General features: G+C 39.3%; 3 annotated features.

The window, feature by feature from the left end:
- Nucleotides 35,863-37,062: an enhancer, noted in NCBI's record as "BRD4-independent group 4 enhancer chr5:152731661-152732860 (GRCh37/hg19 assembly coordinates)". NCBI's record gives its function as "activates an origin of replication core promoter dependent on BRD2, P300/CBP, MED14 and CDK7 cofactors, and independent of BRD4, by STARR-seq in HCT116 cells {active_cell/tissue: HCT116}" and the evidence as "EXISTENCE:reporter gene assay evidence [ECO:0000049][PMID:35650434]".
- Nucleotides 37,835-38,601: an enhancer, noted in NCBI's record as "OCT4-NANOG-H3K4me1 hESC enhancer chr5:152730122-152730888 (GRCh37/hg19 assembly coordinates)". NCBI's record gives its function as "activates a minimal SCP1, AML or CMV promoter by ChIP-STARR-seq in naive H9 embryonic stem cells {active_cell/tissue: H9 hESC(naive)}" and the evidence as "EXISTENCE:reporter gene assay evidence [ECO:0000049][PMID:30033119]".
- Nucleotides 38,602-39,369: an enhancer, noted in NCBI's record as "OCT4-NANOG-H3K4me1 hESC enhancer chr5:152729354-152730121 (GRCh37/hg19 assembly coordinates)". NCBI's record gives its function as "activates a minimal SCP1, AML or CMV promoter by ChIP-STARR-seq in naive H9 embryonic stem cells {active_cell/tissue: H9 hESC(naive)}" and the evidence as "EXISTENCE:reporter gene assay evidence [ECO:0000049][PMID:30033119]".

The raw sequence follows: 72,089 nt of genomic DNA, 5'->3' as shown, positions 1-72,089 counted from the left end.
AACCAAAACCACAATGAGATACCAGTCATATCCACGGGGATGGATATAAGCAAAAAGAGTCAATAGCAAGTGTCGGTGAGGATGTGGAGAAATTGGAACCCTCATACATGCCAATGCCAATGTAAAGTTAAAAAAAGTTACCTTACATCCAAGTAATTTCACTCCTTGGTGAATATCTAAAGAATAGGAAACATCTGACATTTAAAACTTGACTTGAATGTTGATAGCATAATTGCTTGTAATAGCCAAAAATGGAAACAACTCAAATGCCCATCAACTATTGAATGAATACACAAAATATGGCATATCACACAACAGAATATTATTCATCTACAGAAAAGGAATGAAGTACTGATACATGCAACAACATGGATGAACCTTGAAAACATTGTACAAAGTGAAATAAACTAGACCTAGAACGCTATATATTGTATGAATCCACTTGTATGAAATGTCCAGAATAGGCAGATCCATAAAGACAGAAAATAGGTTAGTGATTCCCAGCGGGTGGGGTGGGGAAAAGGGGAGCAAGAAATGGAGAGTGACTGCTGATGGACATGGAGTTTAATTTAGAGGTAATGTTGTACAACTTTGTGACTCTATAAAGTACACTGAATTGGGCACTTTAAAAGTGTGAATTGTATGGTATGTGAATTATGCCTCATCAAAAAGAAAATGTAACTTGCAGTATGGGACTTTATCAGTGACTAGGTCCAGGAAAGAGTTTTCACTAATAGATTCACTCACAGGAACAGATTCTTCATGAACACTCAACAAAATAGTGTCGAGATGGACAAATCTAGTTCAAATAGTTAATAACTGAGAAATTTTAATGGTACAATCATATTAATATGAAAATTGGGTATCCTGGGTTCTGTTTAGCTAACCATCATTAGGGCAAAGTAAACAGATTTCAGTTTTTACACTGATTTTTATTGATTTGAAGTGGCCACCTGGTTTACTGTGTGGAAAAGGATTCTGATGCTCATTTAGGCTTTACAGGGAATTGGTAATGATTGCCATGGGATCGTGCTTGCACATGTTTCATACCTTCCATGAGTTATTCTGTGACTTGAGACAAAGGTATTCAAAATAATTGGCAAAAGGAGGCTTAGATAGGTGTATTGAGTGATCTTTAAACATCATTTAGTTTTTAAAGTTTTGTGATTATATGATGTAATGATCCAATTGCCATATATTTAAAAATATAATATACACATTTTGTCTGAAAATATTTAAAAAAAATAAGCAATGGAAGTAGCAAGTGTGTATGGCCTGAAATATTTGAGCTGGAGGAGTATACACATAGCTGTGGTTGATAATCTTACCTTGTTCTTTTCTAAATACAGTGCTTCTCAGTGCTAGCATTTAATTATGCACTGTACTTGGATAAAAATGGACATTAGTATAAAGATTAGCTTTTATGATGGATATGTTTGGGTCCAAAATATGACTTAAATCTTTGCTACTGCAATTAGAAAACCAACAACCCACAGATGAATGCTCTTTTCTTATGGAAGTACATTGTGATATATTTGTTCTTGTAATACTTAAAAACAGATCTACATGCAAACAGAACAGATGTTAACACATAATAAGATAGATGTTTCATTCTTTTTTCTAAAATTTTATTATTATTATACTTTAAGTTTTAGGGTACATGTGCACAACATGCAGGTTTGTTACATATGTATACATGTGCCATGTTGGTGTGCTGCACCCATTAACTCATCATTTAGCACTAGGTATATCTCCTAATGCTATCCCTCCCCCCTCCCCCCACCCCACAACAGTCCCTGGTGTGTGATGTTCCCCTTCCTGTGTCCATGTGTTCTCACTGTTCAATTCCCACCTATGAGTGAGAACATGCGGTGTTTGGTTTTTTGTCCTTGTGATAGTTTGCTGAGAATGATGGTTTCCAGTTTCATCCATGTCCCTACAAAGGAAATGAACTCATCATTTTTTATGGCTGCATAGTATTCCACGGTGTATATGTGCCAATTTTCTTAATCCAGTCTATCATTGTTGGACATTTGTATTGGTTCCAAGTCTTTGCTATTGTGAATAGTGCCGCTATAAACATACGTGTGCATGTGTCTTTATAGCAGCATGATTTATAATCCTTTGGGTATACACCCAGTAATGGGATGGCTGGGTCAAATGGTATTTCTAGTTCTAGATCCCTGAGGAATCGCCACACTGACTTCCACAATGGTTGAACTAGTTTACAGTCCCACCAACAGTGTAAAAGTGTTCCTATTTCTCCACATCCTCTCCAGCACCTGTTGTTTCCTGACTTTTTAATGATCGCCATTCTAAATGGTGTGAGATGGTATCTCATTGTGGTTTTGATTTGCATTTCTCTGATGGGCAGTGATGATGAGCATTTTTTCATGTGTTTTTTGGCTGCATAAATGTCTTCCTTTGAGAAGTGTCTGTTTATATCCTTCACCCACGTTTTGATGGGGTTGTTTGTTTTTTTCTTGTAAATTCGTTTGAGTTCATTGTAGATTCTGGATATTAGCCCTTTGTCAGATAAGTAGGTTGCAATAATTCTCTCCCATTCTGTAGGTTGCCTGTTCACTCTGATGGTAGTTTCTTTTGCTGTGCAGAAGCTCTTTAGTTTAATTCGATCCCATTTGTCAATTTTGTCTTTTGTTGCCATTGCTTTTGGTGTTTTAGACATGAAGTCTTTGCCCATGCCTATGTCCTGAATGGTACTGCCTAGGTTTTCTTCTAGGGTTTTTATGGTTTTAGGTCTAACATTTAAGTCTTTTGTCCATCTTGAATTAATTTTTGTATAAGGTGTAAGGAAGAGATCCAGTTTCAGCTTTCTACATATGGCTAGCCAGTTTTGCCAGCACCATTTATTAAATAGGGAATCCTTTCCCCATTGATTGTTTTTCTCAGGTTTGTCAAAGATCAGATAGTTGTAGATATGCAGCATTATTTCTGAGGGCTCTGTTCTGTTCCATTGGTCTATATCTCTGTTTTGGTACCAGTACCATGCTGTTTTGGTTACTGTAGCCTTGTAGTATAGTTTGAAGTCAGGTAGCACGATGCCTCCAGCTTTGTTCTTTTGGCTTAGGATTGACTTGGCAATGTGGGCTCTTTTTTGGTTCCATATGAACCTTAAAGTAGTTTTTTCCAATTCTGTGAAGAAAGTCATTGGTAGCTTGATGGGGATGGCATTGAATCTATAAATTACCTTGGGCAGTATGGCCATTTTCACAATATTGATTCTTCCTACCCATGAGCCTGGAATGTTCTTCCATTTGTTTGTATCCTCTTTCATTTCATTGAGCAGTGGTTTGTAGTTCTCCTTGAAGAGGTCCTTCACAACCCTTGTAAGTTGGATTCCTAGGTATATTATTCTCTTTGAAGCAATTGTGAATGGGAGTTCACTCATGATTTGGCTCTCTGTTTGTCTGTTATTGGTGTATAAGAACGCTTGTGATTTCTGTACATTGATTTTGTATCCTGAGACTTTGCTGAAGTTGCTTATCAGCTTGAGGAGATTTTGGGCTGAGACAATGGGGTTTTCTAGATATACAATCATGTCATCTGCAAACAGGGACAATTTGACTTCCTCTTTTCCTAATTGAATACTCTTTATTTCCTTCTCCTGCCTGATTGCCCTGGCCAGAACTTCCAACACTATGTTGAATAGGAGTGGTGAGAGAGGGCATCCCTGTCTTGTGCCAGTTTTCAAAGGGAATGCTTCCAGTTTTTGCCCATTCAGTATGATATTGGCTGTGGGTTTGTCATAGATAGCTCTTATTATTTTGAGATACATCGCATCAGTACCTAATTTATTGAGAGTTTTTAGCATGAAGGGTTGTTGAATTTTGTCAAAGGCCTTTTCTGCATCTATTGAGATAATCATGTAGTTTTTGTCTTTGGTTCTGTTTATATGCTGGATTACATTTATTGATTTTCGTATGTTGAACCAGCCTTGCATCCCAGGGATGAAGCCCACTTGATCATGGTGGATAAGCTTTTTGATGTGCTGCTGGATTCGGTTTGCCAGTATTTTATTGAGGATTTTTGCATCAATGTTCATCAAGGATATTGGTCTAAAATTCTCTTTTTTGGTTGTGTCTCTGCCAGGCTTTGGTATCAGGATGGTGCTGGCTTCAAAAGATGAGTTAGGGAAGATTCCCTCTTTCTCTATTGATTGGAACAGTTTCAGAAGGAATGGTACCAGCTCCTCTTTGTACCTCTGGTAGAATTCGGCTGTGAATCCATTTGGTCCTGGACATTTTGGTTGGCAAGCTATTGATTACTGCCTCAATTTCAGAGCCTGTTATTGGTCTATTCAGAGATTCAACTTCTTCCTGGTTTAGTCTTGGAAGGATATATGTGTCGAGGAATTTATCCATTTCTTCTAGATTTTCTAGTTTATTTGCATAGAGGTGTTTATAGTATTCTCTGATGGTAGTTTCTATTTCTGTGAGATCAGTGGTGATATCCCCTTCATGATTTTTTATTGAGTCTATTTGATTCTTTTCTCTTTTCTTCTTTATTAGTCTTGCTAGTGGTCTATCAGTTTTGTTGATCTTTCCAAAAAACCAGCTCCTGGATTCATTAATTTTTTGAAGGGTTTTTTGTGTCTCTATTTCCTTCAGTTCTGCTCTGATTTTAGTTATTTCTTGCCTTCTGCTAGCTTTTGAATGTGTTTGCTCTTGCTTTTCTAGCTCTTTTAATTGTGATGTTAGGGTGTCAATTTTAGATCTTTCCTGCTTTCTCTTGTGGGCATTTAGTGCTATAAATTTCCCTCTACACACTGCTTTGAATATGTCCCAGAGATTCTGGTATGTTGTGCCTTTTTCGCATTGGTTTGAAAGAACATCTTTATTTCTGCCTTCATTTCATTATTTACACAGTAGTCATTCAGGAGCAGGTTGTTCAGTTTCCATGTAGTTGAGCGGTTTTGAGTGAGTTTCTTAATCCTGAGTTCTAGTTTGTTTGCGCCGTGGTCTGAGAGACAGTTTGTTATAATTTCTGTTCTTTTACATTTGCTGAGGAATGCTTTACTTCCAACTATGTGGTCAATTTTGGAATAGGTGTGGTGTGGTGCTGAAAAGAATGTATATTCTGTTGATTTGGGGTGGAGAGTTCTGTAGATGTCTATTAGGTCCGCTTGGTGCAGAGCTGAGTTCAATTCCTGGGTATCCTTGTTAACTTTCTGTCTCGTTGATCTGTCTAATGTTGACAGTGGGGTGTTAAAGTCTCCCATTATTATCGTATGGGAGTCTAAGTCTCTTTGTAGGTCACTCAGGACTTGCTTTATGAATCTGGGTGCTCCTGTATTGGATGTATATATATTTAGGATATTTAGCTCTTCTTGTTGAATTGATCCCTTTACCATTATGTAATGGCCTTTCTTTGTCTTTTTTGATCTTTGTTGGTTTAAAGTCTGTTTTATCAGAGACTAGGATTGCAACCCTTGCCTTTTTTTGTTTTCCATTTGCTTGGTAAATCTTCCTCCATCCCTTTATTTTGAGCCTATGTGTGTCTCTGCATGTGAGATGGGTTTCCTGAATACAGCACACTGATGGGTCCTGACTGTTTATCCAATTTGCCAGTCTGTGTCTTTTAATTGGAGCATTTAGTCCATTTACATTTAAAGTTAATATTGTTATGTGTGAATTTGATCCTGTCATGATGATGTTAGCTGGTTATTTTGCTCGTTAGTTGATGCATTTTCTTCCTAGTCTCGATGGTCTTTACATTTTGGCATGATTTTGCAGTGGCTGGTACCAGTTGTTCCTTTCCATGTGTAGTGCTTCCTTCAGGAGCTCTTTTCGGGCATGCCTGGTGGTGACAAAATCTCTCAGCATTTGCTTGTCTGTAAAGTATTTTATTTCTCCTTCACTTATGAAGCTTAGTTTGGCTGGATATGAAATTCTGGATTGAAAATTCTTTTCTTTAAGAATGTTGAATATTGGCCCCCACTCTCTTCTGGCTTGTAGAGTTTGTGCTGAGAGATCTGCTTTTAGTCTGATGGGCTTCCCTTTGTGGGTAACCCGACCTGTCTCTCTGGCTGCCATTATCATTTTTTCCTTCATTTCAATTTTGGTGAATCTGACAATTATGTGTCTTGGAGTTGCTCTTCTCGAGGAGTATCTTTATGACGTTCTCTGTATTTCCTGAATCTGAATGTTGGCCTGCCTTGCTAGATTGGGGAAGTTCTCCCGGATAATATCCTGCAGAGTGTTTTCCAACTTGGTTCCATTCTCCCCGTCATTTTCAGGTACACGAATCAGACATAGATTTGGTCTTTTCACATAGTCCCATATTTCTTGGAGGCTTTGTTCCTTTCTTTTTATTCTTTTTTCTCTGAACTTCTCTTCTTGCTTCATTTTATTCATTTCATCTTCCATCACTGATACCCTTTCTTCCAGTTGATTGCATCGGCTACTGAGGCTTCTGCATTTGTCACGTAGCTCTCATGCCTTGGTTTTCAGCTCCATCAGGTCCTTTAAGGAGTTTTCTGCATTGGTTATTCTAGTTATCCATTCATCTAATTTTTTTTCAAGCTTTTAACTTCTTTGCCATTGGTTTGAATTTCCTCCTGTAGCTCGGAGTAGTTTGATCGTCTGAAGCCTTCTTTTCTCAACTCATCAAAGTCATTCTCTGTCCAGCTTTGTTCCGTTGCTGGTGAGGAGCTGTGTTCCTTTGGCAGAGGAGAAGCGCTCTGATTTTTAGAGTTTCCAGTTTTTCTGCTCTGTTTTATTCCCATCTTTGTAGTTTTATCTACCTTTGGTCTTTGATGATGGTGGCGTACAGATGGGGTTTTGGTGTGGATGTCCTTTCTGTTTGTTAGTTTTCCTTCTAACAGACAGGACTCTCACCTGTAGGTCTGTTGGAGTTTGCTAGAGGTCCACTCCAGACCCTGTTTGCCTGGGTATCAGCAGCGGTGGCTGCAGAACAGCAGATATTGGTGAACCGCAGTTGCTGTTGCCTGATGGTTCCCCTGGAAGTTTTGTCTCAGAGGAGTACCCGGCCGTGTGAGGTGTCAGTCTGCCCCTACTGGGGGGTGCCTCCCAGTTAGGCTACTCGGGGGTCAGGGACCCACTTGAGGAGGCAGTCTGCCTGTTCTCAGATCTCAAGCTGTGTGCTGGGAGAACCACTGCTCTCTTCAAAGCTGTCAGACAGGGACATTTAAGTCTGCAGAGGTTACTGCTGTCTTTTTGTTTGTCTGTGCCCTGCCCCCAGAGGTGGAGCATACAGAGGCAGGCAGGCCTCCTTGAGCTGTGGTGGGCTTCACCCAGTTTGAGCTTCCCGGCCGGCCACTTTGTTTACCTAATCAAACAACTAACTCAGCAATTGCGGGCACCCCTCCCCCAGCCTCGCTGCTGCCTTGCAGTTTGATCTCGGATTGCTGTGCTAGCAATGAGCGAGACTCAGTGGGCGTAGGACCCTCCGAGCCAGGTGTGGGATATAATCTCTTGGTGTGCCGTTTTTTAAGCCCGTTGGAAAAGCTCAGTATTAGGGTTGGAGTGACCTGATTTTCCAGGTGCCCTCTGTCGCCATTTTCTTTGACTAGGAAAGGGAATTCCCTGACCCCTTGCGCTTCCTGGGTGAGATGATGCCTCACCCTGCTTCGGCTCGTGCACGGTGCGCTGCACCCACTGTCCTGCACCTACTGTCTGGCACTCCCCAGTGAGATGAACCCGGTACCTCAGTTGGAAATGCAGAAATCACCATCTTTTGTGTCGCTCACGCTGTGAGCTGTAGACCGGAGCTGTTCCTGTTCGGCCATCTTCAGATATTTCATTCTTTAAAGAGGTCTCTATTTCCAGTCAAAATGTCCCACAAATCATTCCAACTTGATTGCTTTGCCAATCTCTTACTAGATAAACTATGATCAAGTCCATGAAATGCTTAGAATGATAACTTTCATATTCTCTTCTTCATTAACATATGGGATGGATGCTATTCAGATGGGTGACACACTCACATCAGGGTATCCTAGGGTATGCAAAAATTTCCATGGGGATAAATTTAAGTGTAAACTGTTTGCCCCAATTCAAGGATAATGACAATAATAATAGTGTCAATTGCTAATGTCCATGTAGCACTTAGTATATTTCAGATGCTATTGTGAGAATTTTGTATATGTTAATTCATTTAATTAATAAAATATTGATAAAATAGTATTATTGTTATAATTCCAAATTCTACAAGGCACAATTGAGACATAGGGAGATTAAATAACTTGCTTAATAGTATACATCTAATAAGTAGCAAATCAAAGTTTCAAATTTAGGCTGACTGTTCAGGTGACCATCTTTCTAACCATGAGGCTATACTGTCTTTGGGGATATGTACTAACAAAATGGCCATTATAAGGGTGACTAAAGGTCCAACTTGGTGTGTAAAAAAGGAAATATTTTATAAACCATAATAGCTTATCTATTTGAGATGAACTTCTCAAACTACCTTACAAAGGACTGTGATTCCAATGCATCACAACTTTGACTGAGAAGCCATGGCTTTAATCATTGACTTCTGTGTTTCCCTCTTAGAAGTTCAAGCACACATCTGACCAGTCTTTCTTCTTTGGTATGATATTCTCCACCTCCTATTGTCCCTTGTGTCAGTGAAACCTCTAACTTAAATAAGAATAGATTTTCTTATTACCACCAACCATGCTCATGACTATTCTATTTTATTCCAGAGATCTTATCCCTGACCACCTTACCCTATTTATGATACAGAATGCACTGACCTGACAACCAAAAAATCATCTCTGTTTATTTCGTGTGAATTCAAGCACAACAGGGTTATAACATCCAGCTAAGATGGCAGAAGTTATTTATGGTTTCTTCTGTCCATAGGTCACCTACATTTTAAAGTTACTTACTCCTCCCACACTCTCATAAGCCTCTGTCCAATATGCTTCTAGCCACAGAGGTGCACATATGATCTATTTGGGCATGATAAAGTGTTCCTGGTCACAGTGGTCTAAGGATAGGAATATGGTCTAAGTTAGACAAGTTGCAATTCTTTCCTGAGATTCTTTAAGACAGAACTGTCTGGTAGGGGAGAACTTTGGTCTCTGGTTACACAGCTCTGACTATGAAAGCTACATTAAAAAATTACAATTTTCTGGGGACAACAGATTTGAGAATAAAGCAAAAGCTAGGTTAGAAAAAAGTAGAAAAAAGAGACAGAGAGGTCACGTGTCATTTAAGTCCCTGGTTTCAGCTGTCTCTAAGGCCAGATCATCTTCTTTTCTGAAAATTTGATTACATGAGACAATACATCTCCCACTTTTTTGCATATACTGGCTGAATTTGGTTTCTGTTACTTTCAACAAAGAGATTTAACTTGTACAGACTGACACTAAAAAGGCTATTCACATATAAGAATGGTTTCAAGATAGAGCAATAAAGTAGAAAACTAAACCACATGAAGTAAGAAAGAAAAGGTGAGTATTTATCCAACTACAAGATTGGAAGTAGCTGTCTTTAAATAACAAAAAGGCTAAGTACTAGATATCCATGCTGTGTAACATGTTATTCCAAAACTCAGTGGCTTAAAACAATCAAGATGTAGTATCTTACACAGTTTCTGAATGCCGAAAACCTGAGAGCAGCATAGCTAGGTGTTTCTGGCTCAGGGTCTCTCATGAAGTTGCAGTCAAATTGCTGGCTGCAGCTGCTGTCCTCTGAAGGCTTGGCTGGCACTTCCAAAATAGCGTACTCATGTGGCTGTTGGCAGGAGGACTCAGTTCTTAATCATGTAGACCTCTCCACAGGGCTTCCTGAGTGTCTTCACGACATGGCAGTCAGTTTCCCCCAGAGTGTGTAATCCAAGAGAAGAAGATGGAAACTGCAATGACATTTATGACCTAGTCTTGGAAGCCTTATTCTGTCATTTCCATAAAATTCTATTGGACACATAAGTCAGCCTTATCCACTGCAAGAGAAAACTCTACAAGGGCACAAATATTAGGAGTCAGGGGTCATTGGGGGCCATCTTGGGGGCTGGCTCCTACAGGCTTTCCTCTAAAAAAGACTTTAAATATGTATTGTATAGACTCAGAAGGGAAGTTAGCCACCAGTGGAAGATTCCAGTAGATTCTGATTCCACATAAACAAAATCAGAATCATATAGGGATGACTCTGCAGAAAAAAAAACAAATAAACCTATATCTGCATGTGATGTGCTGTGCTTCATAACACTGATAAGAATAGCAGAGATCACTATTTTAAGTGATATTATGGAGGTTATCTTTGCTTAAGTTGTAGAAAAAGGGTTGTGACATCAGATGACTTCTGAGTTCCCTTTTATTCCTAAAATGTTCTGATCCAACAATATTTTAGTCCACAGATACAACCTTCTTAACTCCTAAAATACCTTTTAGCAGATGTTGTGAAACCCTGTCCATATGCCCTTGGCCTACCCTGGGAATTACAGGTAGGCTATTTCCATATCTACCTGAGGTTCTTTTATGGCCAAGGAAAACCTTCAACTGATGAGAGGCAGAAGTCAGAAGATAAGGGACCTACCTTCTTTGCTTCTCTGGTGGGATAACTCTGAGCCATGAGGTCCCTACAGTGATATCCCTCTAATTAACATGTCAATTACTGATGTGTTCCTTCCCTGTCTCACTCTCCCCTTTCTCATAGTGCTCCCGAAGTGTCATCACCAGCAGATTGAACTACTTATATCCAACTGCTTCTCTCATGTCTCTTTTTGGAAGAACTCAAACTAAGATACTCTTCTATTCAAAATTTTTCAACTGAGTACTCTATCATATCATTCTGGCTATTAAGATGTAATACTAAGATGTAATTAAGTTGTAAGTACACTCAATATATAAATCTCTTACTCTTGAGCAACACATTTTATGATTTTTTGTTTTTTCACACCCTAGTTATAGGCTCTAGATCAAAGGTAGCCAGAGAAGAAATCCCATCAATGTTGGTAGCTTAGAAGCAGCATGCTAGTGCGGGACTCAGAATGGGAAGACTTGGTGTCCAGCAGCTCCTCTTCTCTCTAGCCAAACGATCCCACATGATCACTTGACTACGCTGTCCTCACCTATATGCTCACATATAAAATAACTGTTGATATAAATCAGTAGCCCTTAAACATTTTGAATCCTTGAAAACCATTGATGAACATTTTCTACCCTCTTCCCTAGAAAACATAATAAAACCAATGTTTAAAAATGAACATAAATGGGCCGGGCGCGGTGGCTCACGCCTGTAATCCCAGCACTTTGGGAGGACGAGGCGGGCGGATCACGAGGTCAGGAGATCGAGACCATCCCGGCTAAAACGGTGAAACCCTGTCTCTACTAAAAATACAAAAAAAAATTAGCCGGGGTTAGTGGCGGGCGCCTGTAGTCCCAGCTACTTGGGAGGCTGAGGCAGGAGAATGGCGTGAACCCGGGAGGCGGAGCTTGCAGTGAGCCGAGATCCCACCACTGCACTCCAGCCTGGGCGACAGAGCAAGACTCCGTCGCAAAAAAAAAAAAAAAAAAAATGAACATAAATGAATCTGCATAACCTCTGGCTGTTAAGAGGCCACTGAAGCCTATCCATGACCTCTAGGTAGAGCTCTGTGGACCCCAGGTTATAATCTCCTGGTCTAAATGCTCTTTTCTTTTTTTAACCTCCTTATAAATTTCAACACTTTTTGATTTAATGAGTAATTGATTTAAAAAAATAATTTCTTCTAGACTGAGATTTCTCCATAATGCAAACTTATGGATAAAATTCAGCTGCTTTATTAAATCTGACATTGAATTCAACATCCAATTTATTGGAAATTCATGCTTATTCTCCCAGGCAGTGTAGTTTCCCTGGAAAAAATAGGAAGCCAACCACTGTTGACTTGCTTGAAACTCTTGCTTGAAACACAAGCAAGAGTACCTCGCAGGCCAAATTCAAAAAGCACATTATTTCCTAAAACAAACTTTTTAATTTGGCTAAACTGTTCAGAAAGTCAAGGAATTCAATCCCACTCCCAGAAGTAGCATATCTCTGGAAATTGCTGAAGTCTTTTCTCTGCTACCACACACACACACACACACACACACACACACACCCCTTACGGGGTACAATAGTACAGGAGGGAAGGATGTTTTAGGCCTTATGAGACACCGCATTTCAAGTACCACATGGGTTTCCACAATCTTCTTGTTGACTATTGCAAAATGAGCATATCTGAGTTGCAAGATTTATTGTAAATCAGTCTCTCAAAGAAGTAAAACCAAATCCTCAGAGGATTCTCTGGACAACTTAATATCACAACTAAAAAATGCAAGCCATTTTTTCTTTCATTATTATTTAGGCTACTTCTCTGTAGTGCTCACAGAAAAAACATTAATTCAGATTCTTATGAAACTAACCTGCAAAGATGTACTCAACAACATAGTATACAACTAAGGTAACTTAAAAGGAACCCGTAGACAATAAAGATAGAACTAGAACAATAGTGGGCATGGGCAGTTTTGGACCACAGAGCCCTGCCTCAAGCACAGAAAAATATAGGCTCAAATATGGAATCAGCAGACTTCCTCTACTAGAAGAATCCTAGGTAAAACGGTGTGGGGGGATCTTAGCATGAGGCTAATGTAATAATTATCTGTTTATGAGATTTTATGTGAGGCTTTTCAGTTGAACCAAAAACTACCTTGTAATGTCTATTGTCCTGCACCCCTCCACCTGGGGTTTCCTGCTTCCCTGTTTCTGCTCACATAGCATTTTCTACCTCTCAATTTATTACTTATCCCACATGTAGTTAAAGGTCCATTTACCCAAACATCTTCTTTAGACTGTGAATGGCAGAATCAGTGATCACAGTTGTTAACAACCTCCTCTTCACCCCATTGGTGAGGGGATGATTCCCACCCTATGGTTATAGGGATGGCCAACAGGATGCCTCACACTGGAGAGATAAGATTGACAGTAGCCACACATATTCTCAGCCTGGGGAAGGGGGACACTCTATGATTTAAAGTCCCGGTTACTCTAGACCACTGCTCTAGGGGTTGCATTAGAACAAAGTGAACAATCAGGAAACTGACACTCCCCAATCACTAAGTGGGAATGTTGCGAAGTCCTCTTATTGAGGAGGGTTGTATGGCTAGGAGGAGAATGGGAGGGGAACTTGTGGTTAGGCCATTTGAGGCTTTCCCAATTTTACCAGATGTCAAGGCAGCCCATAATGTTGAACATTAATTTCAGGCCTCACACCATACTTGTCTTTCTTCAGGTTCTTCAAAAGAAATTCTGGTTGGGACCCAATAAGCAGCTAAGCATAGTATGTACCTCAGTGTTCATAGAACAAAAGGAGTAAATGTAACTGGTGATGACAATAATAATGATGATGACGATGATAGCAGCAACAACACTATATTATGAATCACTATCACCACCATTTGTATAGGACTCAACATGTCCAGTCACTGGGCTCTTCTCTTAGCACTCCTTGTCTTATTTAATCCTTCCTGACAAACTCCTGGATGTAGGTATAGGCATTATGAGCCTGATTTTACAGGTAAGAAAATTAACAAAATTGAGGCTTAGAGAAGTTTTATCATCACCTTGTGGAAAATGCACAGAATTGCTGGGGCTTCTAATGCCCTCCTCATGGTGAACCTGAGGGAGGCCTTGCTACAGCTCAGCCACTAAGCTCTGGAAGAGGCTGAGACAGGGGATGGTATTGGGAGATGGAGCAATGGAATCAGCAGCTGGAATTTTGTAAGTGGTGCAATGATGTGAGCCTCAATGGATTCTCTTCAGCTAGGAGTTAGAGCAAGCAGTTGATGGTCTGAAACAACTTGGGATAGTGCATAAACTGGGTCTGGTATATGCTGTGAAGAAGCCTGAGAAGGATTGGTAAGACAAGTGGAAGAAAACAAATTATGTCAAAGATGGAAAGAAAACAGCCTGTTTCAAAAATGGATCATTGATGTCAAATGTTTTTTTCAAATCCAATAAAATAAAAGCTGCAAAAAAATGCACAGAAGGACGATTTGAACCTGGGCTCTTGATAAAGAGCTCAGAGGCCTGTTATGCCATCACCAATTATTCTTTGCTAGCACTTTGGACAGTACATGAGTAAGAAGGCTATGATTTCCACTCACCCAGCAGCACTTGGGCATGGACATCTACAGATGAGGCTAAATATGAACATGGACCAAATAGGAAATGGGGCCAGAGAAGTCTCTCTGTGTCCAAATATCTGGAATGTAACTGATGGCATGGGATAAAGTGGGCAGGAAGTATATTTTAGCTGATCTAAGGAAGCCAGTAGTCAGGATAATATCGACCACACACATGGGTATCGAAGAGGAGGCCAAGGCCCTAGGCAAGACAAAAAAAAATCTGAAATAATAATACTAATAAAAATAATAACATAGAAAGCAAAAAGCCAGGAAACTTGAATCTAGGTAAATTTTCTGCGTTTTAATGGTCAGGAACAAATCTCAGCATAGCTCAACTAAGTCCTGCAGGTGGAATCAGGTGATTTATTATATGGTTGGGGTGGTGAACAGAGATAGCCAGTGAAGACAGGCAGATCCAGGAGAGCACAGCCTGGTAATATCTCTAGATCACTATTGCACATAAAAACATGATCCCCAACACTCACCATGGAATCATCTGAGATCCTGTTAGAAATACAGAGTTCTTCCTGGTCCCATTATCAATCTGATAAATCAGATTCTCTTGGAGTAATGCAGGGATGGAAATCTAGTTGCAAAGAATCAATATTTTACTAAAATCCTCAGATGATTTTTTTGTACACTGAATTTTGAAAGCCACTGGCCCTAGATACATTTTGGAGGCAGAAAATTGAGGTTAGGTGAACAGGTTCTTCCAGCTACTGCCCTGCAAAAGTAGAATTAGATGTTCAACTCTATTCAATGAGTAACCATTGCAGCTTTGTTGTTCTTCACAACTATGCCTTTTCTACCTCATCCTTCAGTCTACTCCCTCCCTTCTCTCTCTTTCTCTTTCTTTCCTCTTTCTCTCTCTGTCAGAATTCTTCATAGCTTCCCTTCTTTTTTCTTCTTCCTTTCTCTTCATTTCTCTAGACATTTATTAGCATCTCTGTGCCAGACATTGTACAACTAATATGGGGGATATAAAGATGTCATGAACTTTTTCTGTATTTTAGGAGCTTAGATCTACATGTGGAGATAGTACTAGGAAACAGACAGCTAGAATTCAAGGTGAACTATTCCCAGAGCTCTAAGAGAAATGCGTGTAAAACATTTTGAGCATTTAGAGAATAAAAGAATTCCATCTGACTGGAACAAGATAAGGGTGAAATCAAGGAAGGCTTCCTGGAAAATAGGCACTTGATTAATTCCTTAAGTATAAGCAGAATGTGGATATGGGGAAAGAACATTCAGAGTGGAAGAAACAACATAAACAAAGGCAGAAAATGTGGAGATTGAGGACCACGTGGGATCAAATCTGTTTGGCTCTAGTAGCAATATTTAAGGAGAGTAATGGGCCTAGGATGAAGAAGGTTGACACTCCCAAGAACTCACTTGGATACAAGTAGAATCTGTTTCATTTGTTGGCCTAAAATGTCCTAGAGTTTTGTTCAATAATATTCCACTGAGAAGAAAAATATAGAAAAGCTGTCCAATATTTATTAATCTGAGGTGGAAAGATTGTGCTGTACTGAGTTTTAGCAAATTTTAAAAAATGGTTTGAGGAAAGAATAGCAATGACATTTACATTAGTTGTAGCTAATGTGCATTGATTGGATTAAAATATGACATTATGAATTAAAAAAAAGCCTCTGTTGGAAAATGAAATGCCATTGCTTTCAGAGAGGGGGCGGGAAATGTAACAAGCAGCCTAGATTCTGTTTTGCCTGAATGCTCTGGATTTAGTGGGGGTAGGGTCATTGATTTAAGCTCTTTCCCTGAAAATGCATTAATAAAATACAGTTTTAAAGTTAAATAGAACCCATCCAGGACTTTTTTTCCCAACGATGATTATTTGTATGTGCATAATGCATACATCTGCGATGCCGACCTCAATTAATTTTTAAAAGTACAGTTTCTATGTAAGATAATTTATCTATTGCATTGCACAATTGAAAAATGTCTGCCTGTTTGTACAAGGAACTGCGTACTGTGAATCAATGCAGGTAATAAATTACAATCACTGTCACTTTCAACGCCACAAGGCTTTTTCCCAACCTATGCGAGGGATGCAGGTGCACTGAATGGCTCTGTCTTGGGGCTGGTGGTTGGCTAGCTAAAAACCCACAGGTTTACAGAGGGCTAAGAGTTCTTTCTGCTGGGCTCAAGATACTGTGGGCAGTTGCTGAATTCTGGGTTTCTATCTCCAAATGAAAAAAGAAATCTCTGATCATAAAAATCCTGCTATCAGGTGAAAAATACACATGCTTTCTACACTAGGTAAACATTTTCCTGAGCTAGAGACTCAGATAAACATAAACGTTAAAAAAGAAACCTGCTTGAATGTTTTTTCTCTGCCTAATTATGTAAATATGTATTACTCACTCCCTTTTTTCTTCCCAGTTGCTGGCAGCTTGTACACTTGAGAAGGTATGTTTTATTCAGGAGAACAAAACAGGCAGGGACCTGAGACTTTGGTGAATAATAAATTGATTTTGACTTGGCCTTTTAGCTCATTATGAATCTTTAAAATGGTGAAATGTGCTTCTTTTCCCTCTTTGCTGAACTCCCCAGTCGCATGCTAGGATGAAGGGTTTGGAGTCACGGAGTCACGGGGTTTAATATCCAAAAGGGAAAGCTCAGATTGAAAGGCGATCTTGAGAATGTATTCAAAGGTTGCAGTTGTTGTGCTTCTGTCTATCAGCCATCCATCCATCCATCCATCCATCCATCCATCCATCCATCCATCCATCTGTATATCTGTCCATTCATACTTCCTTTGTAATGGTTAAGATTATGAGCTTTGGATCCAGCCAGCCACCCAAAATTCAAATCCTGGCTTTGTCGTTTAAGATTGGTGTGATCTTGGGCAGTTGCTTAACCCCCTTAAGACTTTGTGTTCTCATCAGTAAAATGTGTAAAATTGATATCTACTTTTCAAGTTGTGAGGAATAAATTAGATATATTTGTAAAGAGCTTAAACTTTGTGCAGTAACTGGCACCAATAAATTTTCAATAAATGGTTGTTATTATTAACCCAATTGATGTTTATTAACAATCTACTCTGTGCCACATAGTAGGCTGAATGTACTGTGATACAGAGTTTTCATTCATTAGCTTTATAGTTTAATATAGTGGATAAGATATTCATGCCTGTGACTTCAGAGTAAGGTTGGAAATGATGAGGATGAAAAAAAATGATCAAATAAGGGCCCTGTTAGTTCAGAAAGGCTAGACCTTATTCTGGTTGTGGAGAAATGGTGAGGCTCTGTGGAAAGGATGTTACTGGAGCTAGAGTTAAAGGATATGTAGGCTTTATAATGGAAGAGTTTAGCAGGCAAAGGATTGCAGTAAGCATTCGGCTTATTATAAATCTGCTACTCTAGTGGAACTTCACAAATGCTTTTTTCCCTTAATCCTCACTACAGTTTGTGCCATGATTGAGTGTACTATGATGATTGGTATTATTATACTACCTTGCTGCAACTTAGACAGACTGAATAAAACACCTGAGGTTACACAAATGGGTTTAAACCTAGTTACCTTCTCGGTTATATAAGGATGGCAAAAGCACCTATCTTAAAGATGTCTGGGTTGATTAAATGAGGAAATACTCCAGAACACCTAGTGTGATGTAAACACACAATAAATAGTAGCTAGAATATTGTTTGGGGAATGAAAATAATGATAATTATAAGCTGATACGGATGTGGTGAGGTCACAAACCTGTTTGAGTTTTGTCTGATCTTGAGCCCTGTATTCTCTCTGTGGGCTTTGAAAATTAAGAAAATTATGAAGTGATTTGTTGAGGGGATGTTTACACAAATGGTGGAGGCACTACTCCTTATTATAGGGGTTGCCTATTATGTCCCAGGATAGAACATGGCCTTTAGTTCTAGTCTGGGCAAAGGTCTTTTATAGAAACTCAAAATCTGAGCAATAGGAAATGGCTCACAGATTGTCCAACCTTATCATTTTCAGATAGGAATTTGAGATTCAGAGTGGTTAAGTCATTTGCCTAAGTTCACACAGCTGGTTAGAACAGACCTTGGTTGAGAACCATGTCCTTGAGTCTTAGACCTATAGAGAGACTTCTCCTAAGTTATAAAATCTTAGGGTCATTGGAAGTGTAGCTCAATCTTAATCTTCCCTCCCAACTGGATTGAGGATTGGACAGTGTTGTTAAATAGAACAATCCACAAATGTAAGCCACATAGGTAATTTAAAATTTTTCAGTAGCCACCTTTATAAAAGTATAAATAGCAGGTAAAATTAATTTTAGTAATATTATATAAAATATATATATATTTGAGACAGATATTATATATAAATTTATATACATAATATATATTTTGAGTATATATATAATATATATTTTGAGTATATATACACACACACACACACACACACACACACACACACACATGTATTTGTTACATCTTGTCACCCAGGATGGAGTGCAATAGTGCCATCTTAGCTAACTGCAACTTCCATCTCCTGGGCTCAAGCGATCCTCCCACCTCAGCCTCCTGGGTAGCTGGGACTACAGGGGCCTACCACCGTGCCCAGCTAATTTATGTGTTGTTGTTGTTTTTTTGGGTAGATATGGGGTATTGCCATGTTGTACAGGCTGTAATAATATGTGTTAATTAGCCCAATATATCTAAAATATTGTCAATATAAATTATTAATGAGATTAATTAGATATTTTACATTTTTTTCATGCTAAGTCTTCAAAATCTGCTGTCTTATTCCATTTTGTGCTGTTTTAACAATAGTTTACCTGAGACTGGGTAATTTATGATGAACCAACATTTATTGGTTCACAATTCTGGAGGCTGGGAAATCCAAGATCAAGGAGCCAGCATATGGCAAGAGCCTTCTTGCTATGTTATCTTATAGTGGGAGGGCCAAGAGAGGGCAAGAGAAGGCAAGAGGGGGCCAAACTTGTCCTTTGATAAGGAACTCACTCCAGCATGAATGGCAGGCATCCATTTATAAGGGTGGTATCCCCATAACCCAAATACCTCCCATTGGCCCTCACTTCCTAACATCACAGCATTGAAAATCAAGTTTCCAACACATTCTAGCATGAACTTTAAACGACATTGAAACCATAGCACCTGGTATGTATTTTGCACTTACAGTAGATCTAAATTTGGACTAGCCACATTTCAAGTGCTCATTAGCCATACATGGTTATTTTACTGAACAGGACCATATCTAACCCATCCTTAGACATTCAGTGACCCACATGGTGGGTTTTCAATCTATACACAAATTTGTTCTTTAGAGTTTTTTCTTATTAACCCATAATTTTATCCCCTATCACATATTCACATTTTGGCCAATTTCACCACTTTGTATCGCACTGGACAATGCTTGTTTCTCTTCTGTGGCCCAGCCCCTAAGAGGGTGCTGATGTCTGTGTGAATCATGTTACCTGAACATCCTTAGTCATTTCTCAAAAACAGGGCTTTGGATCCCTTCTTCGTTCGAGACTCTCCTCTCCATATGCTCTGTTTTTGTTGTCTCCCAGGCACAAATAAACCTGACATTCCAAGGCAGGCCTGGCCAATACAGATAGGTCTACCATCTTTTCAATGTAAATATTCTATTTTTTCTAATGCACATTTAAAAGAATTAAATTTTCTGTTGTCAGCCTCATTACATTGTTTATTTGACATTTATTGCCTATTAAATCTCTCTTAGTGTATTCACATGAGATACTTCTAAGCTCCATATCTCCCACCCTGTATTTATGCCATTGGTATTTGGACATCAGTGTAGGACTTTACATTTATTTGTTTCATTTCATCAATCTATATTCAGTTCACAACTCTAACATATTAAGATATGAGGATGCTGCTCCTGTCATTCTATGAATTCCTTATCCTTTTCTGCTTGGCATTCTTCAGTGTGATAAGAACACCTTCTATAGGATCATTCAAGGAATTAATATGCTGTTTGGGGCAGGATCTGGTCCAAGAAGTTTATTTTTATGGCTTCTATCTTTATACTTCTTTCCATTTCACTCTTTTCTATCCTTGGTTCCCAGTCTATTCTCTAATGAGTGACAGAATTAAAACCAGGATAGTTGAGCCAGGGTTATGCATCAAAAGCCACATGAATAATTCCATTGGTTAGTGCTTAACCATTGAAAATCTTGGTCTCACAGTTTCTTTACTTCTTCCTATCCATTAAAATTTACCTTCCCTCCCGCTCAGCATCACACTCCTACCATATCTGCCCTTCTTCCAACTCTGATATTTTAAGTACTAAAGAACTGCTCTCCAACCAAAACCTCCCATTATTCTAGATCACTGGGTCCTTCTTCAAGTTCAGTAATATGTTTGGGCTTGAGCCTTTCTGTTTATAAAGAATACATGGGAAATTTAAAACATTTATAAAAGCAGGAAATAGTATAATAAACCATGTGCACCTGTAATATTTACTCAGAGTGAACCTTGTTTCATCTTACCTCCAAACATTCTCTCTTCTATTATTTGGGAAAAAATCTAGTGATATGGTTTGGCTGTGTCCCCACCCAAATCTCATCTTGTAGTTCCCATAATCCTCATGTGTCATGGGAGGGACCCAGTGGGAGGTAATTGAATCATGGGAGTGGTATTTTCCCATGCTGTTCTCATGGTAGTGAATCATGAGATCCGATGGTTTTATAAAAGGCAGTTCCCCTGCATAATTTCTCTTGCCTGCTGCCATGTAAGATGTGACTTTTCTTTTCCTTTGCCTTCTGCCATAATTGTGAGGCCTCCTCAGTCATGTGGAACTGTGAGTCCATTAAACCTCTTTTTCTTTATAAATAACCCAGTCTTGCATATGTCCTTATAGCAACATGAGAACAGACTAATACATCTAGACACCATGTTAAGTTATGCTTAAGTATTTTTAAATATATTTATAAGGCATAAGGACTTTTATAAAACGTAACCACAACACCACACCTTTCATAGTAATTATCCATATTATCAAACATCCTGGGCTGTTTTTTACATGTCCAGCCAAATATCTGAGAGTAGGCTATGCTATGAAGGATATTCCTTTGACCAGATGACATGAGAGACTTTCCACTACTTAAGTAGAACAGCATAATTTAAAAGTCTAGAAGTCTATAGCTGTTTTGAAATGTATTGCCTTGGCCATTTATCTATGGAACTTGAAAGAAGAAGGCAAGGGGGAGTGGCAAAAGAAAGATATTTAAAAGTTTCATTTGTTCCTTTGGGAATGCCCAGTGTGTTCTATTAGCGAAGTGTGTTTTAGCCGTAGAAATTTACAAACTCTCCTTGGACTGACTCCTGGAAAATGTACATGTGAAGTGATAGCTTTTTGTGAAATCTTTCCCAAGCATCTCATATTTTCCCAGCAGGAATAGAAATGTGTAGTTACTTACCAAGAAGAGCAATTTGCCTCAGGCTGTCCAACAGCTGAATTAGTGTATCCGGAAAGAAAAGAGTGAGGGGGCAAAGATCCATTTGGAAATAACTTTCTTGGATAATTATACCCTATGTGACCATGGAGTTGAGTGCAATCACAGATGTTTCATCTTCTTTTTTTCTTTTTAAATTTTCCTCTGCTGTTCCCCAGGCAGGCAGCAATGTGAATTGAAATTAGCTCCTCAGTACAGTTTACCACTGGCCATTAGGACACAGCATTAGTTCTGTTAAGTCACTTTTGCCAGAAATAGTATGAGTCAAGGTGTCTACAAACTTGTAACAATTTTATAAGTCACTGAGTCCATAATTTACTAGTGACATCTGGAAGGGAAGAAAGTCTATTTAGTGTCATTCGTGCACAGATGGACCGGAGGCATACTTTCCAACTTGCTCAAATCTCTCATCTACCTCAGAAAACCATCTTATATAACCCCAGTTAGAATTAATCCCTCCTCCTCCATTCTCTCATTATATGTGGTTCCTCTATTATAACGGTTGTAATAGTCTACCTTGAATTACTTTATGAATCTCTTCCACTTATGCGTCTGTAAAACAGGGACTCTGTCTTACTCATCCATGCACCTGTGCCCTGCACATAATAAACATTAACATTTGTTAAAATGACATTCAGAAATGTGTATTTGATGATATACAAGAGGTAAAATTAGCAGACAAATCCCAAATATAGAGGCTTTGAAAATTCAATTCAATAAGCATTTGTTGATATCTATGATAAAAAATAAAAAATAGTAAAATTTATTGAGCATTTACTATGTGTCCAATAATGTGTTAAGAACTTGGCATGTCATCATATTGAACTCTCGGAATAACTCGATGAGATAGGAACTACAATTATCTCCACTTCACAGAGCAGGAAATGGAGGTGAGGCAAATTAAGCACATTTGCAGCTGAAGTGGGAGGGGTGGTATTTGACCATTGGCCTCCTGAAATCGAGAGACAATGTCACAACCCTGTTCCACTGGGTCCTTTGCTATCTCTCTTAGTTTTAGACATGAGATAAAATGACACATATAAATCCTGTCTGTGCCAGTCTGTTAGAATACAGTTTATACATGATTGTTCAGTTTCCCATGATCAGCCCATGCCAGCTATCACAGACAAAATGATAAGAACATTCTTGAATTTAAAAACGAAGAGATCTTAGGAAGAATCCAGTCTAAGTTCCTTTTCTACATATATAGAATTGAAGGTGAAACCGTTGCACTCAGATTAAGCCAAAACTCTTAAGGGTTTGCAATACTCATGGGCCCTCTTTACCCCCTTCTTATCTCTTTGCTCACTGCAAGCTAGCTACACTGGCCTCCTCACATTTCTTAGACAAAAATCCCTTCAGGGTCTTGATATGTGCTTTGATGCTCTTCACCCAAATATCCACTGGCCGGCCCCTCCCTTCTTTGAAGTCTTGGCTCAGATTTCATTTCCTCAATGAGAATATATAAGGCTGTAACCTGACCTGCTGGACCCCAGCATTCTCTTCCCTTTACCTTGCTCAAGTGAGTGTCTTTAATTTGCTCTATAGTACTCATCACCTCTTAACATCCTACATAATTTACTTTATAATGTTCATTGTTTTTGGTCAGTTTTTTCTACCAATAATACATTTGTAAGTTTCACAAAGGCAAGAGTTTTTGTTTCTTTTTGCCTCTAATATATTTCCAAGTGCTGAGAATAGTATCAGGGTGTCAAACAATAGCTGGTGAATGAATGGCCCATATCAGGCTGTATAGCTAGTCAGTGCCAGAATCTGAACTAGAACCTAGGTAGATTCCCAGTCTAGCATTCTTTCCATTTCACCCTGCTGAAGATTGAGGTGGCAGAGATAACCCAGCAGAGCACCACTCAAGACCAGAAACTGAATCACAGAGAAGAATAACCACATACTTCCTCTTTTAGCCTTTAGAGAGAAAAAGTTGGAAAGCCTGAGATATCAGTGGAAGGAGAATGGAGATTTCAGTAGAAAAGGAAAGGTAACATGTGTTGAGAACTGACTATCAGTAAAGGCTATGCAATGCCCTTCATATATTTATTTGATCAAATTCTACAAAACATTATTCAAATTCTATAGATGAGGAAACTGAGCCTCAGAGAATTAGATAACTCTTCTCAGGCCACAGTGTTAATATTTAGATTCAAACACAACGGAGTCTATTAAGTATCTCGAGCCCCTGACATTTCTGTATACCCAGTGCTATTGGTTTAACATCCTAAATGGGGGTAGAGGTTTTTTTTTTAATGTCTACTAGTTAAGATATAGCAACAAATATTTAGGGCAGGCATCTAAGCAAAAAGAGGTGTTTTTATATTCATTTAATGTGCAATGAATCTTTGAGTTCCCAAGATATTCAAAAGGCTGTGCCAGGAAGCTATATGTAAGCTATCCATCAATCAAATATTTATGAGTACGTAGTATGTGCCAGGCTAGGGATTGAGGAAATTAATAAAACATGATGCCTACTTACAAATATTTCATAGGCAGGGTCAGCTTCTCAATGATAAAGGGATAAAATGAAACATAATGAAAAGTCTCTGTTGAATTAAGGGAGGCATGAATCATCAAGTCTGTTTTGTAGGTGGGAAGACAGACTTAGGCCAAGGTCTAGGATACAGCACCTCAGATTTGTAGCCTGGAGTATTTTTTACTATAGCAAAATCCGAAAACATGTCAATAAGGCCATCCAGCTGGTCTTAGGTTGATCTCCATGAAGAGCCGCTTAATTGCCCTTTGCTGGTTTTAGCCTGCCCCACCTGTTCCCCAACCCTCATCCTGAGTTTTTCTACAAGCATATTCCTGGTGCTTAGGGAGGGTCAGGAAAATGTGTAGCCGTTTCACTGGGTTGTGTATCTGCTCGTGGGAAAGATTCAGATAATGGTGATAAGTCAGTAATTGTATCTGGGATCTTGAACCAATCTACACCCCTTCAAGTTTTCTCAGTGAATTGCCTGTTTGTCTAATTCCTACTCAGTCTTTCAGATCCAGCTCAAACAGCACCTCCTCTGTGAGGCCCTCCCTGGGTCTCCTATTAATTTAATGGCATTTAATAGCCAGCCTTTTCTGTTTCGAAAGAAACCAATTCATACATCCAGTAGAGCAGCTGTCACATTGCATTGTATAATTACCTGCACCCTCCCAGCCTGGCTATTCTATTTGCAAATGGACTGATAGAATCATATAAGCAGAAAGGGGTATTAACTCATCTCTCATTCTCACTATTTCAGGTCTCCCAGCTGCCTGCAAAATTCTTCTTCAGTCTTGAAAACCCCATTGGGGTGGTGCATTTTCCTTGTACTCATGAATGAGTTCAGTTAGGTTTCACCTGAGAGGTGCCATCCGCTTACTCTGTGGCTCTGCCCTGCTTTGGTCATCTCGCTTGGGGTCCACACTTTCTGTGATACTATGTGAAGCTATTTCCCCTCTGACTGTAGAGGCTTGTTGCGGGTTGGGTTGTCTGGGAAGTAGATGATGAGACGAAGTTGGAGGTGTCAGAGGTTCATTGGGAGTAAGACTGTGAAAAAGGACAGATACAGGAGAGGGCAGGAAGAGATACTAGGCTGTGATGCTGACCTGATGACAGTTTCTGTCAGTCCAAAGGGGAATTTGGGAGCAAAGATTGCCTATCAGAGGAGTCACATTGTTCAGAAATGGCCAGGCTTGTACCATTATTGCTCAGTCATTGGCTGGGGGCCACCCCAAGAAGAGCATAACCTTAGTTTGAAAACGGGAGCAGACCCTTATGGCTTTTGACACACTACGTTCCTCAGAGCTAGGAGTGAGTCTCTTTTGAAAGGAGGTCTGAGTAGCTAGCATACCTCCATGTCTGCCACATCAGCAGTGTGCTAGAGCCAGTTCATATTGGAGCTGATTGTTACATTTCTAGGAATTTTGTAAGGGGATTGTTAAGCATAGTCATTATTTAAATTAAAATAATATACTCACAAATCAATATACTAAACATAAAGATACAAATACTTGAAAGTCATCATTGCCTAATTACTTTGCTACGTTTTACTATTATCTATGCCCCTGAGGTTATATATGTTGGTTGTTTCTCCGTGACAATATTAAACTGTAGAGTAGTGTGCAGTGCATTGCACTCCCTATTTTACATCCAGTGACATCACATTGGTAGCTTGAAATTGGCAATGCTGGGAGTAAATTCATCATGGAAACTGGCAAACTCTACAAATCAGGGCTTGATTTATTGTTTCATTGATTGTCTTGACTTAAAATGATAAAGAAAATGTCAATAATGAAGATTATAAGTGTATCATGTATATAGTCATTACATGGTGAATAAAATTTAACAATTTGAGGAAATATTCTTCTAATATTCAAAAACTATGATCCAATTCATTAAAGAAACAGTTATTAACAAATGAGTGAAGTTCTTACTCTTAAGGTTTTTTCTTGCTTGTTTCACTTTCATTTTACTCATTAGCATAAGGAAAATAACAACTAATATTCAGCTCAGAACTGCAGTCATTTGTCAACTACAATCATAAGTTGGTTACGGAAACAACAGTTCCACAAAAATCAAACAAATGCATTTTGTGAGGATTAACTGGCTATATAGAATTTATTGTAAAGAATATTGTATTTTTTTATTAATTATAAATTGTATGATGCATTCTTAATATATATATAACACTTTTATTGAACTTATGTTTTCCATATACACATACAAATTTTCTTTTCCAGAAGAGCCAGTTGTTACACATTTACCAACACAGCACGGCTCATAGGCCTTTTCCCAAGTCACTGCAGCAGTCTCTGTGGTGTACCTTACCTTAGGTGCTCCAGCTCCCAGGAGGTGCCCAAGGGCTGTAATCACTGATTCTCTGGATGTGCTGGACCAAGTAATGGCTCAGATGGAGAGGGCTTCTACAAGACTTCAGTGACATGGGAATAAAGGAAATACTGCCTGTGCCTCAAAGGCTTAGAGTTTTAGTGAACACTCTTCTTTCAGTTTTGACTCACACCATTTCCCCACTCCCTTCCTAGGGACTCAGGCATGGGTCCACGGTGGGCTGGATGAGAACACAAAGTTGGTGGAGGATGCGCATTATGTTAAGAATTGCCCACTCCCCTCTACTCACTGGGGCTTGATTTGTTGTTTAACTGAATGTCTCTTTCCCAGGAGACTTCTCAGTAGTTTAAGATATCCCAATGATTTTAAGTAATTAATTTGTCAGATCAGTTCCAACCTTCTTTGAGCCTTGCTGTGGCCGTAGCTTAGGACCAGCTGGGCTTCCCTCCCTTCACATGTCTAAGCATCTAATGATAATATGACATTCCCAAGGAGAATGAGCTCACCATGCCATTTCCAGCACCCACATGTGGCCTAGGGGGCAGTGGGCAAATTGTTGTCTGATGAATGAATGCTGTGCAGCAGATGAGGGGAACATAGCAGGTGTATTAGCTTCCAATCATGGAATTTTCATTAGTCCATAGCAAGGCACATACTTTCCTATCACCAAGAAGATCTTTTTATCTGGGCAACATTACATGCAAGAAATGGCTGTAATTGAGTCGGAGGTTTAATGGGCTCCATCCTGATTGTGGGGCATAAGAGTGAGAGCAACGTGAGTCTTTCTGTTTGCTCCCTCCTAGGTGATTTATGGTCCCTGAGTCCCATTTAAATGCCTTTCAGTCTCATTTTTTAAGCTGCTATGCCCTCTGCCTGGAAACAGTGAGGCTATTTTGCTCTAACATTTAAAAATCCACCTGGCCCTTCCTGTGAGTATAGGTCCTCATGCCTTGGCCTGGCTTTCATGATATCTTTTGTAATATTTTATAAGGCCTTGGTCTCAATGGGCCCCTGTCATATCCCTCCCATTAACATGAGTCACAGGTTGACCCAGATGTCCTCAGATGGGGGAGGCAAACATCTCGGAAGCTGTTTGGATTATCACTCTTTCAGGTGTTACCAAGGGCTGGCAAGATCACCTTTAAGATGCAAGTGCTATGGGTATCAAACTCCCTAAAGTGAAATAGTCCCCATATCTTTTCCAAATTCAGAAAAGCACCATTGTACACAGGTGAAATCCCAATTTGTTTTTCATAGCTTTCACAGAAATGATCATTTTGATCTTGATTTTCTCAAAAATAAATAATAGATTTAACTCCTATTCTGAACCAGCCATTATACTAGAACATTTCAGTAAATTGGTGAGCAAAATAGATGTGATTCTTGCCTTTGTGGGATTTATAATCCAACAAGAAAAAGGGACTAAAGTAAAATGAGTTTAATAAATGAAAAACAGAGTGAGTTCAGAGAGTGTTGGCCTAGCCTAGTCCTAGGGCTTAGAGAAGGAACATACATCTACCCGAACATCCTGAAAGTAGGTAGAATTCAGCTACAATAATTATGACAAAAACTCATACAGCCCTTTCTATGTTCATTGTTGATATCTGCCTTGCTTTATACTCATTTAAGCTTCAGCCACATGAGATTACAATACAATGGAAACAGAATCTCAAGAACTTGCTAAAGGTCACACAGGAGGTAAGTCTCAGAACCAGGTTTCAACATAGCAATTTGGTTTCATAATCCTTGTTCTTAATGACTGTCTTAAGCCTGCCTCTCTGGTGCATAAAAATCAATTATTATTCTTTGAATAAATGAATGAAGAAATGAATACAGAGAGAGAAACATTGCAGGCAGAGAAATCAATCAGTGTAGATTCCCTGTGGCCAGAGAGGGCTGGATGCTTTGTATCACCTGGAAGACAGTCAGTGTGGCTGGAGCTTGGTGAGCAGAGGACACTTAGTGGTGGTCTTTTTCAAGGACACTCAGATTTGACTTTTTCAAATATCACTTGGGTTGCAATGCAATAAGTGGATTGCAATGCAAGAGAGGATGTTGGAAGAATAGCTAGGGGCTACTGCAATAGTCCTGGTGAAAGATGAAAGGATCAGAGTGATGGCCGTGGAGGAGAAGAAAAATGGAAGGGTTAGAGCTATAATTAGAAGGCAAAATTGGCAACACTCTCTCCTCAAGCCAGATGTGTTCCCACGGCACACCATGTCTGCTCCTTTGCCCATGTTGTTTCTGGCACCTAGAATGCCCTTTTCCTCTTTCTGCCTATCTGAACTCCTTCTTTTTTGATGACCCCAGCCCAGGACTGCTTTAGTAATTACTTCAGTTCTGTCTACATGAAGCTGATCTTTGCATTTTTAGTTACCATTGTATCTGAATCCATCATATCTCCCCAATTAGATAAAATTTCTTGAGTGTCAGGCAAGCTACTGAACCATATGTTCCTCTGTAGTTCCACAGCTGCTCTCACTCTGCTTCATAGTTAGCGGACGCAGTGTGGTTGGAGAGAAAACTGCTGTATTGTACAGAACACTAGACTAAGAGTCAGAAGTACTGTCCTCACTAACTGTATAATCAAATAACAAGTAATTTTTCTGTACTTCTGTGTTTTCATCTGTGAAATGGGTACAATTTCCTCCATGGTAACTTACTTCCAAGGAGTTGAGGATTGTTATGAGTGTCCAATAAGATAGGACATGTGAAAGGTCTTTTTATTAATAAAAGATTGCTTTACAACTTTGTGGGGTTATGAATTATATAATTGTATAAGAAAGTAGATTTGAGAAGAACTCAAATTGAATATGCTTAAAGAAAATACGGGCTTTACAAGAAGAATACTGGTATATCTATATCACACAATCAAAGAAGGCAACTTTGCACCCTCAGTGACTGGAAACAGGGGCTGAAATGCCAACAACATTCTCTCTCATATTCTATCTCTCCCTCTCTTCTCCCCCTCCCTTCCCTTTCTCTGCCTCTCATTCTCTTCATGCTCTTATTCTCTCTCTCTGTTTCTTTTCCATTGGTTGTCTTTATATGACCCTGAACCTCTTTTCTCTGCCCTTCTATGTTGGCTGTATTCTCTATATTGTCTGTATTGTCTATATTGCAGATGGCCCTTTTTCTCACAACAAAGTATATGGCCACAGGAAATACTGGGCTTATATCACTTTATTTTAAGAGATGAGAAGAAAAAAGACCTTTTATGTAGCCTTCACTTGGACAACTCCCAAAAGACTGATCTTGTGTAGTGGGCCCATCCTGAACCAAGGACCGTAACCAGGAAATGAGGCTACAATAGTAGGCATTTTTTTTTTACTGCCTGTTTCTATGACCAAATATACCTTTGGTCATAGAAATTCTGGGTTTCAGCCCAAACTATAACTTTATGGTTGGAATCCCCAAAGGAATAGGATTTATTTTAACAGAGTGAGGGGGGAGTGATGATAGACACACAAAACCACTCATGTACACTACGATGCATAATAAGAAATGTTCATGGCATTGACTTGAGTAGGCAAAGCTGTTGGCATGCTAGAAAGGAAGCAAGATGCTATGTTAAACATAAGACGTATACCACTAAACTAAGTCACCTTGCACAGATGATATGCTCAGAGCAGATAAGAAGAGATGACCTACAAATTTCATCCAAAGACACCTGGATTGATAGCAACTCACAACAAAAGATGGAATTTTGTCAAAGGGAATCAAAACAGATTGAAACATGTAAAGTGGTGAGGGGTAGCATGTTAGAAAATGACAAAAAAAAAAAAAAAACACAAATCAACACATGCAAGGTGAAAGACTATTAATGTCCTTCCCCTGATGGAGAGGGATTCTAATTACAAACAGAAGTTAGTTGATTGTGTGCAGATTTTATTCATTATCAGATCTGATTAGGCAAATTTTGACAAATGAGAAGTAGTTGTAAATTGCCCAGTGACAGGCTCAGTGTTGCTAGGTAACAAAGCAACACGATTCCCAATAGAACCAAAGAAAAGAGAGGAATTGCGGGAAAAAAATATCCTGACCTCCCTTTTTATCATTTTGGGAAATTTCTCCAGTGTACTACATTTTTAGGATTTCTACCTAGGTTCTCACATCTCATTCAAAGTGAAATATCAGCTTAGTTTCAGTTTTATGACTTTCTCTTTTGAGAAAGAGAAACTAGTCACTTTCTCTTTTGAGAAAGAGAAACTAGTCACTTTCTCTTTTGAGAAAGAGAAACTAGTCTCTTTCTCAACCTAGGTCAAGTGAATGGGGAATGAGCAGACTAAGAAAATGACATAATAGCTGTCTTCAAATATGTTAATTCAATTTATCGAACATTCAGCTAGTTGCTCCTATGTGGAGGGCATAGTTCTAGACACTGCAAGGTGTATTATACATAACAGCACCTGCTTTTGCAGTGCATGGGACACATAAACACCTACAAGGTTATATGAGAAGTATGGCCCACCTGACACATACCCAGGGGAGGATGGATATGTAAGAAATGATGGAAAGGAACATGAATGTTCAACTCAGAAGAAAAGGCTTTAGAAGGAAGCTAGAGCCCAAACTACTTTCAAATATAGAGGCAAATCTTATGGATGATGAAGAAACTTTGTTCTTTATGGCCCCATGGGAAACACCGCTATTAATGAGTGAAAGCTTCAAGAAGGGTATCTCAGTTCCAGAGGGAGGGACTGGCAACTAAAGGTGTCTGTAAGTGGAGTAAGCTTTCTTGTAAAGTTAGGTTTCCACTCATTAGTGGCTACCTGTCATCAAGGACCCTCTCCTGCTGTTTTAGTTTCTCCTTTCCTGGTCATTGCCATTGCAATAAATTGCACTGTCATCATCTCTTACCAGGACAAACATATTAGGTTTTCAGTTGTTCCCCCTATTTCTACTCTTACCTTTGCAATCCATTCTTCACACAGCAGCCAAATTAATTTTTAAAATGTAAATCAGATCTTGCCAGTGCTCTGCTTAATAACCTTCAGTACCTTCCCATTGCTCCTTGTATTAATCAGCTATTGGGGCAATAATGTTGCGTAACAAACTACCCCATAGTTCAGCGACTTAAAGTGACATCCATTTCTTCTCACTCACATGCTTGTGAGTTGGATGAGTAGTTCTGCAGATCTTGATTGGACTAAACTGGGCTTGGTTCCAGGCTGTAGGTTTGGTTCAGGTCTGCTTGGCATGTCTCTCCTTCTTTTGGGGCCAGTGGGCCACCTCAAGTGTATTCTTCTCATGGCAATGGCAGAAGCCCAAGAGCAAATCCAATTGCACAAGCACATTTCAAAGTCCTGTGTTGTGTCATGTCTGCCAACAGGCCATTGGCCCAAGGAGGTCACATGGCTAAGCCCAAATTCAAGAGGCTCTCTCTTCTTCCCACCATGGGGTTCTCTCAAGGGTATGATTTTTTTATGAGTTATTTGTAGATGGAGCAAATAATTTTGAGCACTATTTCCATCTACCACACAGAATAGCATCCAAACTCTTTATCATAGTCTCAAGACCCTAGCTAATTTGGCTCTTGACTACTCCAATTGTCATCTGGTGCCATTTTCTGCCTCTTCCACAGCATTCTAGACATGCTGATCTTCTTTCTCTTCATCAAATATACCAAGTTCATTCCTGCCCTAGAATCTTGAATCTGCTTTCCTCCTCCCTAGTCCAGATCTAATTAGGGCTGGCTCTTGCTGTCTTTCTACTTACATTTTACTTCCATGAAAGGCCTGGCTGTCAACTTAGAGACATCTTCCTTGCCTCATCTATTCCTTATTGCCTCAACTTGTTTTTTTTTTTTTTTCAAGGCATTTATCTCTGCCCAATACATTGTTGTTTATGCATGTGCTGGTTAGATAATTGTCTGCCTTCTGCACTGAAAAGTAAATTCCATGAGATAAAGCACCTTGTTTATCTTATTCAATTTTGCATCCTTAGTATCTAGAATAATGATTGGCACCTAGCTTTTGAATGATAAGAATATATATACACAGAAATTTTTCTCAGGAAATATCTCCCAAAACAGAGTAAATAAGTACTCAATATGACAACATTTATGCTCCCTTCCACAATTTTTTCTATTTATTTACTTTCATTGCAAGAAAAAAAAATCATAGGAAAATGAATAGACCAAAGGATCATTAAATCACCAGAAAGTACCACTAGGAAAGAGTTAGTGTATATCCTTCCAAACTTTTTTCTGTGTAAATATATGCATATGAAATTATTTTTATTTGCCTCATACTGCTTTTACTTCATGTTTGTCCTATTTTTATATCAATAATCACGAATTTACATAATTTATTGACAGAATACTATTTCTTGCACAGCTGGGTATGAACATTTTTGTGTTTTAAGCTTTGCACACATATCTCATTGGTTTCTTGGAATAAATGCTAGAAGTGGAATTGCTGGCTCAAACGGCCTTTGGCATCATTGAAGCCTTTTGGAGCACAAAGCCAAACGATCAAGGTTTACCAATTTATACTCTCACAAACAGTGTATGAGAATGCTACAACTATGTTATTTATTTAACATCCCACTGGTCACCTTTAGTCTAATTCAAAGAAAACTGAAGTCAGCATTGCCAATGTGCCTGATGTTTTTTTGGGCTCCGAAGGTCTGCAGTGCCTTGTAGCACACTTTGGGAATTGTTGTTTTAGGTCAAAGTTTCTTTTCCACGGACCTCCAAAGCATCTTAGGTAGAATTTCAGAGGCCCATGAACTGAAATGGCAACAATATTACAGCTTTAATTTTATTCATCTCTAACTGAAATTTAGATTTCCTTCAATTATGAATATAAACAATAGGCCTTAGTACCACTGGCAGTATTCTACCAATAGAAATCACAGATATTTTTATATCATATTGCAGTTATCTCAACTTTTTTTTATGTTCAGAGCTACTTTGAAATGAATGACAAGTTCAGTAGTATGTCTATAACTACACACTGGTAGTATGCCTATAGACATACCAGTATGTCATAGCAGTGTGTCTATGTCTATGAATATACTACCAGTATGTAGTTATAGACAAACTACTAAACCTTGTTACTGAACTCATTAATAAGGCAGTACACATATTACCATTTTCAAATTTATTATTTTTAAGATTTACATCTATATTTCAATATATTTGATTTCCATTGTAATCATGTCTTTTAATTAAAGTGTTAGGAACATTGCTATGAGAATGGGTCCATGGCTTCATCATCCTGCCAAACTCATCCATAGCACAACAAAATTTAATGATACCTACCATGGGGCTGGTGTTGGTTGGCTTGGAGACTTGATCTACAGTCAGGTCTAGGGCTGCCTGGATATTGGGATAGGTGAGTTGCTTGGGGAAAAGCCAGCTGCTGGCTGTGGGGAAGATGTAACAGGAGGGGGTCAGCAGAACCAGCAGACCAGGGTCAGGGAAGCACAGCCAAAGCTACAGCAAGAAGTAAGGCTCTAGGCAGGGGTTTCAAAGTGGTGACTCTGAAGCAAAATTCAGCAAATGTATCTTGCTTGGTCTCCACATATTTTTTATGTGGAACTTGAATGTCATCAATGGGGAAAGTACTCTATTTCTCTACGGTACCTAATATCATCTTTCATTTTACTTTTAGCTTCCTTCATTAATTTGCACTATGCCCTATGCCCTGCCCTGTAGGCACTTGAGTTTGCAAGCTCTGAGAGAAGTTAGCAAAAAGAGTTTGTTGGAGAATACAGTGAGTCACTATGGTGAGACCCTATGTATTAATTCATCTCCCCATGGATTAAAATCTCCACAAAGGTAGCAATTCCGTCGTGTAAAATGTTGTAGCACTGGTGCCTTGCATCCCAAAAGCACTCCATAAATGTCTGGCAACAGCTTGAAGGGCCAGGGCCAAATCTCCAGTATCCACATGACAGGAACACCCAGTACCTGGAGTGCTGAGGCCCCAGGCATAGAAACAAAGGGGAAGGAATTAGGAACCAGGAAAAAAGTCTAAGCCAATTCTCCACTTCCAGAAAATTCAGACACTGAGTTGGAAGTTTGCAGGTACAAGTTCAATAAAGGAAACAAACCCATGTATAACAGAATTGGCTACCTTCCTTGTCGTTAATTTCCCCACTTGAAAATATTGGTTTCAGAGCTTGGGGTAAGATGGAACTTGCATGTCGGGGCAAGAAATGGAAGGAAGGAGCGAGGCAGAGGTGATGTTCCATGATATCAGAGAGGCCTTGTTTGGTTAGAGTTTATCCTATTGAAAGTATACATACCTATCTGTAGCTGTTGAATAAATGGCTGCAATGCACTAAGCACTATCCTTCCACGGCTCCTGTGTGTTGTCTTCTGCTATATCGGGGATCACAAAAATCACATGCCCACAGGCCAGTTAGGGCAGACACAGGAGAGGTGGTGTTGCCTGTGTCAAAATGTCCTTGCCCAGTGGCAAAGGGAACAGCAGCCACTCAGCTTTAGCCAGTTGATATCATAAAGGGCCTATTGAAAAAAAAAATCAGATTTTTCACAGTTAGGTGTAATTTATAAAAACATTAAATCTCCCTACTTTAAAACAAATCACTTCTACAGGTTGTATATGTCATCACAGCCATTACATTTCAGTATTTGCCCAAATAAATGGTGAGGTGAGGGAGGTACTTCCCTTGGGTGTAAAATTTAGGTGGCACCAAAAAAACTCCTCAAGATAATCAAGATAAATAATATTGTGAAGCAGTATTTAAAGCAAATAATCAGTAATGGTGCCAGGTTGAGCCCTACTGAAGCCTGAGAAATAAGAAAAAAAAAAAATCAATGATACAGATCTGTCTTTATTTAAAATTGATATTTTCTTCATCATGGATTTTTTGGCATTAAATTTGATGGTTTTAAACTATTGTGTTAGAATATTATTTATCTGATGACTGGGCTTTTTGGCACCCCTCACATTTGTAGCCCAGTGCCTCCCACTCTCTTGACACTTGTCTGTTCTCTGCTCTGTTCATTTCCTCCACCTGTGAATTAAGGGGCTCCCTAAACCTGTCTAGTGACCAAAATGGCCCAGGGGGCTTCAGAAAATTACAAATTCCCACGTGTGACCCCAGGAGAGTCTGACTCATGAAGCCTGGGTGGGTTCTGGGGAAAGATCAGTGTCCACAGGGAATAGGTAATTGTGCTAATTGGTTCAGTTTGAGAAAAAGTTAGATCATTTTTAAGCTCCTTGCAGCTTTAATGTCATGGGATTTTACCTTATGTTCCTTTGCTTTTTAATTGTAAATACCCCTGGGATCATAGTCCATTAAATCAGTAACACTTTCATGTGAATTTATTTAATAGCTTATTTTTCTCTTGATAGGAAAGACCCTGGACACAAGTCCTGGGGGGAGGGGGCTAATGGAGGGAGAGTGGAGCTCAGGAAAGAGCTCCCCCGACAAAGAGGTTTCACTGATTTGAGGGGACCAGGAAGGCATCTTAGTTCAACTACGAACAACATGAAATTGCTTTTAATCAATCTGAAAATAAATGGAAGTGCATGCCGAAGCACCCTCTCTTTGAGGAGATGTCAGGAACACTTTCAATCTTTTATCTTCCCGAAAACAGCAGGAGGAACACCACTGGAATCAGCCCTGTAATTTCTACTCAGTAATTATACCTGTCACCACTTCCGACAGAGCAGATATAAATAGCCAGTTATCTTACTTTTCTGCTTTTCTTTGTATTATTCTTTCTCCAACCACAGACTTCAGTGCCTGATGGTAAAACCCATACAGGACACAAAGCATTCACAGAAAGTGCACTGCTAGACATTCGACCAGTGTTCCAAAAAGCCACATGCGATAGATTGAGAGAATCTCATTTGCCCACAGAAATGTGGTCTCTAAGATTGATGACAGGTGACAGGGAGAGATAGGCACCAAGGGAAGGGGTCTTGCTTTCCGTTTCTATTTTCATTTCACTCCCGGTAGGGATGCGCACGTGTGTGCGTGCCTGCTGCTCTGCGTGTGTTATTACACCCACGTACCTGGGCTCCTCTGTGCCTGAGTGACTCACTGGGAGGAAGTCAGGGCTTCTGGGAGGTGGATTAACCCTTTCAGAAGGGTCCCCAAAAAGCCATGTCAGGATATCACCATTCTCAGGCCGAGCACAATAGGAACATGCCCGAACATATTCATTATGATGGCGGTTATTACTATTGCTATTAATAAAACTGTCACACAGTCACATAGTACTTTGACTTGTTTTGCAAAGGGATTTGACATAAATTATTTTGGAAACTCCCACCAGAAGAAATGTGCTATAGTTGAAAGAAGATGGGTTTTGAAGTCAGGTACTCCAGAACTCAAATCCTGCCTTTTCTACTTGCTTATTGTGTTGAATAGAGGTGAAATCACTTTTCTGAGTCTCAGTCTTGAAATCTGTGAGATAGTAATAATAATGATGATAATGTTTACCTTGGAGAATTTCTCTTGGAGGATTATATAGAATAGCATATGTAAAAACCTGCCACTATCTGTTAGAATAGTTCTCAGACTTTAGCATCCTTAAACTCACCCAGAGGACTTGTGAAAATACAGAATTCTGGGCCCCATCCCGGCATTTCTGATTTGGTAGGTCTATGGTAGGGCCTGATAATTTGCATTTCTAACTAGTTAGCAAATGCCACTGCTGCTACTGGTCCAGGAACCACACTTTGAAAACCACTGATTAGTAATCAGTACATGTTAGGCTTTGCTGTTTTATGAATTTAATAAAAACTAATTATTAAGTGCCCTCCACATACCAGTACCAGGCACTGTGCTTGATACAAAGCAGTGCCAGACAGATATGACTTTTCCCTTACAAAACATGCTCTAATGAGTAACACAAGTCTCTCCCCTGTCCCACTGCACTACTACCATCAAAATGAAATAAAATGGCATATTTCAGGAAGAGGAAGGCAGTCAGGGGTGAGTGATATGAGCTAGGTTGGAGAGCGGGGCATGTGAAATGCTGACACCCACCACACTGATAATAGTCTCGCTGTAGATTGCATGAACTATGTTCAGATGACTGCCCAGAGATGGAGCCAGGTTTTGTGGGTTCTGGAGCTTACATGTTTTGGAGATCCACTTTAAGAAAAATGGGACCAGGCACGATGGCTCCCGCCTGTAATCCCAACATTTTGGGAGGCCAAGGTGGGCAGATCACCTGAGGTCGGGAGTTCGAGACCAGCCTGACCAACATGGAGAAACCCCGTCTCTATTAAAAATACAAAATTAGCCGGGCATGGTAGCGCATGCCTATAATCCCAGCTACTTGGAAGGCTGAGGCAGGAGAATTGCTTGAACCCAGGAGGTGGAGGTTGCAGTGAGACAAGTTCATGCCATTGCACTCTAGCCTGGGCAACAAAGTGAAACTCCAAAAAAAAAAAAAAAAAAAAAGAAAGAAGAAGAAAGAAAGAAAAACAGGTACAAAATTATGAGTACAAAATTAGGAAAAGAGCAGTGGACAGGGCCCATATAAGAGAGGGGCCCTGAAACTTTAATAAGTCTCATTAGCTTCTTGTAAGTCCTCCTTCACCTGTATCTTAACATGTATGTGCAATCAGGGTCACTGATAGCAAGAAGTCTACAGCATAGCTGGCAAGATGGATCTGTCATGCCTGACCTAGAGCTGGTAGCATCTGCAAAGAGTTAAAGCAGTGAAGCAGGAGGCCAGAGAGGTGCTGGGCAAAGGGACCTTAGCTATCTTAAGTAGGTGGGTGGGTGCTACTGGCATCTGATAGGCAGAGGTCCGAGACGTTGCTAAACATCCTATGGTGCACAGAAACAAGCCCCCACAACAAAGAATTATCTACCCCAAATGTCAATAGTAACAATGTTGAGAAATCCTATTATAGGGCAGGAATGTTCTCCAGGTAGGAGACGCAGTAGGAGATGACTAAAACTTGACTGTATTGAGAGAGACCTCTACTTTCCCTTACTGTGGAGCCCTGGTTTCTCCCTGCTCTGTCTGGATCCCTCTCCTTCAGATACCTGCATAGTAGTTAGGTCTCCCCACTCCTTCATGGTCTCCTTCGGTTCTCCCTCATTGTAGTCAGGTCTCTGCTCAGGGGTCACCTCCTGGGATGTCTTCCCTGACCACACCCACTCAGTCTAAACTGGCCCCCAGCTCTTTCTATGCCTCCTAATCACTTTCTCTGCCTTAGTTTTCTAAGCTCTTGATACCTGACATCATGACGTTCCTTTTTCAAATGTAAGTCTCATCAAGGCTTGTGTTATCTATTTCTCTAACCTCAGAACCTGGTAGCTTGTGTGGCACACAGTGGGTGCTTAATATGTGTTAAATGGATGTAAAAAGGTTTTATTGACATGCTAGTGTTGTTGAATAACAACCTATTGATGCAGCCTATTGTTATTAACATTGTAAATGGGGTTATTGTGTCCTACTTAGACTGCTACATGATACCGACCAGAGGATTCTCATTATTTCAGCCTTTGTGTGGAGACAGCGGATACTCCCTGAGCCCTGTGGCTTGGCAGCAGCCTCACATTTTTCAGTGTCTGCTTTGAGAATAAAGCTGATGGGCTCTGAAGGGACTGCCCTCCATCACTCAGTCCTTCCATCACCCGCTCCGCAAATGACAACCTCTGACGGGAAAGTATGGGGAGCCAATTTGGAATTAATGCCCTGCATCTGGAGGGAGACTGTTTAAGACAGCAAATATTCAGGAAGCAAATCCAGACTGTTGGATGAACGACAGGGAGAGAAATTCAGATGCCCTGCCTGAGCACAACTTTACACCTTGACAACTGCTTTGGGTAAGGCACTTGAGTCAATGCAACTTGAATTTGTTTTTGTTTGTTTTTTTAATTGGTAGAAGGGAGAACCCCGAGAACAGAAAATTGCCTGAATAACCCATTTAGACATGATCCTGAGCAAAGGGTGAAATAAACAAAGAATGGAATCAATGTCATTTATTCCACAAACATTTACTGAGTGCTTATCATATGCCAGGTCTTGTATAGAAAGTGTTATTGTCATTTTCAGGAATAAGAAAAACGAGGCCCAGAGAAACATAATAACTTGCCCAAGGAAAATCAACCGGTCAGTGGCTGCTCCTCACACATTCAAGCTCATTCTCCCTTCAGGACCTTTACATGTGCTGTGCCCTCTGCTTGATTCCTTCCTCTTCAGGTATGTGATTGGCTGCATCTTTCTGTCAGGATTAAGCACAGCTGTCACCCCCTCCCAGAGGCCCTCCTTGATCATGCTTTTTCAAAGTTGCCTCACCCTTCACTCTGTCGTATGACTTTGCTTTATTTATTTATTTATTTTTTTTTACCATTTCTATGACTACTTGAAATTATATACTTTAATGTCTCTCTCTATCTCTCATTCATTCTCCCCAAATAGAATGTCACCTCCATTGAAGCCGGGTCTTTACAGTTTTGTTCAGTTTCCAGCACCCACACTAGGACCAGCACGTAGGAATCGCTCAATAAATATTCCTTAATAAATAAATTGGCAGAGACAGACCTTAAACCAGATATATCTGAAACCGAATTTCCTATTCCTCAGTGCCAAGGGTCCTGCCTCTTGGAGAGTTTTGTTAATACCCTGATCCGACATTTAAGAGCTATAGAAACTTGTATGAGTCACTTTCTCTCTCTGGGCCTCAGTTTTCTCATCTGTGGAATGGGATGGGATCCAGAGTTCTCACTCTTCCCAACTCTAAGGGTTTCTCCAAGATACCTACAAATTAATGCTTCTGGTCATTTTTATTTTTAAATTTAATGTTATCTACTGTAAGGTATTAAAACATTACCTGATAAAGAATGTGTGTGGGCTTAGGTAGTTCTGAGGTCACATGTTGACTTTCCTACTTATCTATGTGATATTTGGAAAGTTTCTAAACTGCTTTGACATTAGCTTTCTCATCCACAAGATAGAAATAATGACACTTTAGAAGATGGTTGTGGAAATTAGATGAAGTGCCACAGAAAAGACAGAGAAATTCCTGGCATTTCGGAGACAGTTGACAAACGTGAGTTGCTTTTCTGCTTTAATACAATCAAGCTACAAAGACATGGTCAGTGTCAGAACCCTGAGGACTCACAGACAGGTATGCAGTGCAGGAATAAATATGAGGGAAAAGATCTAGGCAGAAGAGGAGAGTTAAAAATGTATTTAATAATAGTTATTAAGCACTAATTTAGTGTCCTGTCTTATGATCAATGAGATGCAATCTATAAATCTAATGAGATCGACATGTGGACAGACAGTGTTTTTGTATTCTTTCTTTTGTGTTACTACTTTCTTTTTTTCTTTCTCTCTGTCCCTTCCTTTCTCCTTTGTTCCCTTTGCAACCTCACAAAGTTTCTGTGGGTTGGGGATTGGAAGAATCTTAGATGGGCTGTTCTGGCTTTAGATTGTTCAAGAGGCTGCAGTTGTTTCAAAGCTTGATCTGGGTAGGATCTGTTTCCAAGAAGTAGCTAACTCACATGGCAGTTGGCAGATCTCAGAAAACCCACTTCCCAACTCATTCCTGTGGACTTTCTACAAGGTTGTCTTATGGCATGTCCACTGGCTTCCCCTGGAAGTAAGTGATCCAAGAGAGAACAAGAGAATCCAAGATGGAAAACACAGTGTTTTTGTAACCTAATATCAGAAGTGACATCCTATTACTTGTGTGTTAGTCTATGGTATTCTATTAATTAGAAGGTAGATTTTAAGTTCAGCCCACATTCCAGAGCAGAAGAGTCTGTCACATCTGATTTACAATTTTATTTGATAAAAGAATGCCCTTGCTTCAAACAAACAAATAGAAAATGTTTGAGAACTACTTTCCTAGATTATGGCCATGATCATCTTAGCCTAGAATAGTGGTTTTCAATCTTGGCAACCCACTGGAATTACTTAAGCTGTTTTAAAAAAAAATACTAGTGGCTGGGTCTCAACCCCAGAAATTCTTATTGAGTTGCTCTGTGATGTAGCCTGGAAATTGGGATTTTTTTCAAAAGCTCCCCCAGTTAATTCTAACGTGTAGCTAAGGCTGAGAGTCACTGGCCTAGAATATTTTCCAGGAAGTATTTCCCATAAACCAGTATAGCAATTTAAAAATACCTCAATAGTACACTTTAATAACAACAAACTTCAAATCATGTGACACCCTGGTGAACTCCCAGAGAAAAAATTAGTTGTGAAATGTAATAAAATAATCAAATAAATTGACCTGTTGTCAGAATTGTTAGTGCTGACCTAACTTGGCATTGTAGGGTGGCAGAAGGTGTCTGTCAAAAATGATTTTGGCTTCAAAGCAGTTGTGATTCAGAGCCACTTATCTTCTACAAATATTTGATAGCAGGGCTCATGGTGTATTGAGGACACTCCTGGCTCAGGAAAATAAACCTTCATCAGGAACGTTTTAGAAGGATGCTCTTCTGTCTATTCACTGTGGTGGGAGAACCTCCACCTAGCTTATCCAGGAGAGGTGTGAAGGCAAGAAAATACTGGTTTAAAAGACTAGGTCCCTGTTTTATCCGCACTTGAATCATTAGTTGATCCAACTAGAGATTTTTTTCTCTATCTGCTCCTACCTCTCTTTGTGGGTTTAAGGTGACCATTCTATAAAAATATAACTAATGAAGTGGGAAGAGAGAGGAAATATGAGGTCAAATAACACAGCTGAGTTTTTGAGAGTTGATTGTAAATGCGTGAATAATGCTTCTTAGCCAAAGGCAGCCAGAATGATGAAGGAGAGATTAAGAACTACAAATGGTAATGACTGCAGATACCATACATTAACTACAGAGACTGGATAATTACACTCAAGGGTCAGGATAGCAAAAGTGATATACATGCCTGCTTCGTGGATGCCCATTGCTGCCAGGAAAGATGTGGAATAAATGAGCACAAGTAGAACATGAATATTTTTCACATTAGAATTGCAATTACACTGAAAATAAAAGTTTAAAAGAATTATTAATTATCAGATATAGATTATAAAATACACTATCATGTTAATTACTACTACCACCACCACTGAACTGACTAGGGAACTCATCACTGTATTATAATCTATAAGTATTATCTTATTTAATGAGTATGATAGCTCCAAACTTACATATGAATGCTTCCATGTTGCTCACGAGGAAATTGAGGCATTGAGAGTCAATAACTTGTCCAAAGTCATCTAGCTAGAATGGGGTAGAGCCAGGACTTTAACTCAGGTCTGTTGAACTCCAAACATACACCCTTTAAATTTTATAAGATGTAATGAGGGAAGTAACGTGAGCTGTACAACTTCAGGAAAAATATATTTCTGTGGGCTAGGTTTGAGATAACATTTTGCCCATCCCTGTGACTTTGAATTCTTGAGTCAGTAGGATCTCAAGATTCTGACAGCCATGTTCTTCTGATCTCATGGTATCTCATGGCCCTTTGACTCTTGTTCACTGAGTGGAAGAATGAAAGAAACCAATGCTGTGTATGTCGTGTGTTATAGATCTCTTCACAGAGTAACAAAAGCATAACCATAGTAAAGAGTAGTTCTACGTCTAAAGCAGAGTCTGTTGACCTGAGAAACCCAAAACAACATATATTACAAAGGAAATCATCATGCATTTTAGATGGGCATTATTGTTTGCTAACGTGTTGCTTAGGACTTAAGGTAGAATAAAAAATGTACTGCAAATAGGTTCAAGTCATATCCAATGAGAAGACAGAACAGGGGAGGGAGTGATTCTAAATGGTCCAGAGTCAGCATAAAAGGTAGAATCATAGGAGTCTTCTAGAAGACAGACTCACTGGATCTGACATTTGAAGGATGTGTAGAATTTCTAGAAGCAGACAACAGGCAGTGATATGGTAGAGCTGGCTCATGAGAATGGAATGTGCATGTCTCTTCCCAACTCTTTGTCCAATGACATCTAATTGGTAGTTTGAAATTGGCCATAATGAGACTATTTACATCATGGAAATGGGCAAATATTACAAATCAGTACCAGCACACCACTAAAGATAAGTTAGAAGTCCCCTGTAGTTAGAGATGCTGGTGTGAGTGTACATTAGGAGAAATCAAGTGACATAAGATATCTAGAGGAAAATCAGGTTGGATGAAGCTGGCAAGGTGGAATTGAGCCAGACTGCAGGAGTCCTTGAATGCCAAGCCAAGGAATCTTGATTTTATTTTATTGGCACTGGACCCATCCAAAAATGTTTTGATATAATCCCATTTGTATTGTGGACTCATAATTCCAGTGCCAGAACCACAATTGGATTTAAAAAGTGAGGGATTGCAAATGGGAAACCACTTAGGAGGCTATAGTAGTAAATAGCATAATAAAAAGCTGATAGAGATTTGGACAGAGCAGTAATTTATATGAGAGAGAATGGAGTGGACAGAAATGACATGGATAAACACTTAGAAAACTTGACAAAAGATTGAATGAGAGTTATTGGGGTAATGTAGAGGGGTGTCAATATTACCAAAGTTACTTGCTTTGGGGACTGAGAGGTGATAGTGACATTTACAAAGATAGGAATAAAAGAGGGAAGAGTATGAGTGAGAGGTAAAACTGTCAGTTGTGGGCATGTGAAATTTGAAGATGTTTCGGTCATTAAGATATTCTAGTCTAGATCTCTAGAGAGAGGTCAGGAACAGAGATGGTAAAGGCCAACTGAATAACATTCTTTGTATTGAGGATTATAAAATTAAAGTAAAAGTTATGTTTTCTCCCTCGTGTAATTTGCAATCTGGGGGAGGGGATGTCATGATCCACCAACACAATAATTCAGATACTAAAAGGTAGGATAAAATAAATGCCAACACAATAGCATTAGTCAATAAGCACAAAAGGACTGAAGAAAGGGATTGATCAATGGGCTGAACAGTTTCCTTTTGCCTCTCCAGATTGATTTTCTGGCTTCTCCACTCTGCTATGTGGACAGGGAACCTGTAATGCCTGGGCCATGTCAATGAGCTCCTTGTTTTCTGGCTTACAGTGAGTTTGGCAAATGGAAGGTGTCAAGAGGAGATCCCAGGAGAGTGAGACTGGAATATTTATTCCTGTGACTCCCTTCATGCTAGGTCACTACAGATTGGCTGCATCCCTCACTACAGCACAGCTCCATACTGGTATATTTGGGGGTTCCAATAACTGCTCTCCCTTCTTACCCCTGAATGGGTAGAGCTATCAAAACTCGGACATGGACTTAGCCTTGAACTTCCATATCCTTCATTGCACAGATGCCTTCCAAACCCTGGAAGGGACCCTAGCAATGTGCTGATATGGTCATATGTTGCTTGGATACTTTGCTAAAATTAAGTCTTGTAGTAGGCAGGATTCTAAAAGTGATCCCCAAGATTTCCTGCCCGATTTCCCAGGACCTGTGACTATTATAAGATATGATGATGCTATGTTATATGGCACAGTTTATTTTAAGATAGGGAGATTATCTCGGTAGGCTTATCTAATCATATGAGCTCTTAGAAGTGGAGAGCTTCCTCCAACTGGGGGCAGAAGAGAAGGTCAGAGGAGTCTGAAGCATGAGCAAGACTGGATGTTCCATAGCTAGCTTGGAGATGGAGAGTGTTGAGAAATAATGCAAGCAACTTTAAAAAGGTAACAGAGGCTCCAAGTTGACAGCCATCAAGGAAAGGAAGCCCTTAGTCCTATAGCTGCAAGGAACTACATTCTGCCAACAAACTGAATAACTCAAAAGCAGATTTCTCCTAGAGCATCTAGGTGAGGACTCAGCCTGACATTGTGAGTTCAGTCTTCTCATGCCCTAAGCAGAGAACCCAGCCACATGGTACTGGGTTTCTGATTTACAGAACTGTGAGCTAATAAATAGATATTGTTTTAAGCTTCCAAGTTGGTGGTAATTTGTTAGGCAGCGACAGAAAACTAACAAAGATATTACAATTCATATTGAATAAGACTGATGTCTCCTTCTACTCTCACTTTTTTTTGTCATATTTCCCTTTGTATCTGATAATATGGAGTATTACTCCAATGGGAAATTGGAGGATCTGACTCAGAGGAACTTGCATTGGATATACTTAGTTACTTAGATACTAAATCTCAACCTGGCATATAATTTTACATGATTTGCAGTCACTTTAATGATCTACTCTACTAGTTCATCTGGCATCACCATACAGAAATGCATCACCAGAGGCTGAATTGCCATATGTCCTTCGGAGCCTGACCCAGAAGCACCTGGGTCCTAGTGGAGAAGTAACATTTGAAATATGCAGAGCCAGAAGCTAATCTGTGAAAATTTCTTCCAAATCTTTATAGGACACATGTGAAAACAAAAGTGGTAAATATTTTCCCAGCTTTCAAAATAATCCTGAACATTTATGTGACATTACCTAAAACAAGTTATAAAATTAAAGTTAATCATAAAAAGAAACTCAAAGTTTTCCCAATTTTGATGTCAATTTTTAAAATATGCATGACATTACCAACAACAACTTATGAAGCAAACCACTGTCATTTGAGGAGGTAATCAGAGTATGTAGCCAAAAATGTAGGGCAAAAGTGTTATAGTACTTCATTAGGCAATTAACATGTCTACATATGTTTTTAGATTTTATAGTATTTGTGGTAGTTTCATCTAAGTGTATGTTATTGTAATGTATTTTCTCATTTGAAAACATTCATTTGCATTATTAATTTTGTATTTGGAATTTTGTATCTTTTTTCTGAAACAGAAACGTAATATGAGTAAATGAATACACAATCAGGTCCCACAAACCCTGGACCTGCTCCATAAGTCTCCTCCTGTTACTAGTCTTGGGATACTACACTATATCTTGTTAGTGTCCCTGAACTTGCCTACAACTTGGTAAAAAGTGCTTTATTAAGTTTCCCTCAAAGTTCACCATGAAGTGTCCCATCTGTTTCTACATGGGACTCTTCCAGTTGATACCCTCAGGGTTGTTTTGGCAACCTTAAAAAATGGGTGGGCTCTCACAGTAAAGAGAAACAAGAAGGAGACTATTTTGGTCAAGAGAGCCGTGAAAGCCAAGGAAAGTACAGAGGATCCCAAGCTGGCTGGAGCAGTAGTGGCATTCACTCTGGGGATTAGTCACATGCATATTAAAATTGCTCATTTTAAAGTTCCATACCCATAAGTCAAACTTTGCTAAATTTGGCCAAGACTACTATTTTTGCCTCTGGTCTGTGTAGTCTTATATTTTATTCTCATTTAGTGTTGATCTTGGAGACAGTAAGTATTAACATATTTCAATGCTTCTTTCTGCTAAGTTGCTGAAAATCTAAAAGCTTGTTGGAAGAATCAAGATAGCATTTGTCATTTTATGTGTGTGTGTATGTGATACATATGTGTGTGTATGCATGTATATGTACATGTGCACACATACCAGATGGGGACACCATTACAGGGGCCATTTCACAAAGCCTAAATTAGGCCTCTCAGTGGGCCACAGAGAGTGCTGTTTGCTTAAATTATGGCTGACATTTTTGGAATCTTTGCAAAGGGTGCTAAAGGGAATGGCCACATAAGGTTAACCAATCCTTAGACAGGGCTGTTTGTTAAAGTAGAAATAACCTGATAATGACATTAGTACCCCTTAGTTCTGTAAAACAAAACAAAAAACAAAACAACAACAACAACAACAAAAAACAAAAAGGAACCTCATGTTCAGTGCAGAAAACTTGAAAAATATAAGAAAAGACAAAGAAAAATATAATAAATATAATTACCTATCAACATTTTACCACATTCCCTTTAAATATTTTTTTCTGTACATGTCTACATTTCAGATGACATTGTCCTGCAAGTACTCTTTATACCCTCCTTTTTTAGTAATATAGAATTGTTTTTCCATGATCACAAATATTCTTCCCTACCCACTTTTAACAACTTCTATTGTTTTGCCTGCTAGAACAATTAAACATGACTATTTTAGAAAATGCAGAAATAGATCAGTAAAAAAAGAAAGAGAATAGAAAAGAAGCTACAATATCCAGAATTTATCATTCTTGTTATTAATAATAGTTGCTATTAACATTTTGATATAGTATAATTTTTAATGGTTGCATCATATTTCATCATATGGATACAATGTAATTTAGTAAAAGAATTCTGTACATTAGATATTAAGTGGTTTTCAATTAGGTTGTTTTCAGTGTTCAGTTTTTTGCTATAATATATAAACCTAAGATGAACATTTTTATTCATCCACATTTATATCTATATATAAATGTGTGTATGTATATGTGTATATATGTGTATGTGTGTATATTTGTGTGTGTGTGTGTGTGTGTATGTGTGTGTTTAGTTCCTTAGGATGTATTCCACTTTTAATGCTTGGCATGTTTTAATACTGTAGAACCCTAAAATGATAAATGGCTCTTAATTAGCCAGGTGCCCAGGGCTTTGCAACCTTCCTCAAAGAATAAGCTCCCTAGGGCAGCTGCATTATCTGTTGACTTGCTGGGAAAGCACTGGAACAAAAAGCCAATGATTTTCAAGAAGGATAATATAGTGTGTCTTAAAGTCTAATTATATATAATCTATTACCAAACATGTAGCTGACATTCTAAAATGTTTTCCTTGGTATATTTAAAATATGTATTTAGAAAAAAAACATTTTTTTCTGTAAAACTCCTTCGTTTTTTTTTTAGTCTGTCCTATTCCTGCCATCCTTAATGTCTAGTTAAATAGTTTATAAAAAAATTTTGTGTTACAGAATACTTAGAACCTAAGGACCCTTGCTCCAAAAAAAGCACACATATATTTACTGTTTCAAAGCCCAGAGGCCTTCAGAGTCATGTTTCTCTTTAGCACTTTACTAATATTGAATACACCCTATCCTTCATGAATATGAATAAATTTCTCTCCATGTGCATTTTGGGGCCTCTTTTGGGAATTTACCTACTTTCCCTGGTTGCTGTTTATCAACCATTTCTCTAGATGTCATCAGTCTCTTCTTACAGCTTAAGAACATTTCTTCATACTGCTGCCACTCTTTATGGTTTCCTTTGACCCAGGCCATGACGTAGGCCTTCTGTTAGTTTGCAATAGCTAGGGATAGAGAAATTATAGTACAGAGATGAAGGAGAAATGAAACTGATTATTGGAAAGAATTGCTGTAAAATTGAATAACTGTGACTCCCATGGAAGGTCCTATGATAGTCATCTCTTGCTTATCAGCTCCAGTCCACAGGCGCCAGTTGGCCCCTATGGATTAGAGACCCCAATCTAGTCTTCTCAACTCCGAATCTAGACTCAAATATCCCTCTCTTTTTTTTGGAGGGGGGAGTTCAGGAGTGAAGGATGTGGTCGTCATTGAAAATATAATAAACTTTTCAGGGGTACAGCTGTATGCACCATGAATGATGTTTTTATATTCAGAATGCTTGGCCTGAAGCATATAGAATATGTCACTGTCTCCGTGTTTTCTGAGAACAATGAGTAGATGCTTGCCAGAAATATCTATGACTAAATGAGTCATCACAGTGATATCTCAAAACAAAGAATATACCTGCATGAAAAACAAATTCTAGCTTCAATATAGAATGCAGAAAAGATATTTGATACCCTTTTCCATGCTATCATTTTTATAAGTTCAACGATAATTTGAATAACTCACCTACAACAGCTAAAATAAATTGCTGACAGATTTAAAAACCTATTTTTCTCAATCCCACAACTACCTCATTGGACTGAATATTATAGAATACTTCGACTCACCTCTCACCAGCTCCAGTTACAAGCTCCATCTCAACTTCTTTTTATTTTTTTTTTCTGACCTGTACTGATGCCTCCTTTTTCTGAAAAATGTCCACCTAACAAATGATTATTTGCAAGGGTGTGTTATTAGATATTATTCTTATTTCACAAATATTGGTCTAGATTTTTGTTTAATTGGAAACTCTTTGAAGGCAGACATCTTGTTTTTACTTTTATTTTTAGCAATGACAAATACATCATCCAATAAATGCTGCACTGTGTTTTCTTACATCAAAGATGCTATTGATTGTGTGACTGCACCATTGATTTAATAAAAGCTTTTTAGAAAACAAACAAAAAATTAACTGCATTAAGTGTACACATTGATTGGTAAACTCATCCCAATTTTAGAAGCATTAATATGAGAATGGAGGGAATAAATAAGTGCATCTTAGGTAGAGGAAATGTGGCGTGGTAAAACGTGGACTATCACACCTCTAAGGACCTAAAAATGTAACCCAAATGCAAAAATCTTTCCAGAGTGGATATGCTTAATCTAGGGTTAATGAGTGGAAATCAGAGGATATATCAACTGAACTGAAATTTATATGTATGTGTATTTATATGTATGTGTAGGGATTTTTCTTAGGGAAGGATCAAATACACAACTGTATTTATATGTATGTGTAGGGAGTTTTCTTAGGGAAGGATCAACATATTTCATGAGCCTCTTAAAAACTTTACTGACCTCAACATTCCTAAGGTCAACTAACCTAGAGTACCCCTTGTGAGCAATCATTCAGTCTGTGTTAGAATATCTCTACAGGTAGGTTTATGTAATCATTCAATGCTTCTAAGAATTAAATTACACTGGCAGCAGCACCACAAAGCCACTACAGCCAGGTTGCCTCTCTAGATTCCTCCTGTCTGAGCAGGGCAACTCTGAAAGAAAGGTAGCAGCCTCAGTCAGGGGCTTATAGATAAAACTCCCATCTCCCTGGGACAGAGCACCTGAGGGAAGGGGCAGCTGTGGGTGCAGCTTCAGCAGACTTAAACACTTCTGCCTACCAGCCCTGGAGAGAGCAGTGGATCTCCCAGCACAGCGTTCGATTTCTGCTAAGGGAGAGACTGTCTCCTGAAGTGGGTCCCTGACACCTGTGCCCCATGCCTGGGAGACACCTCCCAGCAGGGGTTGACGGACCCCTCACACAGGAGAGCTCCGGCTGGCATCTGGCAGGTGTCCCTCTGGGACGAAGCTTCCAGAAGAAACAGGCAACAATCTTTGCTGTTCTGCACCCTCTGCTGGTGATACCCTGGCAAACAGGGTCTGGAGTGGACCTCCAGCAAACCTGCAGCAGAGGTGCCTAAATGTTAGAAGGAAAACTAAAAAACAGAAAGGAATAGTATCAACATTAACAAAGAGGACATCCACATAAAATCCCCATCCAAAGATCACCAGCACTAAAGACCAAAGGTAGATAAATCCATGAAGATGAGAAAAAACCAGTGCAAAAAGGCTGAAAATTCCAAAAACCAGAAAGCCTCTTCTCCTTCAAAGGATCACAACTCTTCACCAGCAAGGGAGCAAAACTGGACAGAGAATGAGTTTGATGAATTGACCAAAGTAGGCTTCAGAAGGTGGGTAATAGCAAACTCCTCTGAGCTAAAGGAGCACATTCTAACCCAATGCAAGAAAGCTAAGAACCTTGAAAAAAGGTTAGAGGAATTGCTAACTAGAATAACCAGTTTAGAGAACATAAATGACCTGATGGAGCTGAAAAACACATCATGAGAACTTTGTGAAACATATGAAACATACACAAGTATCAATAACTAAATTGATCAAGCAGAAGAAAGGATGTCAGAGACTGAATGTTAACTCAATAAAATAAAGTGTGAAGACAAGATTAGAGAAAAAGGAATGTAAAAGAATGAACAAAGCCTCCAAGAAATATGGGACTATGTGAAAAGACCAAACCTACATTTGATTGGTGTACCTGAAAATGATGGGGAGAATGGAACCAAATTGGAAAATACTCTTCAGGATATTATCCAGGAGAACTTCCCCAACTTTGCAAGACAGGCCAACATTCAAATTCAGGAAATACAGAGAAGACCACTAAGATACTTCTCGAGAAGAGCAACCCTAAGACACATAATTGTCAGATTCACCAAGGTTGAAATGAAGGAAAAAATGTTAAAGGCAGCCAGAGATAAAGGTCCGGTTACCCATAAAGAAAAGCCCATCAGACTAACAGTGGATCTTTTTACAGAAACCCTACAAACCAGAAGAGAGTGGGAGGCAATATTCAACATTCTTAAAGAAAAGAATTTTCAACCCAGAATTTCATATCCAGCCAAACTAAGTGTCATAAGCAAAGGAGAAATAAAATTCTTTACAGACAAGCAAATGCTGAGGGATTTTGTCACCCCCAGGCCTGCCTTATAAGAGTTCCTGAATGAAGTACTAAATTTGGAAAGGAAAAACCAGTACCAGCCACTGCAAACACATACCAAATGTAAAGACCATTGAAATTATGAAGAAACTGCATCAACTAATGTGCAAAATAAAGCTAGCATCATAATGACAGGAACAACTTCACACATAACAATATTAACTTTAAATATAAATGGGCTAAATGCCCCAATTAAAAGGCACAAACTGGTAAATTGGATGAAGAGTCAAGAGCCATCAGTGTGCTGAATTCATGAGACCCATCTCACATGCAAATACACACATAGGCTCAAAATAAAGGGATGGAGGAATATTTACCAAGCAAATAGAAAGCAAAAAAAAAAAAAAAAAAAAAAAAAAAAAAAAAAAAAAAAAAAAAAGCAGGGGTTGCAATCCTAGTCTCTGATAAAAGAGACTTTAAGCCAACAAAGAGAAAAAAAGACAAAGAAGGGCATTACATAATGGTAAAGGGATCAATGCAACAAGAAGAGCTAACTATCCTGAATATATATGCACCCACTTACAGGAGTGCCCAGATTCATAAAGCAAGTTCTTAGAGACCTACAAAGAGACTTGGACTCCCACACAATAATAGTGGGAGACATTAACACCACACTGTCAATATTAGACAGATCAATGAGACAGAAAATTAACAAGGATATTCAGGACTTTAACTCAGCTCTGGACCAAGCAGACCTAATGGACATCTACAGAACTCTCTACCCCGAATCAACAGAACATACATTCTTCTCAGTACCACATCACACTTGTTTTAAAATCAGCCACGTAACTGGAAGTAAAACACTCTTCAGCAAATGCCAAAGAACAGAAATCATAACAGTCTCTCAGACCATAGTGTAATCAAATCAGAACTCAGGAATAAGAAACTCATTCAAAACCACACAACTACATGGAAACAGAACAACCTGCTCCTGAATGATTCCTGGGTAAATAACGAAATTAAGGCAGATATAAATAAGTTATTTGAAACTGATGAGAACAAAAACATAATGTACCAGAATCTCTGGGGCACAGCTAAAGCAGTGTTTAGATGGAAATTTATAGCACTAAATGCCCATAGGAGAAAACAGGAAAGAGCTAAAATCGACGCTCTAACATCACAATGGAAAGAACTAGAAAAGCAAGAGCAAACAAATTCAAAAGCTAGCAGGAGACAAGAAATAACAAAGATCAGAGCAGAACTGAAGGAGATAGAGACACAATAAAACCCTTCAAAAAATCAAAGAATCCAGGAGCTGGTTTTTTGAAAAGATTAACAAAATAGATAAACCTCTAGCCAGAATAATAAAGAATAAAAGAGAGAAGAATCAAATAGACATGATAAAAAATGTTAGAGGGGATATCACCACTGATCCCACAGAAATACAAACTACCATCAGAGAATACTATAAACACCTGTATACAAATGAACTAGAAAACCTAGAAGAAATGGATAAATTTCTGGACACGTACACCCTCCCAAGACTAAACCAGGAAGAAATCAAATCCCTGAATAGACCAATAACAAGTTCTGAAATTGAGGCAGTAATTAATAGCCTACCAACCAAAAAAGGCCCAGGACCAGACGGAATCACAGCCAAATTCTACCAGAAGTACAGAGAGGAGCTGGTACCATTTTTTCTGAAACTATTCCAAACAATAGAAGAAGAGAGACGCCTCACTAATTCATTTTATGAGGCCAGCATCATGTTGATACCAAAACCAGGCAGAGGCACGACAAAAAGGGAAAATTGCAGGCCAATATCTCTGATGAATATCAATGTGAAAATCATCAATAAAATACTGGCAAATCAAATCGAGCAGTACATCAAATAGCTTATCCACCACAATCAAGTCGACATCATCCCTGGGATGCAAGGCTGGTTCAACATACACAAATCAATAAATGTAATCCATCCCATAAACAGATCCAATGACAAAACCACATTATTATCTCAATAGATGCAGAAAATGCCTTTGATAAAATTCAGCACTGCTTCATGGTAAAAACTCTCAATAAACTAGGTATTGATGGAATGTATCTCAAAATAATAAGAGCTATTTATGACAAACCCACAGCCAATATCATACTGAATGGGCAAAAGCTGGAAGCATTCCCTTTGAAAACCAGCACAAGACAAGGATGCCCTCTCTCACAACTCCTATTCAACATAACATTGGAAGTTCTGGCCAGGACAATCAGGCAAGAGAAAGAAATAAAGGGCATTCAAATAGGAAGAGAGGAAGTCAAATTGTCTCTGTTTGCAGATAACATGATTGTATATTTAGAAAACCCCATTGTCTCAGCCCCAAATTTCCTTAAGCTGATAAGCAGCTTCAGCAAAGTCTCAAGATACAAAATCGATGTGCAAAAATCACAAGCATTGCTATACACCAATAAAAGACAAACAGCCAAATCATGAGGGAACTCCCATTCACAATTCCTACAAAGAGAATAAAATACCTAGGAATACAACTTACTAGGGATGTGAAGGACCTCGTCAAGAAGAACTGCAAACCACTGCTGATGGAAATGAGAGAGATCACAAACAAATGGAAGAACATTCCATGCTCATGGAAAGGAAGAATCAATATCGTGAAAATGGCCATACTGCCCAAAGTAATTTATAGATTCAGTGCTATCCCCATCAAGCTACCATTGACTTTCTTTACAGAATTAGAAATAAACTACTTTAAATTTCATATGGAACCAGAAAAGAGCCTGTATAGCCAAGATAATCCTTAGCAAAAAGAACAAAGTTGAAGGCATCACACTACCTGACTTCAAACTATGCTACAAGGCTACAGTAACCAAAACGGCATGGTGCTCGTACCAAAACAGATACATAGACCAATGGAACAGAACAGAGGCCTTAGACATAACTCCACACATCTACAACCATCTGATCTTCAACAAACCTGACAAAAACAAGCAATGGGAAAAGTATTCCCTATTTAATAAATTTTGTTGGGAAAACTGGCTAGCCATATGCAGAAAACTGAATCTGGACCCCTTCCTTACACTTTATACAAAAATTAACTCAAGATGAACTAAAGACTTAAATGTAAGACCTAAAACCATAAAAACCCTAGAAGAAAACCTAGGTAATATCATTCAGGACATAGGCATGAGCAAAGATTTCATGACAAAAACACCAAAAGCAATCTCAACAAATGCCAACATTGACACATGGGATCTAATTAAACTAAAGAGCTTCTGCACAGCAAAAGAAACTATCATCAGAGTGAACAAGCAGCCTACAGAATGGGAGAAAATTTTTGCAATCTATCCATCTGACAAAGGGCTAATATCCAGAATCTACAAAGAACTTAAACAAATTTATGAGAAAAAAAAAACATCAAAAAGTGGGCACAGGATATGAACAGACATTTCTCAAAAGAAGACATTTATATGTGGGGCCGGGCACAGTGGCTCACACCTGTAATCCCAGCACTTTGGGAGGCTGAGGCGGGCAGATCACCTGAGGTCAGGAGTTCAAGACCAGCCTTAACATGGAGAAACCCCATCTCTACTAAAAATACAAAATTAGCCAGGTGTGGTGGTGCATGCCTGTAATCTCAGCTATTCGGGAGGCTGACGCAGGATAATTGCTTGAACCTGGGAGGCGGAGGTTGCAGTGAGCTGAGATCATGCCATTGCACTCCAGCCTGGGCAACAAGAGCAAAACTCCATCTCAAATAAAAAAAAAAAAAAAAGACATTTATATGACCAACAAACACATAAAAAATGCTCATCATCACTGGTCATTAGAGAAATGCAAATCAAAACCACAGTGGGGTACCATCTCATGCCAGTTAGAATGGCGATCATTAAACAGTCAGGAAACAACAGTTGCTGGAGAGGATGTGGAGAAATAGGAATGCTTTTACACCGTTGGTGGGAGTATAAGTTGGTTTAACCATTATGGAAGAGAGTGTGGCTATTCCTCAAGGATCTAGAACCAGAAATACCACTTGACCCAGCAATCCCATTACTCGGTATATACCCAAAGGATTATAAATCATGCTATCATAAAGACACATGCATATGTATGTTTATTGCAGCACTGTTCACAATAGCAAAGACTTGGAACCAACCCAAATCTCCATCAATGATAGACTGGGTGAAGAAAATGTGGCACATATACACTATGGAATACTATGCAGCCATAAAAAAGGATGAGTTCATGTCTTTTGCAGGGACATGGATGAAGCTGGAAACCATCATTCTCAACAAACTAACACAGGAACAAAAAACCAAACATTGCATGTTCTTACGTGTAAGTGGGAGTTGAACAATGAGAACACATGGACACAGGGAGAGGAACATCACACACTGAGGCCTGTCCAGGGGTGGTGGGGGGCAAGGGGAGTGATAGCATCAGGAGAAATACCTAATGTAGATGACTAGTTGATGGGAGCTGCAAACCACCATGGCACATGTACACCTATGTAACAAACCTGCATGTTCTGCACATGTATCCCAGAACTTGAAGTATAATTAAAAAAAAAGAATTAAATTACACTTATATACCTTAAACCTGTACAAATTTAGAATTTTTTTAAAAGAACACTTTGCTAGCCTGACCTAACATTTTCTGCTACACGCTCCTTGGTCCTGGTTCACAATATCTGTTTTTTAAATGTTTTTATAGGTAATGATTATTGATTAGTATCTTGGTTGATATAGGTTGGCTTACTAATGTAGGAAAGACCACTTTGCATAATATGAAATCTGACTATTATTTTTCTCCAGTGAATTTTAAATTTTGTTATTATTTTTCTCTCTGATTTAAGATGTAAGCCATTTAAGAAGTAAGCTAATCTGGGGAAGGAGTGTCATATAGTTAGGACTCAATAAATGTTAACTGAATGAGTTAAGTAAATCATGAATTAATAAGTGAATGAAAGAGAAAATAATTGAAATTCATGGAATTTGAATTTATGAATGAATTAATTATATAGATTATTATATAGATAACTAAAAACATGTAGGTTAAGGTCCTGGGTTTTACATATTTAAGTTATTGAAATTCTCCTCTGGACTATGCCAACATTATTTATTATCACAATTACAGTGTAAGAAGTCCACTCCTTCTGAAGACAGATGCATCCAAGCCTCCATTCTCTCATTATGAATTCATCCATTCCACAAACATTTAGTGATTTTCTTAGTCAGTGCACATCTTAGATGAAGGAAATATGGTATGGCGAAATGTGTTAGACCCTGGGAAACAACAGTGTACAAGAAAAACCCATGCTCCTGGTCAATAACTACCACAAAAATTATTAGGACCACATAATTTTCCACTTAAGAACCTCTAGTGATTAAATTTGTTCAACTTACTTATCTTACTGAGACCCGGAAAGAGATATAACTAGTAGAGAATCTATATTCAATAGATTTGCAATCCCTAAAATATAAAACAAGGAAAACAGGATGAGGCACACATTATTAAGAAGAATCTTTAGGTTAGGGAATATGTGCAGTTAATCTCTTGTAAGATCCTTGGCAACTGGACAAAAAGCCTAAATAATAAACCATGAAAATTCACTTACATATATACTTATGCACATATTTCCCGTATAACTATTTTTTGCCCTGTTGACAAGATGTAAGGAGACAACAAGCAGAGAAGCATCAGGAGGAATCAGAAGATTAGGGAGGTGATCTCAGCTCTGTCCCTGACATGCTCTATGGACTTAAGCAAGTAGCAATATCTCTGTGTCTCAGGTGGCTCATCTATAAACAGAGAGGGCCTGCCGGGCATGGTGGTTCCGGCCTGTAATCCCAGAACTTTGGGAGGCTGAGGCAGGTGGATCACTTGAGGTCAGGAGTTCAAGACCAGCCTGGCCAACATGGCGAAACCCAGTCTCTAGTAAAAATACAAAAATTAGCTTGGCGTGGTGGTGCACACTTGAAATCCCAGCTACTTGGGAGGCTGAGGCAGGATAATTGCTTGAACCCAGGAGGCAGAGGTTGCAGTGAGCCGAGATCATGCCACTGCACTCCAGCCTGGGCAACAGAGCGAGACCCTGTCTAAAATATTTTAAAAATAAATGGAGAGGGCCAGAAGCAAAGATCTGAGAAATTCAGAGGAAAGCACCACTACTTTCTGGGGAGGGTTTTGTTGTTGTTATTTTGGGGAGGGGGAGAATCACTGACCCCAAACTAGGGAATGGCAGGTGTGAGTTCTGAAAGGTAGTCTCTCATTTTTCCGCAGGCCATGGAACTCTTTTTTTTTTTTTTTGAGTATTTTATTTTATTTTATTTATTTTTTTTCAGTAACATTTATTTATTTATTTATTATTATACTTTAAGTTTTAGGGTACATGTGCACATTGTGCAGGTTAGTTACATATGGATACATGTGCCATGCTGGTGTGCTGCACCCACTAACTCGTCATCTAGCATTAGGTATATCTCCCAGTGCTATCCCTCCCCCCCCCACCCCACCACAGTCCCCAGAGTGTGATATTCCCCTTCCTCTGTCCATGTGATCTCATTGTTCAATTCCCACCTATGAGTGAGAATATGCGGTGTTTGGTTTTTTGTTCTTGCGATAGTTTACTGAGAATGATGATTTCCAATTTCATCCATGTCCCTACAAAGGACATGAACTCATCATTTTTTATGGCTGCATAGTATTCCATGGTGTATATGTGCCACATGTTCTTAATCCAGTCTATCACTGTTGGACATTTGGGTTGGTTCCAAGTCTTTGCTATTGTGAATAATGCCACAATAAACATACGTGTGCATGTGTCTTTATAACAGCATGATTTATAGTCCTTTGGGTATATACCCAGTAATGGGATGGCTGGGTCAAATGGTATTTCTAGTTCTAGATCCTTGAGGTATCGCCACACTGACTTTCACAATGGTTGAACTAGTTTACAGTCCCACCAACGTGTAAAAGTGTTCCTATTTCTCCACATCCTCTCTAGCACCTGTTGTTTCCTGACTTTTTAATGATTGCCATTCTAACTGGTGTGAGATGGTAGCTCATTGTGGTTTTGATTTGCATTTCTCTGATGGCCAGTGATGATGAGCATTTTTTCACGTGTTTTTTGGCTGCATAAATGTCTTCTTTTGGGAAGTGTCTGTTCATGTCCTTCGCCCACTTTTTGATGGGGTTGTTTTTTTCTTGTAAATTTGTTTGAGTTCATTGTAGATTCTGGATATTAGCCTTTTGTCAGATGAGTAGGTCACAAAAATTTTCTCCCATTTTGTAGGTTGCCTGTTCACTCTGACGGTAGTTTCTTTTGCTGTGCAGAAGCTCTTTAGTTTAATTGGATCCCATTTGTCAATTTTGTCTTTTGTTGCCATTGCTTTTGGTGTTTTAGACATGAAGTCCTTGCCCATGCCTATGTCCTGAATGGTAATGCCTAGGTTTTCTTCTAGGGTTTTTATGGTTTTAGGTCTAACGTTTAAGTCTTTAATCCATCTTGAATTGATTTTTGTATAAGGTGTAAGGAAGAGATCCAGTTACAGCTTTCTACATATGGCTAGCCAGTTTTCCCAGCACCATTTATTAAATAGGGAATCCTTTCCCCGTTGTTGTTTTTCTCAGGTTTGTCAAAGATCAGATGGTTGTAGATATGCGGAGTTATTTCTGAGGGCTCTGTTCTGTTCCATTGACCTATATCTCTGTTTTGGTACCAGTACCATGCTGTTTTGGTTACTGTAGGCTTGTAGTATAGTTTGAAGTCAGGTAGCATGATGCCTCCAGCTTTGTTCTTTTGGCTTAGGATTGACTTGGCGATGCGGGCTCATTTTCGGTTCCATATGAACTTTAAAGTAGTTTTTTCCAATTCTGTGAAGAAAGGCATTGGTAGCTTGATGGGGATGGCATTGAATCTGTAAATTACCTTGGGCAGTATGGCCATGTTCACGATATTGATTCTTCCTACCCATGAGCCTGGAATGTTCTTCCATTTCTTTGTATCCTCTTTTATTTCCTTGAGCAGTGGTTTGTAGTTCTCCTTGAAGAGGTCCTTCACATCCTTTGTAAGTTGGATTCCTAGGTATTTTATTCTCTTTGAAGCAATTGTGAATGGGAGTTCACTCATGATTTGGCTCTCTGTTTGTCTGTTATTGGTGTATAAGAATGCTTGTGATATTTGGACATTGATTTTGTATACTGAGACTTTGCTGAGGTCGCTTATCAGCTTAAGGAGATTTTGGGCTGAGACAATGGGGTTTTCTAGATATATAATCATATCGTCTGCAAACAGGGACAATTTGACTTCCTCTTTTCCTAATTGAATACCCTTTATTTCCTTCTCTTGCCTAATTGCCCTGGCCAGAACTTCCAACACTATGTTGAATAGGAGTGGTAAGAGAGGGCATCCCTGTCTTGTGCCACGTTTCAAAGGGAATGTTTCCAGTTTTTGCCCATTCAGTATGATATTGGCTGTGGGTTTGTCATAGATAGCTCTTATTATTTTGAGATATGTCCCATCAACACCTAATTTATTGAGAGTTTTTAGCATGAAGGGTTGTTGAATTTTGTCAAAGGCTTTTTCTGCATCTATTGAGATAATCATGTTGTTTTTGTCTTTGGCTCTGTTTATATGCTGGATTACATTTATTGATTTGCATATATTGAACCAGCCTTGCATACCAGGGATGAAGCCCCCTTGATCATGGTGGATAAGCTTTTTGATGTGCTGCTGGATTCGTTTTGCCAGTATTTTATTGAGGATTTTTGTATCAATGTTCATCAAGGACATTGGTCTAAAATTTTCTTTGTTCGTTGTGTCTCTGCCCAGCTTTGGTATCAGGATGATGCTGGCCTCATAAAATGAGTTAGGGAGGATTCCCTCTTTTTCTGTTGATTGGAATAGTTTCAGAAGGAATGGTACCAGTTCCTCCTTGTACCTCTGGTAGAATTCAGCTGTGAATCCATCTGGTCCTGGACTCTTTTTGGTTGGTAAACTATTGATTATTGCCACAATTTCAGATCCTGTTATTGGTCTATTCAGAGATTCAACTTCTCTCTGGTTTTGTCTTGGGAGAGTGTATGTGTTGAGGAATTTATCCATTTCTTCCAGATTTTCTAGTTTATTTGCGTAGAGGTGTTTGTAGTATTCTCTGATGGTAGTTTGTATTTCTGTGGGATCAGTGGTGATATCCCCTTTATCATTTTTTATTGTGTCTATTTGATTCTTCTCTCTTTTTTTCTTTATTAGTCTTGTTAGCGGTCTATCAATTTTGTTGATCCCCCTGGATTCATTAATTTTTTGAAGGGTTTTTTGTGTCTCTATTTCCTTCAGTTCTGCTCTGATTTTAGTTATTTCTTGCCTTCTGCTAGCTTTTGAATGTGTTTGCTCTTGCTTTTCTAGTTCTTTTAATTGTGATGTTAGGGTGTGAAGTTTGGATCTTTCCTGCTTTCTCTTGTGGTCATTTAGTGCTATAAATTTCCCTCTACACACTGCTTTGAATGTGTCCCAGAGATTCTGGTATGGTGTGTCTTTGTTCTCATTGGTTTCAAACAACATCTTTATTTCTGCCTTCATTTCATTATGTACCCATTAGTCATTCAGGAGCAGCTTGTTCAGTTTCCATGTAGTTGAGCAGTTTTGAGTGAGATTCTTAATCCTGAGTTCTAGTTTGATTGCACTGTGGTCTGAGAGATAGTTTGTTATAATTTCTGTTCTTTCACATTTGCTGAGGAGAGCTTTACTTCCAACTATGTGGTCAATTTTGGAATAGGTGTGGTGTGGTGCTGAAAAAAATGTATATTCTCTTGATTTGGGGTGGAGAGTTCTGTAGATGTCTATTAGGTCCGCTTGGTGCAGAGCTGAGTTCAATTGCTGGGTATCCTTGTTGACTTTCTGTCTCGTTGATCTGTCTAACATTGACAGTGGGGTGTTAAAGTCTCGCATTATTAATGTGTGGGAGTCGAAGTCTCTTTGTAGGTCACTAAGCACTTGCTTTATGAATCTGGGTGCTCCTGTATTGGGTGCATATATATTTCGGATAGTTAGCTCTTCTTGTTGAATTGATCCTTTTACCATTATGTAATGGCCTTCTTTGTCTCTTTTGATCTTTGTTGGTTTAAAGTCTGTTTTATCAGAGACTAGGATTGCAACCCCTGCCTTTTTTTGTTTTCCATTTGCTTGGTAGATCTTCCTCCATCCTTTTATTTTGAGCCTATGTGTGTCTCTGCACGTGAGATGGGTTTCCTGAATACAGCACACTGATGGGTCTTGTCTCTTTATCCAATTTGCCAGTCTGTGTCTTTTAATTGGAGCATTTAGTCCATTTACATTTAAAGTTAATATTGTTATGTGTGAATTTGATCCTGTCATGATGATGTTAGCTGGTTATTTTGCTCGTTAGTTGATGCAGTTTCTTCCTAGTCTCGATGGTCTTTACATTTTGGCATGATTTTGCAGCGGCTGGTACCAGTTTTTCCTTTCCATGTTTAGCGCTTCCTTCAGGAGCTCTTTTAGGGCAGGCCTGGTGTTGACAAAATCTCTCAGCATTTGCTTGTCTGTAAAGTATTTTATTTCTCCTTCACTTATGAAGCTTAGTTTGGCTGGATATGAAATTCTGGGTTGAAAATTCTTTTCTCTAAGAATGTTGAATATTGGCCCCCACGCTCTTCTGGCTTGTAGGGTTTCTGCCAAGAAATCCGCTGTTAGTCTGATGGGCTTCCCTTTGAGGGTAAGCCGACCTTTCTCCCTGGCTGCCCTTAACATTTTTTCCTTCATTTCAACTTTGGTGAATCTGACAATTATGTGTCTTGGAGTTGCTCTTCTCGAGGAGTAACTTTGTGGCATTCTCTGTATTTCCTGAATCTGAACATTGGCCTGCCTTGCTAGATTGGGGAAGTTCTCCTGGATAATATCCTGCAGAGTGTTTTCCAACTTGGTTCCATTCTCCCCATCACTTTCAGGTACACCAATCAGATGTAGATTTGGTCTTTTCACATAGTCCCATATTTCTTGGAGGCTTTGCTCATTTCTTTTTATTCTTTTTTCTCTAAACTTCCCTTCTCGCTTCATTTCATTCATTTCATCTTCCATTGCTGATACCCTTTCTTCCAGTTGATCTCATCGGCTCCTGAGGCTTCTGCATTCTTCACGTAGTTCTCAAGCCTTGGTTTTCAGCTCCATCAGCTCCTTTAAGCACTTCTCTGTATTGGTTATTCTAGTTATACATTCTTCTAAATTTTTTTCAAAGTTTTCAACTTCTCTGCCTTTGGTTTAAATGTCCTCCCATAGCTCAGAGTTAATTTGATCGTCTGAATCCTTCTTCTCTCAGCTCGTCAAAGTCATTCTCCATCCAGCTTTGTTCCATTGCTGGTGAGGAACTGCGTTCCTTTGGAGGAGGAGAGGTGCTCTGCTTTTTAGAGTTTCCAGTTTTTCTGTTCTGTTTTTTCCCCATCTTTGTGGTTTTATCTACTTTTGGTCTTTGATGATGGTGATGTACAGATGGGTTTTTGGTGTGGATGTCCTTTCTGTTTGTTAGTTTCCCTTCTAACATACAGGACCCTCAGCTGCAGGTCTGTTGGAATACCCTGCCGTGTGAGGTTCAGTGTGCCCCTGCTGGGGGGTGCCTCCCAGTTAGGCTGCTCGGGGGTCAGGGGTCAGGGACCTACTTGAGGAGGCAGTCTGCCCTTTCTCAGATCTCCAGCTGGGTGCTTGGAGAACCACTACTCTCTTCAAAGCTGTCAGACAGGGACATTTAAGTCTGCAGAGGTTACTGCTGTCTTTTTGTTTGTCTGTGCCCTGCCCCCAGAGGTGGAGCCTACAGAGGCAGGCAGGCCTCCTTGAGCTGTGGTGGGCTCCACCCAGTTCGAGCTTCCAGGCTGCTTTGTTTACCTAAGCAAGCCTGGGCAATGGTGGGCGCCCCTCCCCCAGCCTCGCTACCGCCTTGCAGTTTGATCTCAGACTGCTGTGCTAGCAATCAGTGAGACTCCGTGTGTGTAGGACCCTCCCAGCCAGGTGCAGGATATAATCTCGTGGTGCACCGGTTTTTAAGCCGGTCAGAAAAGCGCAGTATTCTGGTGGGAGTGACCCGATTTTCCAGGTGCGTCCATCACCCCTTTCTTTGACTGGGAAAGGGAACTCCCTGACCCCTTGAGCTTCCCAAGTGAGGCAATGCCTCGCCCTGCTTCGGCTCGCACATGGTGCACACACCCACTGACCTGCACCCACTGTCTGGCACTCCCTAGTGAGATGAACCTGGTACCTCAGATGCAAATGCAGAAATCACCCGTCTTCTGCGTCGCTCACGCTGGGAGCTGTAGACCGGAGCTGTTCCTATTCGGCCATCTTGGCTCCTTCCCCCCGGAACTCTTAATCCAGGTATAATTGTGACCACTTTTAGATGTCACTGGAAAACCAAGTCACATGAAATAATCCGCTGAACTTTGCATTTCTTTTAAATACTTGATAGAAATTTTCTTCTCTTATTTTTTCTATTTCTGTTTTTCCTCTGGCATGTTAGAAGCCACCCACTTGGCTACACATCTTGGGGAAGGAGGGGGGAAAAGCTCTGGAGTCCATTAGCAATTTTTTTAAACCATGGAAACCCCATAAGGCATTGATTGGCAGCAATGTGACTGCTTTTTGCTGTAGCTGCTAATTGATGTTGTTACTTCAAAAGGTGAGTACAGACAGCAAAGGAATTCAAAGCAGAAAAGTAACAGACAGTGATATGTATTTAAAAACGTCTTAGAGTTTGGGGTTCTCAGGGAGAAGGGATGCAGGACATGAAGCAAGAAAGGGTCCTAGAGACCCTGGGTCCTTTTCAGCCACTCCAAAATTACCCAGAAAAGAGGAAATGAACAGAAGAGAGGGAATTAACTTTTGATATCATTAGAGCATGTTAACTTTGTCAAATATCTCAGTATAAATTCTTTATGAGCATCAGTAGCTAAGGTCAAATTCATCTGTTCATTTATTTATTCATTTACCAAATTGTCACTGAAAACTTGCTATGTGCCAGGTATTGTACTGAGTGCTGGGTATTTAGTAGTGAGGAAAATAGCCCTGGCACTTCTGGAGTTTAGCAATGTAGCTTATGACTTCCCTCTTTATTATTTTAAAAACCATTTTCTGGGATAGGCAAGATGGGGTTATTGCCAAGCAGGGCCAGAGGCAAATATTGTGTGCAAGTGGATCTATATGGAAGTTCATCCCAGAAATCCCAGTGAGGGGATGGGAGAGTGAGACAAGAAAGGGAGGTAAGCTAAGAAGTGGCTTTTAAATGAGTACATCATTAGTGTGGGCAAATGGGGCTCAGTCCTCTGGGGAGGACCCTCTGAGACCCTCTGAGAGACTTTGTAGAACACATCTCAGAATTGAAAATACCTGAGATAGACTGGGCACAGTGGCTCATGCCTGTAATCCCAGCACTTTGGGAGGCTGAGGCAGGTGGATCACTTGAGGTCAGGAGTTTGAGACCAGCCTGATCAACATCGTGAAACCCTCATCTCTACTAAAAATACAAAATTAGCCAGGCATGGTGGTGCGTGCCTGTAATCCCAGCTACTTGGGAGGCTGAGGCAGGAGAATCACTTGAACCCAGGAGGCAGAGGTTGCAGTGAGCCGAGCTGGCACCATTGCACTCCAGCCTAGGCAGTAAGAGTGAGACTCATCCACCAATTCCTGTCCCCCATTGGTTGCAGTTGCTTGTGAGTCATGAATTCTCTGGCACTTTTAGTAAACCTTGCATGCTGCCGTGTGCAGAGAACATTCTCAGGGAGAGAGATACAGGAAGCCATAAGAGTATCCAGGAACTATTTGGCAAGACTCAAGAACACATATGCAGGGTACCACCTACCACAAAGATTATGCCCATTTTATAGGAAAGAAAACTGAGGCTTGAGAGGTTACCCAGCTAGTAAGTATTAGAGTTCAGACTAGAAACTAATACTCTTTTACTGCACCCCAATCCTAAAACAGGAAGCCGACCTTTGAAACATGCTTCCCGTCTCTACCAGTCCCAGATGGAAAGGCTTGGCTGTAAGCCTCTAAATGACAAAGGAGCAATATCTCTGAAGACAGCTGAAGATAGGTTGGATTTTTGGTCCAGAAGTTAGGCTGACATCAGATGGGACCTCATAGGCTTTCATACCAAGTCCTTTCTTCTCCATGATGTCTGAGTGAGCAGACCTGGGTTCTGAGCCCTTTGTCAGCATGGAATGAGCCTGGGAGCAAAGAATAAGCAAACTTTCTTTTTCATTCTGAAGGCTTATAAAGCCTAACTGGAAGACTGCAATGTTAAAAACAGCTTAGTGTCGTGGAGATTCATTAAGTGTCAAGTGGCTGGGTCTAGTTTTGGCTTGCCTGTGCAAGCCACTTCACCTCCAAGGAGCAAGGATCCACTTCATTTTTATAAACATGAAATATCTATCTCACAGGATTGTTGTTCAGATTGCCATGTGATTAAATGACATACTATGTGTGTCTTAGCCTGGGTTTACTAGACAATAGGGCCTGAAGAACAGCGTATGTGCTGACACATACTTAACATGCTAACCCATTACTGAGAGTGGGAGAAAAACACAGCTGAGTGCCTCAGAACAGTCTGGATGATAGAGGAAGAGTGAGCAGTGTATCTGCTGGCCCCCTGTCTGTCTCGAGTCTCCCACTGGTAGAAGGTTGCCCCTTTGGAAGTTAACTCCCCATATTTCTGGGTTGTTTCACCAGCCCTCCTGGCAGCTACTGGGGAAACAGAGCGGTCATTTGTCCAGGGTGGAGGGATAGAGCCTGGTTCATGAGCCCCTGTGATCGTCACCCTTAGGAGACTGTGAGGACCAGCCATGTCAGAGACAAAGCAATGGTGGATGTGGTCAGGGCTTGAGGACCGTTAGGCCTTTATAGGAAAAGCTTGCTCGCCCCTGTATGCTTGGAGAAAGTCCAGAAGCTGCAATAAAAAGTTTAGATGAACAGAAAAAGATTTTACTTGAGTGCCCTCTTTCCACCCCTCCTTCTCTCTAATAAAAATAAAATCTAGTTATTGAGATGTCATATTAAATGTAAAAGAATGGAACCAAGTTAAATGCCTAATAATTGAGATGGTATTAAATGCATAATATTTAATGTGTATACATTAAACAATATATATGGATCTAGTATATACTAAACAATGTATATGCATTTAATATATACATTAAACAGTATACGCATTTACTATACACATTAAAAATGTATATGTATTTAGCATATACTTTCAAAATGTATATTCATTTAGTATATACATGAAAAATGTCTATATAATTATAACATTTTTTAAAATGTAGAAGGAAACATCAGCTAACACTAGACCCAGAAGTTATCAATGTTCAAGTGATAGAATTTTGGTTCATTTTGATTTTCTGCCTTATGCCTAGTTGTCAATTTATTTATTTATTTACAACGTCAGTTTATTTATTTATTTATTTATTTATTTACAATGTACTGGCCTTTTTGGTTAACAAAAACACTATTTTTCCCCTGCAGGACTAAGTATAAAAGAAAAAAAAATAAAGAAAAAAGATGAAAATATTTAAAAATATATAGAACCTTTCATAATGGTAAAAAATAGAGTCCAGTAAACTGTTTATGTGAAGAGGGTGGTTGGTTAAGGAATCCGACTTCTTTCTCCTAAATATCTCCCTTTCTGGCACCTTCTCCATTAGATTATTATAATCTCCACTACACTGGGCCCCATAAAACAAGGAGGGAGCCTCATTCCTCCTTAAAAACTTCAAATGCATGAATTGAAACAACTTTTCTTGTTTTCCTTTGCTCAGCTGAAACAGGCTGACATTTTCAAAAGAACTTTAATACTCAGAGAACAAAAAAGCAATAATTACAGAAAATACAAAAGGTGTAGTAGTTAACATGTTTAAAATACAAGCTTCTAGTCCTCTAAAGGGACTGGCTAGTTCCTTGTAGAAAGGGAAGCAGCACAGGTGGCCCCTCCTGGAGGCTTGCCTAGTTTCCCTGAAGTTGGCACCACTGAATTTCTGCCACCTGGAATTGGTCATAGGGCAAGTAGTCCCCTATTAGTCAAGAGTAAAATATCACTTGCCAAAGCTCTACCTATCTGAGGCTTTTTCATTTCGTTCTCATCCAGGTGAAGTTATGGTTCATCCAGGGATTACTGAGAAGATGAGAAACCTCACCTTTGCCAATTTAGCAAGACCTCACACCATAGACACATACATGCACACACACACACACACAGACACACACACACAGACACAGACACACACACACACTCTACGCTTGCAGAGAAGTGGCCAAGTTAAAGTCCATTCATTACTGAAACACAGTGTGAAAGTTCATGACATGCCCATATGTCAAAAACTGGATATATACAGTGACAGAATATATTCAGGGTTCTTCACCTTAATGTACGAGCTAGAAATCCAGGAGACATCAAAATCCATAGCCTCTCAATCTTACTTTTTCCCTGCCTATGCTGTTGAATCTTCCTATGATACCACTGCCCATTTCCTTGCTTCCAAGAAATGTTCTCCGTATACCCTAAGAAGTGATTCCTCTCCCTATGGACACAGTGAAATCTTGCCTACATCTCCCTTGTAGCTTGTACCATAAATCTGATCCATGCTGAAACTAATTTTGTTCCTGTCTTTTGTCTCTGTAAGCAGCTTCAGGGGAGGGATTATTTTTTCATCGTTGTATCCTCTATACAGGTTTTAGAAGTATCTTATATGTGGAAGAGTTGTTGAATAATAAGTGTATTTTAGTAATTACAGAAAAGATCTAAAGAGATCAATCTAGGATTGATAGGTAGAAGTTACTAGGAGATCAATTTATACTATGCTTAAAAAAGAACTTTCTTAGTCTAGGCCAGGTGTGGTGGCTCACGCCTGTAATCCCAACACTTTGGGAGGCCAAGGTGGATGGATCACGAGGTCAAAAGAGTGAGACCATCCTGGCCAACATGGTGAAACCTTGTCTCTACTAAAAACACAAAAAATTAACCAGCAAGGTGGCAGGAATGTGTAGTCCCAGCTACTCGGGAGGCTGAGGCAGGAGAATCACTTGAATCTGGGAGGTGGAGGTTGCAGTGAGCTGATATTGTGCCACTGCACTCCAGCCTGGTGACAGAGTGAGACTCTGTCTAAAAAAAAAAAAAAAAAAAAAAGAACTTTCTCAGTCTATACTGCATAATATTGCAATGGGCTGTTCTGGAAAATACCACTGAATGTATTCTAGGACTGCTTTGGGGGAATATCATAAAAGGGATTCAGGCAAGAGATGAAGGATTAAACTACATATCCTCTAAAATTCCTACCAGATTTATCATCCCAATACCTCTAAGTTCAAATGGAGGCAAGAAATCTCACTGGAATACGTTTTTATCATCTGCTAAGGCCGTCAAATGAGCTAGGCTATTTCTGCATCATGCATATCCATCATTATCTGTTTTTCTGTTTCCTACCTAGCCCTCCTTTCTCGACTATATCTGTTAGGCTATATTAAATTTCATTGTAAGAGTTAAAAAAGCATTACCAGCCCATTGAAGAGTAACTGACATCTCTTGAAAATCCATGACATATGTGTATATGTTTTATTTGGGGATAATTTGGTTCTGAGTTAATACATTTGCTATGTTTCTCTGCCCATTCTTCCCTTAAAAGGCTCATTTCCTGAAACTGGGCCTTGGTTTCTGAGCATTGCCTTGTTCTACTGCTTAGCCTACCTGTGTTACTGAAATCTTTTCGCAGCATCCAAATTACTTTCTCTGAACCCAATTTATACAGTGACAGATGGGGGATTCCAAAAGGGAAAGTTTCCATTCATATCCAGCAAATCATCTTTGTGGGAAGAAAGACGCAAACTTGGTGATGTACACAGAAATTTTACTTCTGGAAAGCCTCATCTTTTATTTTTTAATTATTTCTCTCCAAAGTAGCTGGGCCCAGAATAAGTTCATATCTTACTATTTCCAGACATTCAAATGACCATCAGTGAATGAATGATGATGAATTTACCTCACTAAGTAATATTACACAATTGGTTTTCATTTTCTTCCTATCTCACTTTTTGAATGTGTTTACCATTCATGTCTCAAGCACTAGTTGATAAGGACATAATTCATTTCAAAAAATTAACTGCCCAATTTCTGATTTTTTCTCTTTTTAAGAAAATACTTGTTTATGGAGTGACTTTTGTTTCCAACCATTGTATATATGAAAATTTTAACTTAAATGATTTATTGTTAGTTCAATGTCCTTGTATGTTAACCTATTTTTTTAAATTTATTTTTTGTTGTTTTTAACAAGTACAGCATGATGTTTTGTCTGTTGTTTGACATGAACATGAGGAGAATCGTAAGTTTAAAAATGCCTTGAACAAAGTGTAACACAGCATATGTTAAAACTCTATGGAAAAGTAGCTCCTGGGAATACAACATGGCTGCTGAGGAGTGGAAACTGAGGCTCAGAGAGGGTAAGTGATTTGAACAGAATGACACAGGAAGTTGGTGAACAGTAATAATAATGATTGCAATTTTTATTGTGCATTCATGATGTTCCAGGCACTCTTCTAAATGTTTTTCATTATCTACTAATTTAATTCAATAAGCAATTTTATGGGTTTATTAATAACAGATGAGAAAAAACAAGGTATAGAAAAGTTAAATATTTTGCACAAGGTTACAAAGCTAGTAAGTGATGGAGGCAGGATTTCAACTCAGACAGAATGGTTCCCAAACTTTGCTCTTACACATTATGTTGCTTTTTTTGTCAGAAATACGTGGACTCACTTTATGCATAGTCTATAAATGTCTGCATATACATAGGAGAGAAACACACACACACACATACACACACGCATCTAGCCTACATGTACATTGTTCTCTTTCGTTTGCAAAGCTCTGCCTCTAAACAGGGAAAGGATGACTAACAGTTCCTTCTGGTTGCTTGATTACCGTAATACAAATTCCTACAAATGGGAAACCATTGCCCTAGCTAATCTTAACTTCCCTACATCAGTAGCTATTTCAAGAAAAAGCTATTCCCATCTGTTATAGAAACATATTCAGTGACAGCACACATCTCCTTATCCTAGTACCATCCCATTTCAGTGCAATGGTGAAAACAGCCTGATTTTCTTCTTTAATTCTGGAAAGCCTCTCTAAGCCAAAACCTGTGAAGAAACTCAGTACTTTCTTGGTTGTAATCTATAAAAAATGACTATAACCTTTGTAGCTCCTTCTAAATTCACCTGAATAATCAGCTGTATGTAAAAATCAAATCTTTTTTTGTGTTTTTCTCAGAATATAATGGACACATATTCCTTTTTCTCTACTCAGCATGTTTTTCCTTTGGGGGATGTTCCATCCTCATCTGGTGGATTGTCATTCATATAATCCCATCTCATTTGTGGTAGAGATGGATTCATGGACCAAGATGGCTAATCAGCAGGTCCTACTTGCTTGTATGGTGAGACTGTTCAGAGATAGGTGGATAGGTGCATGACCAAAAGTAAGACAAAGAGTTTTGCACTGGACTTTTGCTTAAGCCATTGAGAAAGAGAATTATCTTGAGTACAGTTCTCCTTCATTTGCAGAAGGACTGATTACAGAACTCCCAAAGATACCAAAAATCCACAGATGCTCGAGTCCCTTATAAAAAGTGGTGTGGTATTTGCATATAATCTACACCTACCCTCCTACATACTTTAAATCATCTCTAGACTACTTATACTCCCAAACATAATATAAATGTTATGCAAATAATTGTTATACTATATTTTATTGGTATTTTAATTGTCATATTATTATTTTTTATGTTTTTTTCCTGAATATTTTAAAACTGTGGTTGGTGAAAACTGTGGTTGCAGAACCACTTGGTAGATTATATTTCTAGGTAGGAAGATAATGGGATTTCTGAGAGCCTTCACTGGCACGTGAAATGAGTCTGCCTGAGACTTAAGGCAAAAAAGGGCCGGGTGCGGTGGCTCACGCCTGTAATCTCAGCACTTTGGGAGGCTGAGGCAGGTGGATCACCTGAGGTCAGGAGTTTAAGACGAGCCTGGAAAACAAGGTGAAACCCCACTCCAAAATTAGCTGAGCGTGATGGTGCATGCCTGTAATCTTAGCTACTCAGGAGGCTGGGGCAGGAGAATCGCCTGAACCTGGGAGGCGAAGGTTGCAGTGAGCCGAAGTTGTGCCACTGCACTCCAGCCTGGGCAACAGAGTGAGACTTTGTCTCAAAAAAAAAAAAAAAAAAAAAAAAAAGTCCAAGAAAGGGAGAGAAGAGGTAAAACCTTAAGCTCTTGAATTGAACCACATCTGGAGGTAGGATCTAATTTTGTGTTGTCAATTGTGCAAGCTTAAGCAAAAGCAGAGGTTCTGTCATTTGCATCCAAAAGAGTCCTGATACATTAACTCCTAGAACCCAAGAATTAGAAAGGATCTTAATAATGTAATCTCTCGCCAGGTAAATAATGCCATATGTTACACTTCTGTCATTGGTTATGATGTAGGCTTTGTCTCCTTGTGAATTCCTCCAGCGACGGGAGGTCTGTTACTACAGTTTGCAGTTCATTTCACTATTGGCCAACTATAGTTTCCAG

Source organism: Homo sapiens, chromosome 5 (assembly GCF_000001405.40).
Source record: "Homo sapiens chromosome 5, GRCh38.p14 Primary Assembly".
NCBI lineage: Eukaryota > Metazoa > Chordata > Mammalia > Primates > Hominidae > Homo > Homo sapiens.
The sequence above is the reverse complement of the archived record's forward strand: the minus strand, read 5'-3'. Positions and strand labels throughout refer to the sequence as shown.